Below are 63,833 nucleotides of genomic sequence, written 5' to 3'. Positions count from 1 at the left end.
AAGTGAACTTTGCAAGTTTTGTCCTTTAGTAATATAATAATATAGTACTTTTCTCGTTTCTTCAAAACAAAACGACTCGAGGAGAAGAAATTGATTTTTATTACTGGTGGTACAGCCGATCGATTTTTCATGAACTTGGCTCTGATACCATTGATAGAAAACAAATACGGAACGATTCATGAAGATGGATAAACATGCACGACAAACACTATAAAATACACGTTTTAGGCATACCTGAATCCATGGTTGAAGAATAAGAACTCCTCAATGTCTTCTTGTATGCTCCTCATACAACTCGATCAATGTTGGTCTGGTCTACCCTCTTTCCCTTTTGCTTTTTTTTTTGTTAGTTACACTTAATGGGTCAGTGATAACTATATATAGGAGTGAGGGTAGGGACCAACCCTGCAATAAAATTAGGGTTTCCTCCCCATTAAGGAAACAATACCTTAGGTCCACACATAGTAATAAATATTTCATACCATTAAGGTGTGCTAATAGAATCCAATATCTCCATAAAGATCATTTGCCAATAATATTGGATTCTTTCTGCTTACTCCATCTTTAGTCAACACCACTAAACCGGTTTTGGAAACAAATCTTTGACTATGCTAGCCCACCTAATAGGAAATCTTACATCATAGGCCTCATTTCTCTCATCATCATAGGTATGCCGATCCTTCCTGCAACTCTTTAAATTCCGTTCAGTTTGGTTGTCTTATGATTGGTATTACTCTTTAAATTCTATTCAGTTAGGTTGTCTTATGATTTTGATTTGAAAAGCTTTATTTCTCAATTTAGAAAACAAACATATCACTTGATTGTTAAACATAAACTTAACTAAAACGTGATCAAATCTCTGTACACCAATTAATATTATTGTTTCTTCTAATATATAGATTGAAAGTGAGTTCAAACGGTTATTGTGGTGTATCATCATTCGGTTTCGGGTGATGTATGGAGGAAAGTGGTGGTACAGCCAACTGTGGGTTTTGTCTAGCAATATGCAATGTGATAAATTCCATTAAGAAAAAAAAAAAAAAAGGTTTTTAATTTATCTCCATGGAAAGCATCCAATGCAGGATCTTTTAGACATGGACAAATAGGAATTCCTAGAATATGGGTGTTGGAGGTGTTAATTGAGGTAAATATGAAAGGTTTAGGCAATTACCGTCTCCAAAGTAAGAGTTTCAAGGGATTTATGCATTGGAGTCAAAGAATGCCAAGGCTACAGTTCAGTTATCATGTGGAGATTTCCCTCACATATGTTTCCACTTCTTGCCATGCCAGCAGTTTTAGGTATTCAATTTAATCAGATTCTAAGAGAATTTCTAGATTCAAATTGTAAGCAAGAACTAGTAGTTAACAATTCTATTACTTGATATAGGATTTTATTTTGATCAACTGCTTAACGAATATCATCTTTGAAAACAAAGCATATGGTTAAGTACATTTCAATATTTTAAGGGAAATTCATAACCTTATGTTTAAATTACCCTTGAAACAAACTTAGCCAAGGGGTAATGAGAATAAAAGTTTTAGGCCATGTTTGTCTGATGGAGAAAAGTGGAAAAGGTTAAAAAGGTTGGATAATTTGGATCTTTTTCATAAAATCCCAAATATATATATATATATATATATTATAAATTAGTAAACTATACTATGGATCATTATATGAACCAAATTTTGACCTAAATGTGTTTTCAATAGTTATGCTTCTTCTGTTATGGAAAATCATCCAATTTAATAGAATCAACAATAAATGGTATCACCCATATCCCTCTCCATCTTCCTTGCCTCCTCTCTCTCTCTCTCTCCATCTTCTAGGAAGCTCACATTCATATATTCTTCATTTTCTTGAGTTTTTGTGTATATTCTACGAAGCAGCTAATTGACGTGTCTTTGCATTGATCGTCTCAACATTTGCTATACATCCGTTGGAACAAAAATTCATTGAATCCTGAAAGTTCTTGCATTAATAGTTCTTTAGAGTCTTTTTTTGTAAATGTTTTGTTTTTGTGACTAGGTCCTCTCAATATCTATAAGAGGAGGAAAAAAAAAAAAGAGTAAGAAAAAAAATTAGGAATCCTTTCAATACTATCCTTATCTTTTGTTAATTTTCTTTTCTAAAACATCTTCACTCTCTACTGGCACAAAATCCCCTATCCAAGCACTAGTGTCGATTGTGGATATATAGATGGTGCTTTATTATATTGTCCATTTGGATTTGGACATTTTAATTACTCCCCTAGCTCTATCTCCCTCCATAAACTTATCTTTCCCAATTTCCTTTCTATCTCAAATGCTTCCCTTCTTTCAAATCATCATCTAAAACTTATGGCCACACATGCATATTTACTAAAAAGTATATGTTGACATCCTTAGTCTGATCGAGCTTAGTATTATACAATGATAAAGACCTAAAATTAATTATTGATTACTAAAACTTTTTACAACTACTGCATTGTGCAGCAAGCAAAACTCATTCAACACTTTACTATCTGTTACTAGAAATAATCGACTATATTGAAACCCTAAATTATTTAGATTGTAGACTACAAGAAATAAGCTATATATATATACATATACGAAATCTTTTTCTAATTTCTCTACTTGGCGTAATGGTAAGTGTTCTCTATTTCATCCAGATTGTCATTTTAATAAAACAAATTTTTATTGTTTGTACAAAATAAAAAATTTAATTCAGTGGCGGTTTTTTTTTTCCATTGCCGCTAATGTTGCATGTTTTAATAATATGTTTACAATGTACAAATTAACAAGGGAAAAAGAATCAAAAATGGCAGTGTGGCCCCTGTGCCAAGACACATGATTGAGAGGGAAAAATTACTGCCCTGCCCCAAAAAGAAAGGATAAAATCCCACAACTGTTGATGCTTCCACATGTTCTCCCATTGGTCCCTACGTTGGTGCACAAGCCACAATACCTTTTACGGAACTCTCTCCCATTTAATAATTATATTTAATGGGTAAGTCTGACTGTAATCATACATTGTAACCTAAATTATATTGTCTTCTAAATTTTGTCTTCTTGCGTTACTGTGTGAGGTTATACTTGTAAATTTGATTTTTAACTCAAATGTTTTGGTCAAAGGGTATATTAGGAATTTAGTAACAAACCTTTTGAAAAAACTTTATCCCTCCTCTTCTTCCTCACCGAGTGTTTCATCGGCAACGGCTCCATCTATCCTTCCTCCTCTTCGGCGAGTGTTTCATCCGCAACGTCTCCAACATCCTCCTAAGGGCTAGCCACCGGATTTCAGCTAGGAACCGGAGTTTGTGTCAGCGAATTAGGTAAAGGCCTCTCTCTCTCTCTCTCTCTCTCTCTCTCTCTCTCGCTCTAGTCTCGGTGGAACCTTATTGCCATCTATTTTCAATTCAGAATTCCATTCCTCACGTTCCATTAGATACATAGGAAGAAGGAGTGTAACCTAACACTTGAAGTTTCAAGCGCCTTGTTGTTTTCTTTCTCTCCCCCTCTTTTCTTTTTTCAAAAACACTCACCTTTGCCCTGATTTCCATGAATTTAAAACTATTTTTTTCTGAAATGAGTACTATGAATTTATGATGCTTTTGGTCATTTGGTGTTGTTGATGGAAGCGATTTAGTTAAACGAATGATTCCTTTTACCTGCGAGTTAAGTTTTAGGTTATAGGATTTGCTCTAGATGAATCGTACTGCGTCTTAGAATCTTGTGGCCTATTTTAATGACTTGATGGTGTCAATCGGCTTCAATTTGTTGGAAGGTTCTAGTTATATTCTTGCATTAGGCTGCAGATGCTGATGATAATAGCTAACAACTGTGAAATTTTTGTATATTTTGTGTTCGTTGATGATATTGCAACTGATGAGTATGACACGATTAGCATTTTGTTTCCTTTTTAGCGACACAGTTAGGCCATTTGATCCAGAATCAATTATATTAGACTCTATGGAGTTATTATTGAGATGCCATTGTTTTTTTTCTGCTATTTCTCAGTTGCCAAGTTTCTTTTCCATTTGATGTTGGCTTGCAGAGAAGGTGCCAGTCCCTTTGATATTAATCCCAAACTCTGGATTCCCATTTTACAACTGATGATCCCTAGGGGTTTACCTCTTTCCTAATTAATGAAACAAATGAAGAATAGTTACAAATGCAATAATTTGAATTCAAAATTGGAATTCATTTTTTTTAGGTCTTTTTTTTTTTGAACCTAGATTCTGTTCATTGGTTTCTTTGTTCAACAACTGAACCCACCACTTGTTCGATGAAATTCTAGAATAAAATCTATTACAGCCTTGCCAACATTCCTATTCCCCATAACCCTGGCTTGCCCTACACTATCTTCCCACCACTAATCCCTTGTACTCCAGGCTGAGAAACCCCAAACCCTCGGTTATCCTATACTATGCTAATACTGTGGTCTATCCATCATTGATGAGAAGAAAAATGTGATTACCTCATATCTTCAGTAAAAAGGATGAAGGATGTTTTAAAAATGTCAATTGATTATATCTTATAGAGACTTTGTGAACCGGCAACATGCAAGGATAAGTTGAAACCAATAAAACAAACTCATATCAAGACCTAAAGTTATTTTGTAAAGTATTACCAACGTTTACCCATTTATCTTATGTTTACATGATATCCCCTATTTCTACAGTCCCTCCACCTTGTTCTTTGAGTTTTGGAAGATAGATATTTCATAGTGGAATTGCACTTTGTTGAAAGATTCTGATTACATATAAATTTTCTAGCATGAGATGTCTTTTGACATCAAATTGGAATCAGATTGCAATCACTTGACCCTCATACACCATGTAGGGGTAGATTCAATTTTTTTTTTTCTCAATTAAAAATAAAAGGCCATTTTTTTACTTTGCGAAATAACTAGAAAGAGAGCTTTTGGAGCCTCATAGAAGTTGAGTATTAATTTTGTGTTTGTCTAGTTGTAACCCAGCTTGGTTACAAAAGAGTTGCCACTGATTTCTCTTTTTCCCTGTTAGCCTCATGTATAATCTTCCTATTGGTTCATGCTTTAAAAAATGATTTGAGCTGAAGAGAATTCATGCCCCTTGTGCTTTCTATAAAGAGATGGGGCAAGCTCTTTGAGAGATTTTTGTTCATGAAAGGAGAGTTGACTATCTTACCTTTGGTTGCAAAGCCATTTCTGGGGTATGTCTGAATGTAACAAAGTCGGTTACAATGCTATTTGAAAAAGGTAGATTTAATTTTTATGTTTTAAATCTATATGTAAGTTATGCATGTTTGTAAATTAACATCATTTATTATAAATTTAACCTTGACTCTTCTGAACGAAAATATAAAAAATTCAATTTTTTTTTTTTTTTTTTTTTTTTTTTGTCTCTGCTAGTGCTATCATTCCTGTGGTTCGAATTTATATTGCTCGTTCTAATCAGGTACAATTTATGTTTGTCATTTTCCCAGACCTAATTAATTTTTGTTGTTTGATTTTTGTATCCAGTTGGAAAAAGCTTAATCCCTACCTATTTGACAATAGGGCATAACAAATGGATATTGAAGAGGAATTGGTGAGTGTTAAAATTCATTTCCATATTTTGTGGTAATGGTACATGATTTTGTTGAGTTTGAATTTGGTTACTAGTTGTAGTTTGTGTGGTAGTGTATTATCTCTTGTATTATTGTAATCGAAAACCATTTGATATAAATTTTAATTCTCTTTTTTATAGTTTGAACCGTTATTTTCAGAGAGAAGTTTCAATGTTATGAATGATGAGATTAAGGATGGAAACATTGATGATGATGTAGCAGTTATTAATGATGAATCTACTATTTACATAGGTCAATTATTTAAGTCTTGTGAGGAAGCCTTTTCTGCATATAAATTATATGCAAAGATGCATGGTTACTCAGTACCATGGTTTTAAGTATCGGTGCGTATCGTGCCGTATCGATCGATACGTATCCGTATCGGTAGGCATCGGCACGATACATACCGATACGTATCATGAAAATTTTAAAACCCTTATGTATCGATATGTATCCTACGATACACACCGATATGCACCGATACACCACCGATACTCACCGATACTCTATGAAAAATTCAAAATTGAAGTGAAATGTACGTTTCGGTATGTATCGGTATGTATCGGTATGTATCGATACGTATTGGTATGTATCGACCGATACACAGCGATACGTACCGATACGGTCATAAAATGGCCAAAATGGGTAATTTTTTAGAAAAACATAATTTTTTGAGGTGTTTTTGTTCCAAAGTTGCTGCCAACCATTTTTCTCTCTAACTAAAATGGAAATCAAGGTTGGGAACAAGGATTTTACATTTATGGGACAATTACAAACCTTGGATTCTTAGTGCGATACTATCAATTTACTGTTTATGTATAATACATGTTATATATAACTTTTTTTAACTATTTTTTTATGCAAATGTGTATAAAAAAGTGTTTCCTATCCATTTATGTGCGTATCTTTAGCGTATCTTAGCGTATCTCCGATACGATACGATACCCTCCGATACGTATCTTAATTTTGGCCGACCGATACAACGACCGATACCGATACTTTAATCCTTGCTCAGTACGGAAATAACGTTATGTCCGAAAGAGAGGAAAGATTGGAGAAATATATTGGATGGACTTTGTAAGCCATAGATTAGGTACCCCAGGCAAGAAGACTTTGGTTGATGTGATGAATGATAAGAGGAATAGGAAATCATGCCAATGCCATTGTAAGACTCATACGAAAGTAGCTTTGGTCAATAGGGATGGGGTACTTTTATGGCATGTGGTTGCTTTTTCAGAGTCCCACAACATGAATTTTTAAATCAGAATAAAGTTCATCATCTATGTGCAAATAGGTTCATTTCAAAGCATTGCAAGGATTGGTTGTTGGCTCTTGACCAAGCCAAAATCTATGCTCGTCAGAGGTTAATAATGTTAGCTCAAGAGCAAAATGTTCTAGTTCGTTGTTTATCATTCAGTGCGAAAGATGTGCACAATTTTTTAAGTTCAGTGTAGAATCTTGGTAAGAAGCATGATGCAGCGAATTTGATAATGATGTGCATGCAATTAAAGGAGAAGGATCCTTATTTTCAATTTTTGCATGAGGTCGATGAGTAAATCCATTTGAAGCATGTTGCTTGGTCCTATGCGACTTCAATACGTGCTTACCATAATTATGGTGATGTGGCTGTGTTTGACACCACTTATAAACTCAATTCCTATGATATGTCAATTGGTATTTGGGTGGGTGTCAACAACTTTCGATCAACTTGTTTCTTTAGTTGTTGTCTTCTGAGGGATGAGAAAATACAATCATTTGAGTGGGCTTTTAATGTAAGTGAAACATATTTTATTCTAATGTTTAATTATGTAATGCTTTGTTTTGTTGATTGTGATTAACGTACTAACACCTTAAAATGCCGGCATTTTTAAAATTTATGAACAGAAAGGCTCCAAAGTCGATCCTCATAGATCAAGATCTATTAATGAAGGATGATATTCGCACTGTGTTTCGTCACACAAAACATGTTGTGTGCATGTGGCATATAGCGAAGAAATTTCCCAGTCATTTAAGATTTTTTCTAAAATCGCGGCACAATGATTTGAAGAAAAATTTCTAGGGCTTGAATAAAGTGGAGACAGTGGAGGAGTTTGAAGTAGGATGGGATCAATGCTCGAAGAGTAAGGATTGACTACAAATCAGCACATAAAGGATTTGTATGAGGAGCGAGCTAAATGGGCTAAACCTTTTATTAAGCCTTTTTTCTTTGTGGGGATGACGACCACGGGTAGATCAGAGTCTATCAATGCATCTATTAAGAGCGTTATAACGAAGCAAGTTAATTTGTCAGATTTTATGGATTAGGTATGACTTAATTATATATGTGTAGATGCTAAAAAAATAGAAACAATACTTACATATGCTAACTTAAGATGCATTTGGCTGTTAGGTTACATGTACTACTGATTTTTTGGATTATAAGGGTGAAACAATGATGACGAAACAAATGGTGGACAATGTGATTCCTCGAACAAACATTCCAATTGAGTTGCATGCAGCCAAGATTTTGACCCCTTACACCTTCGCCAAATATCAATCTGAGATAGAAGCTTCATTTTCTTATGGATGTTTAGAGAAGGTTCACCTGATTTGTGGTTGGTGAGACATTTGAAGAAGGATAATGGTGGTCAGAAAGTGTCTTATATGCCCAGTGAGGTATCAATACAGTGTTCATGCCAAATGTTTGAGTTCAAAGGAATACTATGTAGGCATGCGGTTGCGGTGTTATTTAGAATCAATGCTTTCCAGACACCTGAGGAATACCTATTGTTTCCTTGGAGGCGCGAGGCTTTAGTACCACTACCTCCCATACTTAGAGAGGTTACACAATCTAGAGAGAGGACTGAAATTGTCCAAGCCCTTGCATTGGAGTTGGTTAGGTTAGCTAAGAAATCTGTGCCCTTACACACTATAGTGATGGAGGTCTTGAGCAAGTCCATAGTAGAGGTGAGGAGCAAAGAAGCCTATGCGGAGGTCAATGATGAGTGCATGGATGGTGGCCATCCAGAGAGAAGTGGTTTGCTAAGTGATCTTGCCACCTCATCAAATGGGATTACACCACCACCCCCAATAGAAAATCCTCCAAGCTCAGCCCCTAAAGGCAGAAGAAAGTTCAAAAGATTGAAGTCTATATTAAAAGTTAGTACTAGGCCTAGACAGTGTAGGGTGAATGGGTGTGGTAGAGTTGGACATGACAGGAGAAATTGTCCATTGCTAAACCCAATCAATTGGTCAGAAGATGCAATGGATTCTAACATCTTGCACAATGTGAGTATCTCTCCTTGAGTCATTATCTTATATCCAAATGGTACTGCTACTCAAGAAATTTCACGAAACAAACATTTCTTGTTGAGTTGTGTCTTGACTTGAGTTTATTTGTTGCAATGATTTTATCGAGATCCTTACAACTTATTCACTCATTTATTAAGAGGTCATCTCTCTCTCTCTCTCTCTCTCTCTATGATATATTAACCAATATATGTTACAAATAGATCAAAAGAATTATACCAATTTCTATAATTTCTTTCACTTCTTTCTATCATACGTTTGATGTGGCATTATCGTGGATTTCAAGGTTGAAGGCGCGGAGCAAGAGAATTACTCAGGGATGGAGTATTCCAATGCGGAAGACTTTGATACAGTAAGTTTACTTTGAATGTATATTACCATGTGCTTGTGCGATCCAAAATGCATGACATTGTAACAGTTTTACCACTTGCTTATGCGATTGGGCTTATGTGGAAGATATGTGGTGAGATTTTGTTAAGCATTTGTATCGCATCTGATATGGCTGGGAGAAGAACAGGTTGAAACTCTATAATGCTATTGAACAAATTTTGAGGAATGTTAAAACCGGCGTTGGTGAGATTCAGCTAATCATGTTCTTATTGTAGGAGTGAGTGAGTGGCCTGAAAGTGGGTTTGACTAACTGGAGGGAGGTCAATCTAAGTTTATCTCATGGTTCAACACTGTCAAGTTCAACACTGTCATTAGAAGAAAACCAGAATTGTTTGGCAGCTGGTTCACCTCATATCTGCATAACTATCAATTGGCATCTGAAATCAATTGGCAGTTGAAAACCAGAAATTCTGTACAACATAACCATCAATTGGCAGCTGGTTCATCTCGTATCTGCATCTGAAATCAATTGGCAGCTGAAAATCAGAACATCTGTACAACATAACCATCAATTGGCATAACCATCAATTGGAAGCTGAAAACCAGAAATTCTGTACAACAATTTGATTATAAGGAATAATAGAAACACATCGTCTAGAGTTGTGGTATCATTAAAGGAAGGAAAAATCATATTGGCATCTATATATATGGTTTCACAATGAGATCAGTGATAAAAAAAAATATATATATATATATTTAATGTATTCACTCAAAAAATCCAATTGAAAAAGGTATATAAGATGTAGGACAACCCAATGATAATAATGAAACAGAAAATGGAATAAGTATTCACCGCTAACAGTTTTCTTTATCCTGAGGGATCTTATAAAGTTAGGAAAGCCTTATTTATCTGATTAAGGTACATATGCAACGAAAGATTCCTTTTGCATAGATTGAAAAGAAGTTACATTAAAAAACTAAATTCCCATGTACTATATGAAGAAACTACGAAAGGAAAAATGATTAAAAAAAGATCTCAAAAGGCAAGTGACTTACCAACATAGTAAAAAAATGAGAACCCCATTGGAGCACCAAACGTTAAAAGATGATAAACTTCAAATAACCCATACAATGTATACTTACATAGTTACACCTCATATAATTAAACATGCATTAAATAGAAAATTATATGATTAAAACTGTTTCAAGTTGATGATCCAAGAGCTTTATAAGCATTCTAAGATAATGTAAAAACAATAGCCATCATCTACTTCAAACAAATGTGTGATTCAGTTCATAATCAAATGACCAAAAAGGATGAGTCAAATATTTCAAATTATGAAGCAGTAAATCAAAAGGGATTTAATCTAATACAAGAAGAAAAAGGAAGTCATTGAAAAGGTGGGTCATATTACATTCATCCATTTAATTTTGAAGTATAAAGTAGTAAATAAAAAAAGGAACACCGAACCAAATAAACCAATTTGCGTAGTAATCCATAACCTGCATTAAATACAACAAATATTAGAAAGAATGAAGTGATTAACATATAAAATAATTGGATTAGGAATATACAAACAAATATAATATTAAAAATACAAGCATAAATAACAAAATTTACATGTAGAACTTATATGAATGGATAAATGACTATGGCTGAGAAGGGCTAACCTTAGGGGTTTCATTTTTCATCTTTGAAGTAAGCTTCCCCATGTTATCAATCATAACTTCTAAGGACTTCCACATTACTTGGATTTCCTCATTGCCTCCACCATGAGGCAAGACATCATGGTCATTACCTATATCACTATTGTTCAATATTCACATCCGGTGTTGTGTCTTCATCAAGATCGGTACCATTGTTGGTTATATCAATGACTCTTTCCTACCATGCTATAGAACCGGGATCAACATTCTCATTATTTGATTCATTCTTAGTTGAAGACCCAATCTCTATCACAGGTGGTCTTTTCTTCACTATCTTTTGGAACTGTGGTCAACTCTTCTTATAGGGGGAGGGGGGATCATGCAATGCACCTTGGACAATTGCAACAACTCAGTACTTGGTTCACCAAAAAAAAAAAAAAAAAAAAAAAAAAAAAAATATAGAGCTACTTAGTAGACATTCAAAAAAAAAATTAAATAAAAACTGAACACTTGTTAGAAACACATAGATAAGTAATAACTCAAAGAATATACCATGCAAAAAATGATGAAACCACTTCACTTACCCTTTGAAATGCTTGATTCAAAGCTACCGAACTTGAACTTTTTATTCCCTTTAATAGGAGACTTACGTTTGCTTCTAGATCCGAAATAATGGCTTGGACTCACCACTTCAGAAGCAAGGGGGGCAGCACGTGTAGCATCATAGTCCATGTTCTCTTCTTCTTTGGAAAGGACATCATCTCTACAAACACTCAAGTTAGGAGATTTAGACGAACGGCCCCTCCTCTTCCTCTTTGGTGTCAGAGTCATTTTTATATGTGGTCACAAAAAGAGAGGTCTTCTTCCTCCTTGGACTCACAGTAGCACTTCTCTTAGGGGTCATAGTAGGGGAGGTACTTCTCCTATGAGGACTCACAGTAGCATTTCTCTTAGGAGTCATAGCAGGGGAGGTACTCTTCCTCCTAGGGCTCAAAGTATCATTTCGCATTGGAGTCACAACAGGGATGGTTGACATTGAATGATTCGCCATCAGAGATATGGTAAGGAGAAGAAACTTTAGGAGATGATACTCAATAATTTTTGAGTATGCAACAGAGATGCCATAAGGAACATCCCAATAAATAGACTATTTAAATGAATTAAAACAGTAACAAATAAGATGCAGCATATCATTGAATAAAAAGTTTCCTAAAACCGTGAAAGCTTCAAATAAAAAGCTTCAACCAATAGATGAATACATTTCTTATTTGCTATCAATTTGCATGCCTAAACCACATAATGAAAAAAAAATCCAAAAAACAAAAATTCATGAATTTTTTACAAAAAATAAGATGGAATCATTCACAGTTTACTCCTTTCAATATCTTTCTCTGCAACATTCCATTTCAGGCATTCTTTCTCTATCGCCCCAAGCTTGTCTCATGTCTTTCCCTTCTCCCTATTTCCTGTTCGTTCTCTCTATCCCTCTTCCATATTTTCTTGTCCTTTACTTTGATTTCCCTCTCTGCCCTCCCTTGAGACATCCTTTCAATCTCTCCCTTTCCCATTGTCTGGTCTCTCTCTGTCTCACTCCCTCCCTGGAATAGCTTTACCACAAAGAAGAAATCCTGTAAATCATTAGCTCCTTTGTTAATCGAGACATTTTGTCTCTTTACCTGCTTCTCTGTCTCACTCCCTCGCTGGAACAACTTTACCACAAGGAAGAAATCCTGTAAATCGTCAGCCCCTTTGTTAATCGAGACATTTTGTCTCTGTCTCACTGCCTCCTCTTTACCTGCTTCTCTGTCTCACTTCGTCCCTGGAACAACATTACCATAAAGAAGAAATCCTATAAATTGTCAGCCCTTTTCAACAAAAAAAAAAAAAAAAAGTAAATCGCCAGCCCCTTTGTTAATTGAGACATTTTGTCTCTTTACCTGCTTTGCATACCTACCATCATTCCATCCTTTCCTAACCGAGACATTGCTCTTACCATTGCATACCTACCTATTGTCCGGTATTGATCAATGCTCCAGCTCACAGATACTTGGGTGATAAGATTTTCACATCAGCATCACAATCTCACATGTGATATCAAGCTCCATAAGAACTCAGATTTCTTATTATCCTATCTTCTATAGTTGGAAACATAGAAATTGTGTATTGTTACTCTTGGAAGAATCAGATTGTAATCCGATCTTCCATAGGTAACTAAATCAGTCTATTATCTCATGTACTCATGTATATATACTATTACCTAGTAAATGAAATACAAGAAATATTTTCTCATTCAATATGGTATCAAGAGCCTAATAGGCCATCGCCCCTCTCTCTCCTTTTTTTTCTTTCTCTCCTCTCTTCCTCTATCTCATCACCATGTCGCAGGAACTTCCCACCATTGAAGCTTCTTCCCCTTATTCTACTCCCAGGTCCTCCCAACCTGCGATCATAGGCATAGTTAGCAAATTCGGATTCGGGAATTATTCGGGCGGAGAATTATTCGGAATAATTCGATTGATTAATTTAAGGACTCGGTCAAAAAAGCTTATTTTTTTTTTTTTTGTTTTTTTTGTTTTTTTTAAATATTGTTTAAGTGGACCGAATAATTCGGTTTAATTCGGATTCGGTCCGAATTATTCGCGTTTTATATTCACTTTTGAAAAAATTATGAATTTTATCGAATTTTATTTTTAATTCGAATTCGGTCAGAATTTTTGATAAAATTCGAAAAAATTTGATTCGGCCGAATAATTCGTGAATTATTCGGCCGAATTGATAACACTGATCATGGGTGCTCAACACTTTGTCTCAATAAAACTCATGTCCAAGAATTTTCTATTTTGGCGTGCTCAAATACGACCCTTTCTCAAGGGACAAAAATTGTTTGGCCATCTCGATGGCACTAAACCCAGACCCACAGATCTCCCTACTGCCTCTGAATGGGATGACCAAGACTCTTTGATAATGAGTCTTCTTATTTCTTCTTTATCCGATGAAGCTCTCCCTCTCATCATCGACAAAGATACGAGCAAAGAAATCTGGGACTCTCTTTGCACTGCCTATGGCTCTGCATCGAATACCAGGATTATGTCACTCAATCTTGCACTTCAGGATCTCTCTCAGAAGTTTGACAAATTTGTCATTAGTCTTGTGCTACGAGCAAATCTCTTTCTGACGAGCTCGCTGCTGCTGGCTCCCCTCTGAAACAAACTGACCTCTATCTCCATATTCTCCGTGCTCTCCGCAAAGATCTTCGTGACATAGTTCCAACCCTGCTCGCATGTTCTGAACCACTAGCCTATTCTGATCTCCTTGGTGTGCTTCTTAGCCATGAGTTCATGAATCAGGCTTCTACTCGCCCAACATCTAGCATTGATCCTCCACCATCCACGGATTCTCCTTCAGCAAACACCGCTCAGTGTGATACCTCTTCCACCTCTCCCTCCTCTTAATCTGGGAAAGGTGGATGTGGTGGTCATGGTGGCCATTTTCACCAGCAAGGTACACGTATGTGGTGCTTCATTTGCAACCGAACCAATTACAACACCAATACCTGTTACTATCGTCCTCCCTCTTACCCTGGCTATCCCTCACCTCACCTCAATCCTACCATACCTTTACTCCCACCCCTCGGCCAGCTGCTCACTTCACCTCCAACCCGCCCCTACTACCTACTCCCTCTTACCCACCATACTATCAACTATCCACCACCCTCATTTGGTACCCCGACACTGGCGTAACCCATCACGTGACTCCTGACATCCATTCTCTATCCTCTTATGATGGCTACAATGGCAATGATTGACTGTAAGTTGGTAATGGTAAGGGCCTCACCATATCCAGTATCGGTTCTTCTTCCTTACCCTCTCTTTCTTCTTCTCATTCCTTTAATTTATGTGAAGTACTGCATGTTCCCTCCATTACTAAACCCCTCCTTTCTGTTCAGCGCTTTGCTCATGACAATAATGTCTTTTTTGAGTTTCACCCCTATCATTTCTTTGCGAAGGATCAGGTAACTAAGAGGATTCTTCTTTTAGGACCGAGTAGTGGTGGCCTTTACACTCTCTCTTCTCTACCTTCTTCTCTTGTTGCTCACGTCGCTACACGTACTTCTCTCCATGGTTGGCATCAAAGACTTGGTCACCCTCATTCTGACCTTCTCAGATTCATGATTGACACTAATGACTTGCCATGTCTCTCTACCAAGCTTCCCTCTGTGTGTCCCGCTTTCCAATTGGGCAAAGCCAGTAGATTACTTTTAAAGCAAACTTACTCTCATAGTTTATTTCCTTTAAATCTGGTTCATAGTGATGTATGGGGACCATCTTCCACTTTATCTGTTGATGGTCACCGGTATTTTGTTTTTTTTATTGATGATAACACTAGATTCATTTGGTTTTATCCTCTTAAATTAAAATCTGAAGTTTTCTCGATTTTTCAACAATTTCAAGCGATGGTTGAAAGGAAATTTTCTAGAAAAATAGAGGCTATTCAAACTGATTGGGGTGGGGAATACCGCTCTCTCCCCCAATTTTTTCGATCCCTTGGCATTACCCATCGTTTGTCTTTCCCTCACACGCATGAGCAGCAAGGTTTTGTTGAACGTCGACATAGACACATTGTTGAGACCAGCCTTACCATGCTTGCTCAAGCCTCCATTCCTCAACGCTTTTAGCATTTTGCCTTTGAATCTGCAGTATATCTCATTAATAGAATGCCAACCCGGGTTTCAAATAATGTTTCCCCCTTTCAATTGGTACATCACAGGACACCTGAATACTCTTTTCTTCGTGTTTTCAGTTGTCTGTGCTTCCCTTATCTCCATCCTTATAATTCCTATAAAATGGATTTTCGTTCTGTTCCATGTATTTTTCTTGGTTACTCTCCTTCTCATGTAGGGTATAGGTGTCTCGATCTCTCTACCAATAGGACATACATCGCTCGTCACATTCGTTTTGACGAGAGTGTATTTCCCTTTGCTTCTCCGCCTCCTATGGTTCCCTCTCCCTGGTCCCACCATCTTCTCCCTAGGCTTCTACCCCCAATAAGGTTCCATTTCATAGTAATCCCTTACCAACACCGCCTCCCTCTCTCCATTGGCTCTCTCGCCTGTCACCCCCCATCACCCCAAACCCCTCCATCACACACTTCCTCCTCATCGCCCTCCCCTACCCCCACAACCCGCACTCGACCACTAAGGGAACTCTAAAATGCCCCAACACCAAATCCTTCTCTCCCACCCTCTGCCTCCACCGTCCCTAATCCTAACCCGGCCCCACCTTCCCTATCACCTGCTCCCCCAGCACGCCTTCACCCTATGCACTTACACTCTCACAAACAACCCCCTACCCCACATGCTTTGACCACTACTGCTCATGCCTTACCTGAACCAACTTGTTTCTTTGAAGCAAATAAGCACCCTCAATGGTGCCTTGCCATGGCTGAGGAGTTTAATGCACTTATAAAAAATGGCACCTGGTCCCTCATCCCACGCCTGTCCCACATGAACCTTGTCAGATGTAAATGGGTATACCGTATTAAGCGCAAAGCAGATGGGTCCTTGGAACGGTATAAGGCTCGGTTAGTAGAAAAACGGTTTCACCAGCAGCACGGGATTGATTATACCGATACATTTAGCCCAATGGTTAAGGCTACCACTGTTCATTCCATACTTGCTATAGATGTCTCTCAAGGCTGGTCACTCCGCCAACTTGATGTCCATAATGCATTCCTGCATGGTCGCCTCATAGAAGAGGTGTTTATGACTCAGTCCCAGGGTTTTACAGATCCCAATCATGTGTGCCACCTACATAGGTCCTTGTATGGCCTCAAACAGGCCCCTCGAGCATGGTTTCACAGGCTCTCCACGTTCCTCCTTCATTTGGGTTTTGTTGCATCACGGCATGATCCATCTTTATTCATTTACAAGTCTAATGGCCATCTCTTGTATCTTTTGGTTTATGTTGATGACATACTTGTCACAAGCAATTTGTCAGCACAGGTCACTGCTCTAATTACCAAACTTGCGGCTGAATTTTCTATCAAAGATCTTGGCCCCTTGGGTTTCTTTTTGGGTATTGAGGCAGTACCACAACCTAACGGTATTCTTCTTTTTTAGTCTAGGTATATCCATGACCTACTGGCAAGCTCAGGCATGACTGATTGCAAACCGGTTCGCACTCCTCTAGCTGTGACAGAACCCACATCGCCTTCAGGGGGTGCTCCTTTTGATGATCCAACTTGCTATTGCTTCATTGTGGGCGCCTTACAGTATGTGACCCTTACCCGTCCAGATGTGGCTTTCACTGTGAATAGGGCGTGCCAACATATGCATGCCCCAACTATGGATCACTGGAGTCATGTCAAGCGCATTCTTCGCTATCTCAAGCAAAGTTGCTCCCACGGTCTCTTGGTTGAGTGCTCTTCCAAAGCCACGCTCCAGGCCTTCTCAGATGCCGATTGGGCTGGTAGCAGTTCTGATCGTCGGTCCACTGGTGCTTATGCCATCTACCTTGGGCCAAACCTGATCTCCTGGTCCTCTCGCAAATAGAAAACTGTGGCTCATTCCTCAACTGAAGCTGAGTACAAAGCATTAGTAGATGCCTCTGCCGAACTCATATGGTTGGAATCTCTATTTCAAGAATTGAGCTTTCCTATTCAAGGCCCCCCAATCCTGTGGTGTGATAATATAGGTGCCACATATTTATCGGCCAATCCGGTGCTCCATGCTCACACCAAACATGTAGAGATTGATTTCCACTTTGTTCGTGAGTGTGTGGCCAACCATCAGCTAACTGTGCAGTTTAGCTCCACAACTGATCAGTTCGCTGATGCTCTCACTAAACCTCTTGCCACTGCCCGATTCCAATTCCTGAGGGACAAGTTGAAGGTTCGGTCTCCTCCACCTACAACTTGAGGGGGTGTATTGTCCAGTATTGATCAACGCTCTAGCTCACAGGTACTTGGGTGATAAGATTTCCACATCAACATCACAATCTCACATGTGATATCAAGCTCCACAAGATCTCAGATTTTTTTATTATCCTATCTTCTATAGTTGGAAACAAAGAAATTGTGTATTGTTACTCTTGGAAGAATCAGATTGTAATCCGATCTTCCATAGGTAACTAAATCAATCTATTATCTCATGTACTCATGTATATTTATTATTATCTAGTAAATGAAATACAAGAAATATTCTCTCATTTGAAACTACCCTAGTTCCTTCCTTTCAAAATGGAGACGTTGCTCTGCATACCTACACTTGTTCCACCGAGACATTGCTCTACATCCTACCCTCTGAATATGAAACGTTGCTCACACTCGTTCCAAGACGTTGCTCTGCATGCCTACCCTCGTTCCATAACCGAGATGTTTTGTCATTGTTTTTGTAAGGCACCAAGACGTTTTGGGATATCTGACTTTTCGTCGCTATTGGCCATTGTTGTGGGTGTTTAGAAAAGCAAGAAAAAAGGTTGTAGCTGGTCAAAATTCAGGAAGTCAAAAGTCCATTTAATAACTTCTCTACTAACACCAAGTGGTGTGTTGAAAAAAATAAATGTTGCTATAAACTGAAATAGAGGTATTGCATAAAAAAAAAAAGTGTAATAGAGGTAACGTACTACTAAAGATATGTGGCCCTTCACTCTTATCTCCCTTCTTGTGACAGTTTTTAAATGTCATCATATTGTAGGAACCGTGCATTAGGGTATTGAGCATGTTAATTTTTTCGTCAGCTACTCTAAGCTGTAGTGGCATATGAATGAAGGCAGTTCCTTATCTTTGTTCAATCTCAATCCCCATTGATAACACTGGACGAAATTTAGCTGCTACCCGGGTTGCAGCCACTTGCTATGGCAGCCAAAGAAATGGAATCTAAAAGGGTATTTTAGAAAATACCATAAGCTATGAGGGTATTTGTGAACCCTAGGGGGAAGTGAATTATTCCATTTCTTTGGCTGCCAACAAGGGGTTGCATCCCGGATAGCAGCCAAATTTTTTCTTATAATATGTCCATTCCTCCCTTAAAAAATTTATTTCAAATTTACACATGCCCATTTAGTGGACGGACAAATCATCTCATTATGTCTGGTTACATGACTTCAATTTTTTTTGAAATAAACCATAGGTCTATTATACATGGTCCACATGTAAATTGAGTCGTGAATCCCACATTCCTATATCCTACTCATATTATATGCCTAGTATTATGGACTTTTAGTACAAACTCCTATTGGTCCTAATGCCTTAATAATAATATAAACCCTGCTGAAGGAAATTTGGCATTGACGAAGTGAAGGGCATGAGGGAGCCATCACAGTTACGGATTGCATTATTTTTGGGAGACTAAACCATTCATATATCCTCGTTTTGACACAAATTTCTCAATATTACCTCAATTAGTTTTGTATAACCCCACTGTTTTATTTTATGTTGAGTTCCAGTTGCTACATACTGTGGTTGTGCATATTCTTAATTCTGCTCTAGTTTTGTTGTCCTAAGGGCTAAGATAGTGACACCAAAAGGATCTGTCAGCAAGAGTTACAGCCGAGATCCTAAAAATGGGGAAGAAGATGACAAAGAAGAGAGAAGAAGAAATGAGCAAGAGGAAGAAAAATACCCTCTTGTTGTAAACAAATCCCAGTTCCCACAACGCTCCTGACAACAAAACCGTATGTTGTCAGGAGGTATACTCTTCTCACGCCCTTAATGTATTTTAGAATTAATATAATAAATTTGAATCTAATGGCTTAGATCAATTTGATTCAATCCAACAATCAAAACTTTAACCCAAAAAAGAGACTTTTACTTCTACATTCACTTTTATCAATTGGTCGGGCTGGGTCGATCTCGGTCGGGCCTAGTCAGGCTTGACTACTTGAAAACCTTGCACCATGAACGCCCATTTAAGTAAACATGTCTAGCTTTGAGGGGCATTGAACTTGAGTTTATAATAAGGTCGGTCTATGTCGATATTTAATCGGGCTATTGTAAATAGGCATTAATCGGGTTACACACCTATTTAAGTTTAAACGGGCTTTAAACGTGTCTACCCTAAAATTATTTTTTTAAGTGGGTTGTAGGACAAAAAAATCTTTCATTTGAACATTAAATCACTAAATAATTCATTACAACCCATTACAAAATAACAAAATTAGAAAATTGACATTACCCCCTAAGTCTGCATCTTACGTAAGAACTATTACCCCCTGATGCAGAGGCTGCCACCATTGTTGTAGAGTTTTTAGAGTTCTTATCCATGAAAAAGGTAAAAGATTGTTTCTTTGTTTATTTTTCTTTTAATTCAGAATCGTGAACCTTCGGTGGGAGGAGCAATCTCGTCTTTAGATAGAAATAGAGAGCATCTTCGTGGGCAAGTAGTTAAAAAAAAAAGGTCAAAGGGTCTTTTCCACCTTTAAACTAATGGTGTTATGCATCAGGGGTACGGTTGATATTTTGAGGAATTTAGGGTGGTTTCTTAGATAAATTTTTAAAATAGGGTTGGTACAAGATAATTTTCCTTTTTTTTAAAGGAACAATTTAACTTCTTATATTATCATGTTATATTAATAATTAATAAACACTAAGGGTGCAGTCTTGGCCGGTACGAGAATTTGGTCTTAGGTCATATCATATTATATAATAATTAATAAAAATGCTAGTGTTTTCAGAAGAGTTTGGATCAGGTCCTCATACGAGAATTTGGTCTTGGGTTCTCATACATCTCTTTTGCCCACACATGTAATCCACTAAATATTATCACCGGGATTGCCTATAATGTTGTTACCACTTTCTTTATCTCTCTCCTTCTCTCGCTCTTCCGACTTATTTTCCTCTTATCTCTCTTTTGAACTTAAATGCAATACATTATTTCTTTTTATATATAAAAAAATTATTTGATATTTTTATTTAAATTATTGCTTCTTATTTTAATTAATTGAATTCAACAATACTTATACAAAATGTTCTCTCTCTACTTATGTTGATCCGATAGAACATCAATATCGATTTAACATAATACTGGTTCGATCCAATCTGATACTGATCAATTAGATCGGTACTAAAATCCTAACTCTAGAATACCCATTTGATAACTCTATATGTGGAGTAATCTCGTTTTCTTTTAACCACAGTGATCCATTCATCATAGGCTTCATTAAATGGTAGAGGATATAGAAGGGTATTTTGGACTTGTACTAAGACCCCATAGCGATTTGTGAACCCTAGGATGGTAGGTGAACCATCCTCTATAAATGAGTAAAATTTCTTATTTTTTCTATTTTTTTTTTATTTGATTGCTTTGTATTAGTATGATAGAGATTAGTTTTAAGTGAGTTTTAAAATAAAAATGTTAGTGAAAATTTTGAGAGAGAGAGAGAGAGAGAGAGAGAGAGAGAATGAACTTAAAAAAAGAAAAAAGGGAAAGAGATATAAGGAGTCGGCTATTTTGTAGGATTAAAATAAATCTATTTTGTAGGATTGATAATAAATCAATGCTAAATTATAATTAAAAAAATGATAAACCGTGAGGAGAGAGAGAGAGAGAGAGAGAGAGAGAGAGAGAAAAAGAAAGGGAGAGAAAATAAGAAGAGATTGGTAGTGAGTCAAAAATTTAGGAGAGATAATAAGTGGGTTACACATGTTCACCTCTTAATTGTACGAGAATCGAAACTCAGATTCTTGTACAAGGACTTGATCTGAACACTTTTCAGAAAAGTTAAAATCTAGGAAGATGACAAGTGGCAATATTATAGGTTTGGTATTACTGAAGTGATAACAAGTGGAATATTGTAATTGTATTATATTTTATAGGTTGCTTCTAAGGGTTTTGGAACTGATTTTGGTCAATATCAATTTGATTTGGATTTGGATTTGGATTGGTATTGGCAACTATTGATTTGATCTTAGATTCGTGTTTAAAATTGATCCTAGGGTTTTTTGGATTGGATTGTGGGCTTTAAGATTTGAATGTCTATTCTAGAATTTTTGGGTCCAATTTCGATTTGATTTGAATCAAACTTTGTAAGGACTAGTTCGATGTCAGATTCTAATTTAAAATCCTTGATCGATTTGGCCAATTCGGATCAATCCTAATCCCGGTCATTATAAAACAACCAAATCTAGGGTTTTTGGTATTGACTGTTTTCAGAACCTGAGGCAGTTTTGGGATTGATTATGACTGATTAGGATCTAATACGGACCAAAATCAATAGGGACCAATTCACTCTTTGATTTTGAGTTAAAATCTTGGTATTAGTCAATATGGAATGGAATTGGTCATGAATTATCCAACTCATGCAGTTCTAGAATAGTTAATTTAGAATTGGAAATCACTAGAGAGATCATTTTAATCATTGGTTTCGAGTCTAAAATCATTGGTTGAATCGACCATAGCAATCCCTATTCAAGCTGTTCTGGAATGATCGATTATAGGGCTTTTGTGGCTAATTCCAACCATTTTCAATTATCCATTGTCAATTAGTGATTAGATTTTGGTTGGGTTGATCTAGATTCTGTCTAATATTAGGCCAAACAGAAATAAAAGTTCAATTTCAGTCCAGATCGGTGTGGTTTTTATTGGGGTGACTTAATGACCTCTTATCAATAATATGTTCTCCCCATGAGTTTTTTAGTTTTTATAAGCTTTTTTTTTCTATGGTTTCGATTCGATTGATCTTGTCTGATTCGAATTCCTATCGGTTAGATAAGAACTCAAATCGACAAAGGTTAGTTTCGTTTTTCTTGATTAGTCCAACCTGCTCGGACTGAAAATAGACACCTTTACTCAAAACAATAGATCCAACTAGTTTAAGTTTTTTTTTTTTTTTCCAATCCCAATTTTTTTTGGGGGGAAATTACCAAGATCAACTAGATAAGATAATTTATTACAAAATAAGAAAGTCTAAAATTTATTTTACATTCACTAGTTTCAAGTTTAAAAATATTTACTTAATTTTCAAAGTTAGTTATTGTTCATGTGGTCCAAGAAAAAATAAAAGCAAACTCCCTAAAATAACCCTAATCTTACTTACCATGCATAACTGCTGAGGTGGAATCACATGTGAACGGATCAGGTTCACATACAAGAATGTTCTCGTAACTCCTAATCTATGAATATAGAATCTATTAAAAGAAGAGAGAGAAAATTGATTCTATATCCACGGATCAGGACTGTCCTCGTACGTGAACCTGATCCGCTCTCAAATCACATTAATATCCAAACTCTATTTTTTTTTCTTCCTATAAGACTTACATATTCAAACTCGATCAGTTTCTTCTAAATATTGATAATATAGACGGGTAACCAGCTCATATACTATCAAGTTAATAACAAGTAGAGGAAGTAGACTCGGTGCATTCTGGAGAAGATGCATGGGCTACTGAGTTTCAGGATGGATGGGGTGTGTCCAGTGAATTGATACAGCGTTAGCAATGATAGTCATCATCATCATCATTCGCTGTGTTTCTTCACTGACCATGGCCACTTGATCACCTGTGTGTGCGCCTCTGAGAGAGAGAAGAGGGTGTTTTCAATTCGGAAGAGAGAGAATGAGTGTGGAAGAGATAGAGGGGATGTTTTTAATTCAGAAGAGAGAGGTGTTTCCAGCTGGCTAGAGAGAGAAGGGTGTTTTCAATTTCGAAGAGAGAGAACAGTGAGTACGGGAGAGAGTGTTTTTCCAACTGGCTAGAGAGAGAAAATTGTGTGGAAGACAGAGGAGTGTGGAACAGAAGGGGGATGTTTTCAATTCGGAAGAGAGATGTTTCCAATTGGCAAGAGAGAATGAGAGAAGGGGGTGTGGAAAAGAGCTGTGTTTCCAATTGGCTAGAAAGAGAGAGAGAAGGGGATGTTTCAATTCGGAAGAGAGAGAGAAGAGGTGTATTTCCAATTGGCTAGAGAGAGAGAAGGGGGTGTTTCAATTCGGGAGAGAGAGAAAAAGAGGTGTGGAAGAGAGAGATGTTTTCAATTCGAAAAGAGAGATCCTTCCAATTGGCTAGAAAGAAAGAGAGAGGTTGTGTTTCAGGCCATATTCTTTATAATTTTTTTTTTCATAAAGGTATGATTATCATCAATGCTGCTGCATTGGATTAAATACCTTTGGTCATCACAAGACACAATATTAATATGATTCCACCTCAGCAATTATGCATGGTAAGTAAGGCTAATGTTATTCTATGGAGTTTGCTTTTATTTTTTCTTGAGACCATGAACAATGACTAACTTTTGAAATTAAGTAAATATTTTTAAACTTGAAACTAGTGAACGTAAAATAAATTTTAGACCTTTTTATTTTGTAATAAATTATTTTATCTAGTGGATCTAGGTAATTTCCCCCCCCCTCTCCTTTTTCCTTTTAATCAATCCACTTTTAAGGGACGAGGAATTGAGATTCCAAGTCTTTTAAAAGGTCGTGATGGGTCTCTGAAATTTTGTTTCTACCCTTCTTTTAACCAGTGTCATAAAAAGTGGTGCAACAGCTTTTCAGTTTTTATTGAAAATATAAATATGTAAATTACTTTTTCAATCCTCTTGGACCAATCATCTCTTTCACATTATGGGCATATTAGGTAATTAAAAATAGGTTATAGCACTTTTGTAACTTACCTAGGTGACAACTAGACAAACCCATATTTAATACCGTAGGTTTTTAAAGGTTACTAACATTGGTGGATAAAAATCGTCAATATTCAATTGCTATAAGATAAACCGTGATGATCTCCTAGTGAAAAGAAAAAAAAAAAAGGTAATTTACAGTGCCACACCCTAGAGAATGCTAATATTATAGAAACACCTCTTATTTAATACCAAATTACTTTTAGATCCTATGCCGTAGTCTCTATTACAGAATATACCTCAAATGTTGACATCAACAGCTTCTTTTTCTCCTAAATACCATATTACCTTTCAAAATGTTGATTTCAAAATGTTGAAGTACCAATATTACTCACTTACAAACACACACCCCCTAACCCCAAATACCCAAAACTTCAGTTTTAACGGGTCAGACTCCATTTTCCTGTTCTTTATTTTCTATACTGTCTCAAATCTCCTCAGAGTAGTAACAGAAGCAAACTTTCCAATCTAGGTTGTAGATCAATCGTTTTCTTCTCTGCGTTTCACTTTTTCAAAATTTTTTTTGGGGTTTTTTTTTTACTTTTTACTTTCTCGAACTCCATGCGTTTAAGATCTCAGAAGATCGAAATGTCCATCCGTGTTCGCATAGTAATCCATTTAGTGTTTTTATAGCTCCTAGAATCATTGTTACCCATTACAAGGCTTTTGTCGTCTTAATCTCGCCCAAACCCATGGAGTTTCCCCTTCTCCTTTTTACAGAGTGATGCATTTTTGTAATGGCGAGTTTGGACCCTGGTGTTCTCCTTAAGCTTCTACAGTACATGAACACAAATGCGAAGGTTGCAGGCGAGCACGTATCATTGGGTGATTTAACATTCCAACCCGTCAACTGAGTAGGCAGTTTTTCCTTTTCTGTTTCAGAATCAAACTATATTACACTACTGGGTTTCCAACAGAGAAAAACTAGAAACAAATAAATAAATAAAAAGAAAACTCAGCTCTACTTTCACAACCGTTCTTCAGCCGAACCAGGTGGAATAACAAAGGAAAAAAAAAAAAAACCTTCGGTTGTAGTCACGCTCAGCTGTGATAGAGCTGTTCTCAGCGACACGGATGAAATAGACCTTGCAGGTATAGAGATGTGGAGAAGGGGAGAATGGTTAACCCACGATGAGGAGAGGGGTAATTATGGGTTAATGTAAAATAAGATATGGATATGTATTTTACTCAAAAGGGTTAAAGTGTCATTTCATAACTCAATTAACAGAGACTGACGATAAGGGGTTTAAACGTAATTTGATATTAAATAGGGGTTATTTCTATAATACTGACATTCTCTAAGGGGGTCAAAGTTACTTTGATACTCTAAGTGGGACTTATTTCATGCAATTTACACAAGATAGAAGTTTGTTTGTACATAATGCATGGAAAGTCCATGGAGTCTCCTTGGCCACACTGTTAGTCAAGCCTATCTTAGATGGCATCTTTTAGTTGCAAACGTTTTTTGAGTCTTGTACATTTTCATTTTGTTTCAAGAAAACTTAACAGCTGATTCCTCGATAAGGAGGACACTATCTATAATGGACATAGTAGTCTGACCCATTTTGAATTCATGGATCCAAGATCAATATTTGACGTTCATAAATTTTCCTTCCTTTGAATAATTTATTTTTATGGGAAAATAATAATCATAATCCATATGCACAAATTAGCAATGTGTACGGACAAAGAAAAAGGTAACACAATCCTTTTAACAGATTGGGTAGAACCTAAAATGGAATTACCATAAAGAATTGAAGGTTTTTTGCTTGTGTGGTTCCAGTTTCATCTTCAAAGTTCATCATTGATGGATATAGAAGACTCATTGCACATGCTAGACACGCTGAGACTTTGAAGCCAGACCTGGTCCGCCACTATAGATTCTGTATCATCGTTGCGGTGCCATGACCAAAGGGCATGAGTTTGATTGAATACCTTGAGCCGTCCATGTCCGAAGCTCGCCTCCCGGAATAGAGACAGTGGAGAGGGAGGCTCCTTAAACCTTCAACAACCACATATGAAAATGAAATATCAAATTGTCAGCCTATCTTTGCTGGTAATATAAGTAATCCATTGCTGCATCTCATTCTTATCTATAGTTAGGTTCACATTTCAACCTTACCAATAAAAAAAAAAAAAAGGTTCACATTTCAAAAGAAAATACTCACGTTAAAGCAAGTCCTTCCCTGTTTCCACCATCACCTATGGTCACATGCACAGGCCCGCATTGGTTTGTACTGTTGTTGGACACTCGAGTCTGCAATTCGAAATAAAGATATAAATAAAAAATAATATATATATATATATATATATTTAAGAAGAAATATATTATGAAAAAAGTTTTCCTTCATCGTAAATGAAAGAAAAATTAAATCTATCTAAGGTCATTATTTTCCCTGCCTTACTAATCAATAATACCCCATTATTTCTCATGCCCATCCAAACCACCGACACCAATTATAATTCCTCTAAAATTATAATTCCAAGAACAGTTTTTTTTTTTTTCCAATGATTTTTTGCATGATTAATACAAATTAAATTAAAAAAATAATAAAAAATTACAAGGCTTAGGGGACAGCACCAACCACAAGATTAGCAAACACTGGTAATACAAAGCACAAATCTGCAAACTAAAAATATATTCAGAAGCTTGGTAAACTAAGGGGGAGGGGGGAAGATCCCAGGACCTAAGAAAAAATTAATCGCAATCATTTCAAAGATTTGCATTTGTAAAAGGGAAAAGTATCTCAGAGTTGGTCGAAGAGGCTAGGCCTCTCTCTCTCTCTCTCTCTCTCTCTCTCTCTCTCTCTCTCTCTCTCTCTCTCTCTCTGGGGCTCCCACAACACCAATAACAAGAACCCTTTCCCTTAATTATAAAAAAGATCACTGTTTGGTTGTTTAAGAAGTGTGCCCTTACGAGTAGACATAGAATGGTAAAAAGTCTTGGTACTAGCACAATTAGGTAGATATCGCAACCATTTCTTAATAATGGATCACTTGATTATTATGTCATCATTTGTTAATCTAATGCCTGTTTTTTTTGTTGTAGTGGGAAGGGAGGGGGTGGAATTGCAGAAACTTGGTTGTTGCCTGGGTCGCAGCCAAGTAGCTACAACCCCAGGTACCAACCAAGGGAATGGTACCTCAGGGGTGGGAGTGGAAAAATTCATCATAAGTGGGTATTTTCAAACCTACCGCTGGAATTCCATTTCCTTGACTGCAACTTGGACAGTAGTGAAATTTTTTCCAGGATTGCCTAGGTTCCCTTTACTTAGGACTCTTGGAAACTCTTTGTTCTTTCATCAGTGTCAGCCGCATGTGGTTTCTGTCAGGACCTTGCCCAATAGAGATTCAAGTATTCAACTGCTCTTTCCCAGTGCCACCCCCAAGTTAATATTAAAATATCTCTTCATTAGTTTCACTGTAAGATTCCATTGTTCTATGCTCTACTATTATCACTACCATTACCACTGCAGGAGTCCAAATTAGTGTCATTTAAAGGGTAAAGAGGGGATATTTATGGAAATGAAAGGGACAGGTGTAAACACATGAAGCGTACTTTCACCTTAACATACTTGCAGAGGATTTAAACTAGCGCCGAATCGGAAACGGTCTGTTCTCAGTTTTCCAGTTTGGTCAGATGGTCCAGTTTTTAACTACGAGTTACATAGACGGGTCACCTATGTGGAGTTTGTAAAATTTTAAAGAGACCCTATCCTGCTGACACAGGAACATAAAAGACAATCTTCCAGCACCCAAGGTGCTGAAGATGCTAGAACACACCCTCTCATTGGTCCCCCATTCTAGTGTTTCCTGCACCACCAGGCACCACAAGGGCAGTGTTCTTTCCCCCAGTTTTAAAATTGTGATTACTCGGAAAACAAAACTAGAGAGAGAGAGAGAGAGGACTCACAAAGCGTTCATAGGCGTGAACATGTCCTGCGAAAACAATGTCGACCCGCGCCTGATATAGTAAGCCCTCCATAGCTTTCCTCATGCTCTCTCCCTCGCCTTCATGGGCTAGATTGGTGTTATACCACGGAACGTGAATTAAAACTACGAGCCACGGTGTTCGACCACGATCGACCTTGGCCAAGTCAGCTTTGAGCCACTTGTATTGGTTGGAAGTAACGTTAAAGTCAGTGTAAGAACCCAGCATGACAATATGAACACCAGCAACTTCAAAGGAGTAGTAGAGGTTGGAGGTGGATCCGCTCTCCTCGAAGGGCATAAGCCACCTGGCATTGTAGGCTTTGAAGGGCTTATTCTCGAAGAACTGATAGGTCTCAACCTCGTGGTTTCCTTGGGTCACCATCCAGGGCCGCCGGCTCGCATATGGTTGGACGAGTCGACCGAAGGAGTCCCAGAGGGGCTGTTGGGTGTCGGCGTAGGATAGATCTCCGGGGAGTAAGAGGACGTCGTAGTCCTCTTCGCCGATGTGTGATAGCGTTGATGCTGTCCATTCCGTCTGTCCCAAATCCCCTGTTCAGGCCAATGCATAGAGAAACATATTAGTTACAACAAGGCCGGCTTTCGTATTAAGACTGAAACGAGGTCTGGTTGGATTAGACCGTATCAGGTTTATGTATGAGAATAATCTTATATGCCTCTAGTCTATGGATTTGGAATCTACTTTCTCTTCATTTAATAGATTTCAAATCTATGAACCAAGGATGTACGAGATTATTCCCAACTTTTTAAAACCTCAGTTCAATCTTGAGTCGTTTAAGGGGGCCTTTTTACATCCTTAGAATTTATTCAAATCCAATAAAGTGTTCGGATTAGGTTCACATAAGAAATTGTTTTCGTGCGTGTACTTAATCCGTGATTTTAGAATCTATTAAATGAAGGGAGAGAAAATTGATTACGAATTCATAAACCAGAGATATACATGATCCTTTTGATACGTAAACCTGATCTACTCTCATCTTAAACAAGTACTCAAGCTCCCAATCTATAAATCTATCATTTTCTCCTTCATGTTTTCCGTTGTTTTTTTTTTTTTTTTTTTTTTTTCTCAAAATTAAAAGACAGCCACAATAGTTAGAATATTCCTCTAATATGCTGATTCTAGGACTCTTTCCAAACCTATTCAAGACCACTTTTATCAATGATTACACGTTTTAAAATCCTGGCATTGACGCATCCTGAGTACAAAGAGGAGGGTGACAAGTTCGAGCATGAAACTGAGACATTCATGGGTTTTCATATCATTCCAACGTCAGCCTTGCTCAGTCTCCAAGTTAAGAATCCTTTAGATCCAATTGATGTACATTAAAAAAATATAAATGTAAATTTCAAATGGGAAAGGTAGATCCGATGATATGGATCATTGATTAGGGTTTTACATTTTAATAATATCTCATTCCTATTAAAAAAATTTAGAATTTATCATTTACAAGAAAAAAAAAAAAAAAGTCTGAATCATACCTCTATGGTAGGGATCCGTTTCCTCTCATGTGCACAAGAGGTGTCACTCAAATTCAATACCCTTGAATGCTTCGTCACAAAACCTGACACATGGGCATGTGCTTTGAGACGCTTCATAGCATTGAATCTGAACTACCACCTCTTATGCCAGTAGAGAACCACCTCTTATGCATAGTAGAGATATCCTTCCCATATAGCTGAGCTTTGACTATGATAATAAAATAATTTTATTAATTACATTTAGTTTACTCACTGTAACACATCAAACCCTGTGCAAAAATGGTCATTCCACCATAACAAATGATAACTATTGGGGCATGTGAAACCTTAAAAACTGTAAATTAACTAATCTAATCGTCTTCTTTATCACCATCAGTTATTCTTTTACCACTGAAACCCTTAGGTGATAAAACCTTGAACCATGAATTTTTTGTTTTTTTGGTAGAACCTTGAGCCATGGACTGTGAAAATACCCTTTGGGGGGGAGGGGGGGGGGAATAAAGGCTTTGAAATCTTCCCAGAAAAAAAGAAAAATCACCAAACTTTAGCGAAGTATCAAAACATGAATCAATGGAATGTTCATGAACCGCAACCAAGAACCATGAAATCTTGTTAGAGAGCCAAACCCTTGTGTTGGATATCTTTATATAACTTATAAAAATGATGGGAAATATATAGTTGTCTGGTTACATGGCTCTTACCATTATTTCAGTCAATGAGAGTGCTAGTTGAAACATCAACACTGGATGAGTTTCTTGATTTCATGAGGGCAGAGAAATAATTTTACAGAAATCACACGATCATATAGTATTCTTTTTCCTCCCAACAAATTCTAAATATTCAATTAGGGGAGTATTAATTATGTTTGGGGCAAGGCCTATCCCTTTGTTTTATTTTTTAATTTGAACCGTAACATGGAAAGCGATGATTTAATCTACTTAAGAAATTCAATTGTTTAATTAAAGCATTATTAATTAGATTTTGGTTAAGGCATTCCCTTTGTTTTATCTCTTAATTAGTTAATTTGGACGATAACGTGAAAAGCCTTGACAAGGTGCTTTCACTTTAATACGCGAACGCGTTTTAACTAACAGTGCTTCTGAACAGGAAATGAGACTCTGAGTTAATAAAATTCTCACTATTCTCAGACTCTTCGTCCTTTCCTTTCTCTTCTATTTCAATTCCCCTCTTTTCTATACCTAGCCCAATTGTACTGGATCAATATGTGATTAAGAACTAAAACCAGCCAAAGAGAAAAGAGTAATGGACCAGATAATTTAGGGGGCCAATGTTGGTATTTCGAAAATGATAGAAGGAAAGGCAAAGAAAGACCACTAATGAACCATTAGAAGGTAAAGCTCTAACCCTGATCTTACCCTCATTATCAACAGTTTAGCTTTGACAATTTTAAGAATAGAGCGTTTCGTGAAAGAAAATGTGGTCCCTGTAAATGTAGATGGGAACTAGTGCGGAAGTATCAATACAAGGACAAGATTTCCGCCTTTCATGAGGAGCAAAGCAATTTTTTCACCCCCAATGTGACGGAAATGTACATCTCCAACAAAATGAAATTTATAGATTTCTTTTTTATTTGGTACAAAAATTTGCAAGTTAAGTGGTAAGCAAAGAGGTATATATGAATACGGACGAGAGAAGAAGAGTTATCATTTTCAAATAGGATCCCATCACTCTCCATGTGATATGTGTACCATCAGTCAAAGTAATTAATGTAACATTAACCCATGAACGATGGATCCCATATGAGAAGGTCACCACAATGGAGACTCTACTTAGACGGTCCCCTTTGGGACTATCAAATGTAATTTGCAGGTTAAGCTTTAAGCAAAGGTATATGAATACGAATAACACACCTGCGACGGCGAATTCAATGGGGAAGTTGGATGGGGGAGTCTTGAAGCTGAAGTCCTGGCCAGTTCCACCACAACGATAATAATAGGTGGTGCTCTGATTCAAAGGTCCGATCTTGACGTGATGGATCTTGCTGGATCTGTATAAGAAGTAATGATACGACTCATGTTCTCCGGTTGCTGAAGCTTCGTATTTTCCTGGTGTTTGGCCGTATTCAACGATCGAAGGAACCTTCCTATTGTCCGTTATCCAAGTAACTCTCGCATGATCTCTTCCAACGAGCGATATATGAACCTGTACACACAGGTTTTTCAAACCAAACAATAAGCATTTTAAGGTAGAGAGAGAGAGAGAGAGAGAGAGAGAGAGAGACCTGTTGTGGGTCTGAGTCCGAACCATTGTGCAGAGTGGATATAATGCTCCGAGGAGGTGGTCGAATGTATTCTAATGAAGCGTGGGATTGAAAAGGAGGAAGGAAGAAGATGAATAAGGAAAAGAAGAAGACATGGAGCTGTGGCCAACTTTTCTCCATTTCTCTGCTGCAGGAGGAAGAGAGGAGGGTCGACTTGGATTTAGCAAAAGTGGATTTCAGATGGATTATATTTAAAGGGAAAAGGGCTCGAACAAAACGAGTATGGGAATCCTTACAGCATCAAGGGAGCCCCCTTTGCCTAACCTCAACTCACTTTTTTAACAAAACTAAAGAGTTACAAAAATTAACAATAATAAAGCAGAACACCTACAACTATACTCCTCTATTTCTGTCCAATGGCAGCTGCTCTTTTTAAAATTTATAGACAGCAGGTTTGACAAATTAAAAAATTAAGTTAATTTGTCTCATGAGGGGAGGGTTGATCTTATCCGATCAGTTATGGTGTCCATGCACATTTTCTGGTCGGAAGCTATTGGTATGCCTTCTTACATCTCTCATAAACTGGAAGCCTTGATGACTGCCTTCCTCTGGAAGGACACTGAGAGTAACAAATTTCTTTACACCATCAGTTGGGACTCAGTTTGTAAGCCAAGATTGGAAGTGGGGTTGGGGATCTGGCGAGTCTTATTCCTCCCCCGAGCAAACCTTCTCTGAGCCAACAGCCCGATCCATCTTAGTTCGATTAGGAAGTCTACGCACAACGAGAGCGAAGTCATGTGAACTCAGAAGCAGCAGCAACATTTGTTCCATTTCCGGCTGGCCTATATTGCTTTCTCATCGTAGTAGCGGTAGGCCTTTTCTTGCTGGGGCACTCAAGAAAATGACGGTCCGAGACCCAGCAAGCGGAGGAGCAAGTGAAGGCGCCCTACCAGGTGCCGCAACGCGTCAAGTTGCTTTGCCCCTAACCGTCATTAGGGTGGTCGTAGATCACAAGCGAAAGCAACAAGGAGAAAACCCTGAACCTAGTAGGGGCGCGCTAGCGCACTCCGGCTTTCTTCGTTGGCTTCGCTGCCTCCGTTTGCAGGTTAGGGGTTGGTCAATCAAAGGGTTGGTGTGGCCGGTACAACTAATCAGAACCACCAGGCAACGTGAATCTCACTCTATCATGAACAATCTGGACCTCCCCTGAGGCCCTCACGGGCCGTCCCCTCCGCCTTCTTCTCCTTCGACATTCGCCAATCGGAGACGACAACCGATTGAGTCGGAACCTGAATTTAAAGATGGAAGACCCAGATGGACTTAATTAGATAGCTAAAGGCAGAGGCACCTTACTCTGATTGCCAGATAAAAACCGGAATGGATATTAATCTTTCAACCTCAAGAATCAAGGCCTTCCGGTTGAGCGACGCCCTCCTATATTCGTATTTGTGCGATACCAAATTCGTTCTGGCAGTTTGCGCTCTCATTGGATTTTCCGCGTGGTGGAGATTCACCGCACATGAATTTCTGTCACAGGGAAGCCAGTCTAGCTTACGCGATGGTGTGCGCGGACGGAAAGCTGACAGGAATCTTCTTCGATCGGCCATTCGGCCAACCTTTCGCCATGAGTTATCGGTGCTCAGCCGTGCCCCACGCTTACAATCTAATCACGTTGTCCTTATTTATGACCAAAAGTGTAAAGATGTGAAGTGGTGGAGAGATAGAGGGTTCAGAAGCGGTGATACGTAAGAGATGGGCATGGTCCCTATTAAATGGAGTGGCTCCCTCCTATAAAATGTTTCCATTGAATCGATGCCCCCCTCTTGCAAATCACCGAAGAAAGAAAGGGCCTTGTAACACCGATGTGAAAGGAAAGCGAATGGAAAGGCCCCCACCAGCCCAGAAAAAAACCACTCCCCAGCTGTTGATGTTGATGATGTCAGGGATGGAAGGATCATAGCACTACTTCTCGAAGATCAGATCATGTTCCAACAATGATCTATCTATAGATGATTACACGATTGGTTTGTATTCATTCAAAGGAAGTAGGACATGGGAAGTCTCCCTCACTGTAGGGATACTATAAGGTTCGAATTGCTGTCTCTGCTAGTGATCATCTTCTTTGTCCCGGTAGAGAACTGATCATCGAGTGCTTTCTTTCTCCATTGAAAAAGAAATATGTGAAATAGGGATCCTCGGTGGGTTCACGACCGGTAGGAACCCAATTCGTCCTCGGTTTGGACGCAAATGTTGAGGCTTCGGCCCCTTGTTAGGAAGGTGATTTCGTCCACCCTTGATGATGGGACCATTACCCTTCTTTGGCTTGATCCCAAGCATTCCCATACGGTGCTCTTGACACTTTGGTGACTGTATCAGATATGGCCTTGGGCCGGACTGTAGACCACTAGTTTCCTTGATTATTGTGGATGGCTCTTGATCTCCTGGGCGTGCTGCCTCACCTCTTCTTCAAGCTGCTTGGCTGTCCCTCCCTACCATTAGGGGGGCCCTCGAGGGAGAGATAATCTTTTTATGTGTGATGTAGACCCCTCGGGTGTCTTCTCTTCGTTGTCCCATTGTTCCTTGGGCTTCGGTTGTCTGTTTTCTAACCATATGTTGAGGCATAGCTTTGATTAGGACATATTTTATATATTCATTATCGTTTTAATTAGGTATTTTGATCCTAAATCGATGATAAAAGTGACTACATAATGTGATTTTCTCATATTTGCAGGTCATAGAATCATATACATAAAAGATGCTAAATAGGTGGATTCAATGCAATCTAGACACTGGTTTACCCATGGATCGACTTGCCAAGGGACGCTGTCATAATCGCCCGGTTAAGTCGAATAATAGTGATTCACTTTCTCTCCTAAGAGGGGACCGCTCCCACCTCTAGGAAACAATCGACATGTAGACTAGCTTGGGTATGTTATAGAAAGGGAAGGCAGAGGTAGTACTTCGAATGGCAAAGAGGGGTGGCTCGGTAGGGAAGGAATGGGAAATCGTCAAGGATGACTTCTTTGTTGGCGAAACGAAGGGTGGTCGTAGATCAACATATGATCAAGGGCAAGATTGGAAGAAGTTTCACTGAAGCAATCAAGGGCAAATGAGGAATTTCATCTCAAATTAGAAGTTTGGCCAAGAGATTGAGCAACAAAGAAGAATCAGACAATGGAGGACTTGCGTATGTTTGAGAAGAGAAGTGTAGGGGCATGATGGTAATTTTGAAAGATGAGAAATTTTCCGGACCATATTAAAGATTGGGTTCATTGCGTTTGTAGTTTAAAATGATGCATCTTTAATTCTCGAGTCGAGTCAGTACGGGGTCAGGATGGAGAGATATATTGTCATGCCCCGTTCACGTAGAATCGGACCGGTGACCAGGTTCCCTCCAGGTAATCCAAACCACCAGGATCATCTGACATAGTAACCACAGCACAGAAAACCACAAGTGATCAATGGAATACAATGATATGTTACAGCGGAAGTCTTCTCATAAATGATTAACTAATCTATCACTGTTGCCTAGCAACACAACTCTCACACGGGCAACCTTAACCGTGTTCAAATCCTTCAGGGACCCACCAATCCTCCACTGGGGTTTCATCAGTGGGACCCAACATGGGATCCTCTACAGAATATGTTGTAAAATTATCTAAAAATGTGTGTACACGAGGGGTGAGCTCACTAGCTCAATAAATGGAAAGAAAGACGCACACAACAATCGCAAGTCAAATGATTATATATGCATGAGATTCATTTTATTCCTATTCACCTAAATAAACATACTAGGTCATAGGTCATGTGCTACTCACAACCATAGTGCGCGTATGCCCCGGGTCTGAGATGCATTCTCCATATCGTGATAAGCCATAGGATTGTTAAAGAAGACGCATCGTGAGCACTCAAAAAAGTAAATCATGGTCGAACCACAATAGAAATTAAAAGCAGTACGATTGACCCTTTGAATATATCACCAAGATTTTCAACTGTCCTAATGATCAGCCAGACATACTTCTAACCACCACAGCGGTCCGCGATCTACGCTTCCCCCCAATGATAATCAAACACATAAACCCTTGTTGGGAAGGGTCGTAGCATGAGGGAATCTGAAATCCTAACCACATGCTCCTACATGAGATAGTACAACTATATAGTTCTTTCGTGTCCCATTCCACATTGAATCAATGCATTTGTTTTCAAGCCGACTATGGCATCTATTCTAGAAAACCCCACACATATTCAGAAAACTGACATCATAAACAACACATGATAAATCCATTTCTCAAGATGCAACATACAACAATGAATATAAAGTTTAAGATATAACATATTCAGTTCTAAGTGCATCGTTTAATCATCACTCATATGCATGAGAATGGCAATCGAAATGTCAATATAGTCCATGATTGCAAAGGATGCCAAAAACATTCCACAAATTAAGAATCAAAGTCCTCTCCCCACTTACCTATTCTTGTGGAGGAATCAGCACTCACGGCACGGGTAAGATCTAGAGTGAGAAGATGAGTTTCTTGAAACCTAGCACAGATAAGGAATTTAGAAACACACACAAATCGGGACTATAATCGACGTAAGATATAGATATGACACGTATAATAGCATGAAGAAGGTTATCAACGAGTTTGAGTTCATTCGGAGCTCATTTGAGCTACAGGTGGGTCAAACAGGTGGGTAGGAGGACCCACCAATGAATTCTGTTTGGACCGGTGGGTCATATAGATGGGTCATGAACCTGTCGGTCCTATCCACCGGTAGAACCCGAGGGGACTGGTGTGACTGGTAGGTCAAATCGACAGGTTAGGCACCCGTCAGTTTTACCAGCTGGTAGAACCCGAGGAGACTAGTGTGACTGGTAGGTCACACCGACAGGTCAGGCACCCGCGGGTCTTACCCATCGGTAGAGCCCGATGGGGCAGGTGTGACTGGTAGGTCTCACTGGTGGGTTAGGCACTCGCTGGTCATACCAGCCAGTTCTCTTGGACTTTACTATTTTTCTCCTTTCTTCCATTCCAATCTCTTGGAACCCCAATAGGGTGATTCTATCATCATTTCCCACACATTCTAGGTTTTATTTACTTGATTGTACTATGGATCTAAGATAACAACAAGATTTGGGGAAAGAAATCGTACCTTTACTTGAAAAACCCCCAAATCTTAGGATCATCTTCTCAAACTCAAATGCTACTTCAGTAACCTCCAATCTTTGTTTCTTTCTTCAAAGACTTTAAGAAAATCATACAATGGCTTCATTAACCTCTAGATTTAAACATACTCAAAGAGGGTTTCATAAAATCCCAAGGTTTATGGTGTTACTTACCTCAAAATGAAGATCTCAAGTCACCGGTCACTATTCCTATGACCGAAAGGCAAGGTGCAGCTTCGAGATCAAAGGGTGAGCCTCCTTTCCCCTCCTTCTCTCCTTCTTCCTCTTTCTCCCTCCTCTTTACTCCTCTCACCCACTTTTGTTAGAAATCATAAACGAGGGAGAGAGAGAGAGAGAGTTATAGCTATTTATACCCTAGTGTTATAAATATCTACTAGGGTCCATTTGGTATTACCCATTTATGGACCAAATCACATTAAGTCGTGTTTTCGATAAGATAGCCAACATCATCAGGCATACAAGACCTCATTATGACAAGGAGGCCGAGACACATGCTCATCCAAGCCGGGTATGCTGGGGTCCACAAAACCCTAATAGGTGGGTCACACTGGTGGGTCTCGCACCTACCAGTGACACCCACCAGTTGACCAAACAAGCCAATCTTGCTGTATTTTAGAGGAATATGGAGTCTTGACACGTATTTCTCTTTCGCCACATGTTATGGATCAAGTCCCAACCATTCAAATACGGTAATGTACCCTTCCTACTCATACATAACCTTGTGATATGTGCAAGGGCACAACTTAGGCATGTGGATCATCTCGGGTACTGGCTCAATCTCATTCGGCCACCCCGCATTTGCTGTTACCCTTGCCATCATATACCACAAGGCACCGGCATCAACCCATTCCGGTCAGACCCTACAAGACCAAATCGAACCAACCGATCAATAAACCGGGTTTAAAGAGCAAGGCTCTACATCTACCCCCTCTTTAAAAATTTAGTCCTTAAAATTGAAGTTACTTGGTAGTCCGAAAAGATGAGGATACTTAGCCTGGATATCAGCTTCTTTCTCCCAGGATGCTTCCTCAAGTGAACGATTGGCCCATCGCACCTTTACAAAAACAATGAATCGATTGCGAAGAGTTTTAATCTTCTAGTCCAAGATTTTAGCAGGTTGCTCCTCATAAGTCATATCTGTCTCTAAGTACTCTGGTTCCGCTGTTAGCACGTGTGATGGATCATGTACATACTGTTTTAGTATCAAAACATGAAACACATTGTGAACATTGCTGAAAGATGGAGGAAGGGCCAACATATATGCTACTGGGCCAACCCGTTTTAAGATCTCGAATGGGCCAACATATCTTGGACTCAGTTTTCCCTTCCTATGAAACCTGTGTAAGCCCTTGGTAGGAGAGATTTTTAGAAACACTTTCTCCCCTTCTTGGAATTTGATGTCTTTTTTGCGGTTGTCCGTATAGCTCTTTTGACAGGATTGGGCAGCTTTGATCTTCTCGTGAATCACATCAACTTTATCACAAGTCATCTGTATCATCTTTGGCCCAAGCATCCGTCATTCTCCTACATCATTCTAATATAAGGGAGTTCTACGCCTTCTACCATACAATGCCATATATGGAGCCATTCTGATCCTTCACTGATAGCTGTTGTTATAATCAAACTTCATAAGAGGTATGTTTTCTTTCTAACTGCCACTCATTTCCATTACACATGCTCTGAGCATATCTTATAGTATTTGTATGGTCCGTTTAGATTGCCTGTCAGTCTGTGGATTAAAGGTAGTGCTTAGGTTCACCTGTGTTCCTATAGTATACTGGAGGCTTTTCTAGAATTTTGATGTGAACCTTGGGTCTTTATCCGATACTATACTGATCGGTACTCCATGTAAGCGAACAATATCCTCAATGTAAAGTTGTGCTAGCTTATCTATGGAGCAGGTACTTTTGATTGGAACGAAATGGGTAGTCTTAGTAAGTCTGTCAACTATCACCCAAATTGCATTCATTCCCTTGGGTGAATGGGGTAGCCCGGTGATAAAATCCATAGTAATCATGTCCTATTTTCATTCCAGTACTGGGAGTGGCTAAAGAGTGCCATATGGCCGATGTCTTTCTGCTTTGACCTTCTGACATGTAAGGCACTGTGCTACATATAGGGCTACTGTAATCTTTATCACTGGCCACCAATAACTTTGCTTAAGATCTTTGTACATCTTAGTGCTTCCAGGGTGAGGCATGTACTCAGAACTATGTGTTTCCTTAATTATTGTCTTAGATCCCCATGAAATTAGGCACACACAATATACCCAAAAACAATAGTGCTCTGTCATTGGCTATTGTGAAATCAGGATCATCCATCCTATGCGCTTGGATTTTAACCCTAATTTTATGCAAGTTAGGATCCATGGGTTGCTTCATGATTATTTTATACCTGATCATGGTTGCACCTATAGGGCTACCAAAGATAGGGTTAACTGCTTAATACCCTCCGACTGCTGATCAAGCTCTAAGGTAAATCCCTCATTCAAAATGATCTCATCCATTAACATGGCTTCTTGCTTAAGCCGTGGGCTAGTGGCCAAATAAGCAAGTGATACAGTTTGAGCTTTCCAGCTCAATGCATCAGCCACTACATTAGCCTTACCTAGATAGTACTGTATATCACAGTCATAATATTTCATGAGTTCTAGCCATCTTCTCTGTCTCATGTTCAGATCTCTCTGGGTAAAGAACTACTTGAAACTTTTGTGAAAACTGAATATCACTTTTCCCCCATACAAGTAATGGCGCCGGATCTTCAAGGCAAAGATAACTACCACCAATTCTAGATCATGAGTGGGATAATTCCTCTTATATTCTTTCAACTGTCTAGATGCATAGGCCACTACCTTGCCGTGTTGCATAAGAATGCAACCCAAACAAATTATGGAGGCATCCGTGTAGACTGTCATCCCACAAGTACCTTCCGGTATCGTCAGTATTGGGGCCGACACCAATTGTTTCTTTAGTCCTTGAAAACTGTCGTCAGACTCCTTTGACCATTCAAATTTTACTTCCTTCCTAGTCAACTTGGTCATTAGGGTGGCGATTCGGGAAAAGTTCTCAATAAACCCCTGGTACTAACCCGTTAATCCTAAGAAACTTCTGATTTCGGTGGCATTCTTGGGAGCTTCCCACTCCACTACTACTTTTACTTTTTCCGGATCAACTTCGATCCCATTCTCAGACACTATGTGCCCTAGGAATCCAACTTGTTTCAACTAGAATTTACACTTGCTGAATTTTGCATATAACTGTTGTTCTCTCAATTTTTGAAGTATCATTCGCAAGTGTTGTGCATGCTCTTCTTCCATTTTTGAGTATATCAAGATGTAATCAATGAAAACAATGACCCATTTATCAAGAACATCATAAAATACTCGATTCATTAGATTCATTAAGTTTGCTAGTGCATTGGTTAAGCCAAAAGATAGCACTAGGAATTTTTAATGACCATATATGATCCTAAAAACCGTCTTGGGTATATCATTGCTCTTTAACTTGAGCTGGTATTAATCAGATCTAAGATCAATCTTGGAGAATACTTTAGCACCCTGCAGCTGATCAAAAAGGTCGTCTACTCTCTGTCAGGAGGAGTTGGGTTAGATCATCTGGAAAGACGTCGGGGAACTCCCTAACTACATTTAATTCTTCTAATGGTATGACTTTTGCTTCTACATCTTGTACTGAAACTAAGTAACCCAGACATCCATCTTCTAATAACTTTACCGCCTATAATGCAGAGATAAGAATTTTTATAGGTCATTTTATCTTATCCACTTGATACACAAGCTCTTCGCCACCATCGCTCACCACTTTGATTTGCTTTTCGACACACAAGACATTTGCCTGGTGAGTAGATAACCAATCCATGCCCAATATAACATCAAAATTCTACATATTAAATCTGATAAGTTGAGCATCCAGCTTCTTCCCACTTATTTTAATCGAACATGGCTCGTACACTTTGTTCAACTGTGTTACCTTGCCCGTAGGTGTGCTAACAATCAATTTACTTTCTAAAGTCCTAGGTGTCACATCAATCTTACTAGTAAATATTTTAGATATAAAAGAATGTGATACACCAGAATCAAACAATACATAAGCTGGCATTCCCGAGATAGGTAGAGTACCTGCTACAACATCAGGGGCTTGCCTCAACCTCTTTAGCTGATAATGCATACATTCTTCCTTGAGGTGGACCACCTTGTGTCAAGGTGGGTCTAGGAATAGGAGGCTAGTTCTGCACCACAACTGGCTTGTATGGGCAATCTTGTGTAAAATGCCCAATGAATGGAAAACATAGCACCTGTTCTGAGAGGCTAGCACTGGTACTGGTGCCCTCTGTATCTGGCCCTGCGTAGTAAGAAGATGAGGCGGCCGTGGAGCCGTAGGCATCATGCTAGTGTTCGGGCGAAACGAGGTAGTACCTGGTCTACTAGCTGGTCTGGGCATGTAACTTGATGATCTATAGGGCTGCTGATATGATGGACCATAATTATATGGCCCACGAAAGCTCTTGTTCGGGTTGCTTAAATCTGCATAGGGATTGGATCTCTTCTAGAGTCCAGGTATAGTGGAAGATTCTCCCTTCTGCTTGTCTTCTGTAGTCTTGGCTTTCTGGACAATCTGAACAAAATCAGTCAAGTCCATGGCCCCCAAAATTGTGTCAATAGATACTTTTAGCTCTTTCAAAAATTTCTTTGCCTTTTCCTCCGCTGTCTTCATGTGTGGAGGGGCAAAGTAAAACAACTCTTCAAACTACTGCTGGTACTCAAGGACAGTCTTATTCCCCTAAGTCAAGGCTGAGAATTTGGTCTCTTTATAATCTCCAAAGCCTGAGGGGTAATAATTTGATTAGAACATTTTCTTAAACTGTTCCCATGTTGGTTCCAGAGGGGTTGCTAACAAGATAGGCTTAGAAGCCTTCCACCATGAATCAGCTTCATTTCTTAACTGTAACCCAGCACAGATAAGTTTCTGAGGTTCTGTACATTCTACCACCTCAAATATCTTTTTCAATTCTTAGATCCACCAATCCGACTCTAATAGGTCACTCCCCACCTTGCTGAAGATAGGTGGCAAGTGCCTCTTAAATGATTCCACTAGCTAGTGGATAGTATGGAGGATATGCCGGATAGTACTGATATAGGGGAGGCACCATATATGAAGGAGTGCCATGAGGAAGAAATCGTGGAGTAACCCCAGGTGGAGTACCTCCAGGTTGATCCTGTTGTGGTGCTACAGGTAATGCACTTCCTTATGTCTCAATAGGTGGTGCTCGAGGAGAAGCACCCCCCGACTGAACTCCAACACCGGGTACAACAAGAGGATCTTCTGGGAAAGGTACCTCATGGGGATGTTGACCCATGTACATAGGGTGCAACTATTATGGTACGACATTCATAAAGGTCTGTTGTTGTTGGAGTAACTGTTGCTGGAAAGCCTGTTGTGACTATTGGATAAGAGCCGCAACATCATTGGGAGTAACAATAGGAGGAGGATCTAGAATTTCAGGGGTAGGTGAGCCCCCAACTATATCTTCTAGTCTAGAACTCACCTGTGGTCGAGGTTCCCGAAGGTTAGGTGATCGTCCAATAGGACGGGAACCACATGGGACCCCTCTTGCATTACTGCCGGATCTAGTACATACCATGATGCTTCGTACCTGGATTGCATCAACATTTGGTACAATTAAGTGCCACATTTCTTTCATGTAAGCACAAGACAATGCACTTCATAGCTCCCTTATGTATTCTTAGTGCATTCCATCACACAGTATGCATACCGCACATTGCATTCCATATGGTATCATACTCACTTCATATAAGTATGCATGGAAATTAATTGCACATCAACCTATAATTTTCATAAAATATAGGTTCTACGAGGCTTGAACACTAAAACCCCAAAAATCAGGGATTTTCAACCCAAAAACACACACTGGCGGGTTGTAATGGTGGGTGGGTCATTATGACGACCCGCTAGTCTTGTTGCGAATTCTGTTTTAAGGAAAAAAACCCCCCATTTTCAAAAACCCTTCATTTCCCTCTTCTTTCTCTCTTCTCCAAATTGCCCAAGGCATCTAAGGGAGGGTTCAAGGAGCTATTTGCAAGCCTTAGTCACACTTCTCACTTGGATCTACAGTCTCTACACTCCATTTAACTCAAGTAAGTTGGTTTTCCCTTTATCCCTTTGGATTTCGGTTTCCTTTGCTCATTAACCTCAAAATTCCATCTTCTCTTGATTTTCTTTGACTAAAATCAAATGTAGTATGTGGGTATGATACTTACTTCATGAATCTCTACATTAATCATTCATATATGTCATATCCATAATTTGATAACCCTATTTTCCCAAAAATCCTTATTGTTTTAGGGTTTTCCCCATTTTCTTTTATTTCTTGTGAAATGTTTGATTTAATGAGTCTACACACTCACATTTGATTGCATAATAGTGGTAGGAGTGCCACATTGCACCTACACTTCACTTTTCTCACTTTGGCAAGGATCTTCCCCATTTTCTAGTTTAATGTTCTTAGAAAATTTTGGGGCTTTCCTTTGTTTGACCTCAATATGTCAACTACACACATATTTCATGAAATTAAACCCTTTTCTTACATGTTATTGCCTACACTTTTCCTCAATGCCTTTGGTATGCTTGATTTATGCTACTCCTTGTGAATTTCCTTCATTTTCTTCTTTCGGAAAAAAAAAAAAAAAAAAAAGGTCAATGGCTTGCATTGTGGCTAACTTTGACAAATTTCATATTTCTATACCTTAAATAAATGCTTCCTTCACTTGTCTTTATCAATGCATTACATTGAGCATTGAATCCTCTATAATGTACTTTATCCACATATGGTTCTTGCCAATTCCCATTCTCATGTATTTTCTTATATCAATGCCATCATATTAGTAGGGCTCTTCTCCTTTAATTGCCATTCCACCTACATTGTCCATTTAATATGCCTAGTGTAGGGAGTGTCATCTCCCACTAGTCATTTCCTTAGGAGCATGTTACTTTGTTTATTACTTCTCCCTTTTTCTTTACTATTTCCTCTTAGCCCTTTATCGGTTTTTTACATACTCTTTTCCATCTTTTGCAGGATGTCATCTCGCAAGGGTAAGAAAGTAGCTTCTTCCTCTAGAAGCGGGCATGCCTCCAGCAGGAGAAGGAGGAGCTCTGCTTCTAGCTCTTCAGCTTCTCGAGCTCAACCCACACGAGACTTATCCGAAGAGTTCAAGGATTATGACGAGCACGTATTTTGCAGTCTTAAGGCTGCACGCTCTTGGGTCGAGTTCACCAAGAGGTTGGTTTTGTTGGAGAAGTCCGTTATGGTGGAGGACTTCGTTCAAGTCCGCATGCTCGAGCGATTCACAGCCCTCGGCTGGGAATCCATGCTTACTTTCGATCGACGCAGCTACCCTAACCTCGTGAAGCTATTTTATCACAACCTAGAGGTGGCCTATGACAACAGAATGTACACCATTACTAGTCAAGTAAAGGGCTGGAATATCACGCTTCCCATCAATCTGCTGGCAGAGATCTTGGGCATCTCATTGGAGGGCACGTGGTATTATTGCCCTCCACGTGGTAGGGCTTTGGGTCCCCATGTGAGTGAGAACTTACAGAGGCACATCTACTAGACAATCTACGATAGAGAGGTCAGACCCAAGTCTGAGACAACCTTCCATCCTGAGGTTTGAGTATTCAGTAGATTGGTTTAGTGTAACCAGCACGGGGAGCAGGTGAACTTCATAGCTGCTTATATGGCCTTTTTCCTGTACACTGCTTTGGACGGTCCTCCACGTCTGTGCCTTCCATATGTTATTATAAAGATGATGGAGTATCATGCAGCCCATCCCACAGATGGTAACTACCCATACTCTTGGTCCCTTACCAAGATCTTGGACCTAGAGGGTGAAGTGAGTAGTGCCTCCTTAGACTGATTTACCAGGGGCATCTTGTACAAGATAGAGCTATACCATCTGATGGAGCCAGTGGTGGGAGGGACAGCCCAGGAGGAGGGTGACAATGATGAGGACTACATCCCTAAGGAGGAGGATGTAGAGATGGATGTAGAGGTGGAGATGGAGAATGAGGTTCCCATCAGATCAATTCCACCATCTCCAAGTAGGGTGCTTGATTTCCAGAGTTTGATGGCCAGTTTGAAGGCTCTTTAGAAGGGTCAGGAGAAGCTCCTAACAAGGCAGGTGGGGATAAAGGAAACTCAGATGAGCATGATCATAAACATCGACGATGTAGACCATGCCATGGACTTAGCTGCTAGGGACATGGCGGGGAGTCTCAGGCAGATTTAGGATGGCGTGGACTTGGTGAACCATCGATTTGACTATTATGATCGCTGCTTGGGTATTAACTCAAGAGAGCAGGTGGAAGAGGTCATCGACTTAGATGACATTGATGATGAGAATTAATAGGATTGATGATTTTTTTTTCTTTCTTATTGAGATGTAATTTAAATTTTTTTTTTTTGAGAATTATGTTGTTTTTTCTTTTCATTTCTCTTCTTCTAGTCTTAAATTTTTGGGACATCTCTCTGGTGTGTAGAGAGATTTTTGGATGTAATTATGTTGTGAATTTTCTCCTGGTATGTGGAACTTTTATATGATTATGAATTCTTGTTTTTGAGTGCATTTTGGTATCCCAACGTACGAATACATCATGGCGAAATTTTTAAGTTTTTTGCCCTTTAGAATTTTATTGAAGTCTTTTATGCTTTTCCTAACTGCTTGTCTAAGTTTGGGTTTCTAAGAACTTGGACTTGCAAGCTGTGTGTGATTAGAGCATCGTGCTCTGATACCAACGTTCTCATGCCCCGTTCACATAGAACCAGAATGGTGAACAGGTTCCCTCCAGGTAACCCAAACCACTAGAATCATCTGATATAGTAATCATAGGACAGCAAGCCACAACTGATCAATGGAATACAATGATATGTTACAGCGGAAGTCTTGTCATAAATGATTAACTGAAATTCCCCATATACTCTTGATACCCAAATTGTTATGCATAGTATTGACATGTGGGCCTGTAGTCATGTTATTTACACAAGAAATAATAATTTAAATATCGAGAGCACAAAAGGGAAATATACCAACATAATAAAAAAGTATGAAAAACCAAATCTATCAATGTTGCCCAGCAACACAACTCTCACATGGGAAACCTTCACCATGTTCATGTCCTTCGGGGATCCACCAATCTCCCACTGGGGTTTCGTCAGTGGGACCTAGCACGGGCTCCTCTACAGAATATCTTGTAAAATCATCTAAAAAGGTGTGTACACGAGGGGTGAGCTCACTAGTTCAGTAAATGGAAAGAAATACGCACACAGCAATCGCAAGTCAAATGATCCTATATACATGAGATTCATTTTATTCCTATTCACCTAAACAAACATACTAGGTCATAAGTAATGTGCTACTCACAACCACAGTGAGCGTATGTCCCTGATCTGAGACGCGTTCTTCATCCCTCGATATGCCCAAAGGGTTGTCAGAGAAGGTCCACTGTGAGCATTCGAACAAGTAAATCATGGCCGAACCACAGTAGAAATATAAATTGTGGCCGAACCACAGCAGAAAAGTAAATCATGGTCAAACCACAGTAGAAATTAAAAGCAGTACAATTGGCCCTCTAAATATATCACCAAGGTTTCCAGCTGTTCTAATGATCAACCAGACATACTTCTAACCACCACAGCGGTCCGCGATTGACGCTTCCCCCCAGTGATAACCCAACACGTAAATCCCTATTGGGAAGGGTCGTAGTATGAAAGAATATGAAATCCTAACCATATGCTCATACATGATATAGTACAACTGCATAGTTCTTTCGTGTTCCATACCATGGTGAACCAATGCTTTTGTTTCCAAGCTGATTACGGTAAATCGGCATCATAAGCATCACATGATAAATCCATTCTCAAGATGCAACATACAACAATGCATATAGAATTTAAGATATAACATGTTCAGTTCTAAATGCATTGTTTAATCATCAACCATATGCATGAGAATGGCAATCGAAATGTCAATATAGTCCATGAATGCAAAGGATGTCAAAAACATTCCAAAAATTAAGAATCGAAGTCCTCTCCCCACTTACCTATTCTTGTGGAAGAATTAGCACTCACTGCATGGGTAAGATCCGGAGTGAGAAGATGAGTTTCTCAAAACCTAGCACAAATAAGGAATTTAGAAATACACACAAATCGAGACTATAATCGGCGTAGGATATAGACATGACGCATATAATAGCATTAAGAAGGTTGTCAACAAGTTTGAGTTCAATTGGAACTCATTTGAGCTACAAGTGGGTCAAACAGGTGGGTAGGAGGACCCACTAGTGAATTCTATTTGCATCGACGGGTCATACAAGCGGGTTATGAACCTGTTGATCTTACCCACCAACAGAACCTGAGGAGACTGGTGTGACTGGTAGGTCACATCGACGGGTCCTTGACCCGTCGATCTTACCCGCCGGTAGAACCCCAGGGGATTGGTGTAACTGGTAGGTCACACCAGTGGGTCAGGCACCCGTCGGTAGGACCCAAGGGGGTAGGTGTGACTGGTAGGGCTCCCCAACGGGTCAAGCACCTGCCAGTCATACTAGTCGGTTCTCTCGGACTTTGCTGTTTTTCTCCTTTCTTCCATTTCAATCTCTTGGAACCCCAATAGGGTGATTCTCACATAATTTTCCACACATTCTAGGCTTCATTTACTTGATTGTACTATGAATCTAAGACAACAACAAGATTTGGAAAAGAAATTGTACCTTTACTTGGAAAACTCCCAAATCTTAGAATCCTCTTCTCAAACACAAATGCTACTTCAATAACCTCCAATCTTTGTTTCCTTCTTCAAATACTTCAAGAAAATCAAACAAAGGCTTCATTAATCTCTAGATTCAAACATACTCAAAGATGGTTTCATCAGATCCCAAGGTTTATGGTGTTACTTACCTCAAAATGAAGATATCAAGTCATTGATCACTATTCTGGTGATGGGAAGGCGAGGTGCGGCTCTGGGATCAAAGGGTGAGCCTCCTTTCCCCTCCTCTCCTTCTTCCTCTTTCTCCCTCTTCTTTACTTCTCTCACCCACTTTTGCTAGAAACCATAAATGAGGGAAAGAGAGAGAGGTTTAGCTATTTATATCCTAGTGTTATAAATATCTACTAGGGTCCATTTGGTATTGCCCATTTATGGACCAAATCGCATTAAATCGCATTTCTGACAAGATAGCCAACATCATCGGGCATACAAGACCTCATTACAACGAGGAGGCTGAGACACACGTGCTCATCTAAATCGGGCATGTTGGGGTCCACAAAACCCCAACAGGTGGGTCACACTGGTGGGTCTCGCACCTACCAGTGACACCCACCAGTTGGCCAAACAAGTCAATCTTGCTGTATTTTGTAGGGAAATGGAGTCTTAACACGTATTTCTCTTTCGCCACATGTTGTGGATCAAGTCCCAACTATTCAAATACGATAACATACCTTTCCTACTCATACATAGCCTTGTGATATGTGCAAGGGCACGACTTAGGCATGCGGATCATCTTGGGTATCGGCTCAATCTCATCTGACCACCCCGCATTTGACGTCACCCTTGCCATCATATACCACAAGGCACCGGCATCAACCAGTTTCGGTTCGGACCCTACAAGAAAAAACCGAACCAACCAATCAATAAATCGGGTTTAAAGAGTAGGGCTCTACATATTTTGGCTAAGTTAGAATTTAAGTTGAAATTTAGAATTAAAAAATAAATAAATTCAAAATACCTCTTCTCTCTCCCACATGTAACTTTCTCTTTCCCATTCCTATTTGTTCTTGGTTTTCTTCTTTCTTCCCTTCTTTCTTCTCTTGCAAGTATCTCTCCCTTTCCTAAACTATTTTTAACACTCTCTCCTTAGCCTATATATAGGAACGTAATTCACAATTTTGAGAATTAACCTTTGAGATAAATTTTTCTTAAGAGATTTTTGTTTTATCTTTTTAATTTAAGATTTAATTCAATACCATGTCTTATCCATCTTCTAGTTATTCTTCATATCTCTTCATCATCATGATTGATTAAATCCTACAACTTGGGGATTAGATGAAACCATGAGATGCAAAGCAACTTGTAAGCAATTAATACCCGTTTACTTAATTTCATATAACCAAAACCCTATTGCAAAGTTAAAATTATGTATGCCATTGATTACCTTTCGTATGCGTAATTACCAACTTCCAATATGGTCTTGCTTATAATCTAATGTTATCTATATGTTGAATAACTTATGGGACATATTAGAATTAAAAATCCTGATTTTCGATTAACCTATTCAAGCATGTTATATAGGGCTAGATTATTGGTAAATTTCATGGTGGATTCTAATTCCTAAGTACTTCCCTACATCATAATTTGACACCTCTCTAACGCTTGCATAATTTTAGGTTCATTATTCATTCTCGAATTAATCTTAGGTTCATTTTATTATTCATAGTTATTCTTGTCTTTCACCATTGTTAGTTTAGTTCACTTTAATTTATGATAACCCCATTAGTTAGTACATTCTGCGTAAGTTAGAACTAATTTTTTCATAGAGCTCATCCCCATGTGATTGACCTGCATCTACACATGACCCGTGCACTTGCGGTATTACTATTAGTTTATTACCTATTGTGCCCTCTCCTAGGGCTTGCCTACTTGGCTCTCATCCAAGCTAGGTCCATTTCCTCATCTCATCATGGGTCTTTTGTTGGAGTGTTTATGAGATGTTGGAGCATCTCTTCTTCAAATGCCCTTGGGCCCCCTACTCTCTCACTATTTGGAAGGATATTCTCGATAAGTGATGGTTGTTCCAAGGGCGGTCCTCGATCCCCTTGGATCAATAATGGCAATGGATGAGTTCTTCCTTTAGGAAAACTGACTTTTTGTGCCTCAGTTATCATATTTTGTATGAGAGGAACCTCAGGTAGTGGAATGACAAGTCCAAGACGAATCTTTAGACTTGGGTGGCCATATCCTTCGAAGTCAAGGCCTGGCACGGTTCCAATTCGCCTTATGTGCTAGATACTTTGCGAAATTGTCACATTGCCACTATTTGGGATTTTCAATTAGCTTCTTTAATGTAAACCCCAGAGAGAGAGAGAGAGAGAGATGGGGCTATGTGAGGGAGGTCACGTCGGAGGGCTATAGGAGGGTAGTTGCAAGATGAAGACGGAGGAAGAGATGGTGGTGGTAGTGGTGGCATCAAAAGAAGAGGAGATGGTGGAGGGCAGAGCGTCAAGGGAGGAGGAGAGATCGAAGAAGCAATGGCCAACATCTGGAGGTAGTGGTATGTGCAAAGTTGGAAATATGGAAAGAAAGTAACCCATATTTCATATTTAAAGTATCAAATTGTTGGTTTGGTCTGATTTAGGTCGGTTTTTTCATATATCTGTTTGATCTGATTTTGGGCTGACAAGAAGTTTGGTTTGCAACCTCAATCCGAAATCAATAGCTATCAGTCCACTATTACGATTTTTCTTTCAATGGTGACTTATTGGTCCATTATTGGTCCAGTCTTGCTTTTTCATATCTAAAGAAACGGAAAAAATGTAAGAAAGTCTTTGAGTCCGGGTCAGGTACTTGTATGAGAATGATTGTCATATGATATTTGATCCACACTTGGACTCCATTTAATATCTCTCCTCTTTTAATTAGTTTTTATTTTCAGTGGATCCAAGTGTGGATCAAACACCGTACGAGAATGATTCTCATACGAGGACTTGATCCACACCCAAAGTCTTTGCTATGGATTTTCCAGTTGCATTCCAAGTGAATTGTTTTAGTCAGTGTGGTCAGTTTGATCTTCTTCCAATTTCTTAAAACAAAACCCAACACCAATCCCAATCCCAATTCGAAAAAGATTTGGTATGCTTAATTTCGATTCAATTTGTATAGTTTTGATAAGGGGTGAAAAGGACTGGATTGGGCCGGGTTTCTTAAAACCCAAACCCAACCCTAGGTCCTCAAAACTCAACCCACGCCCAACCCAGCCATTTTGGGTTCACGCTTAGGACCAACCCTATCAGGCTCAACGTTGACTCATCCTGCATTTTTTTTTTTTTGTTATTTTTTTTCCTACAAAGGATCACAAACATTGAGCCTATACTTGGCAGGGGGTGGGAATATTTTAAGACTATGCCCAACCCTTGTTCAACCGTAATCCATAAATTTGCATCAAACAAGTTTGTCAATTTGGTTATAAGATAGACCTTTTAATTGCTTAGCATCACCACATCTCCCAGAAATTGGACAGACCAAATTTTGACCCTTATTCTTCATGATTGCTACTATATCTAATATTCATATCAATACATGACAGGAAACACAAAGACAACCTATGTAAAGAAAAGTGAGAAAACAATTTGGGCATTTGGTTGTCTTAGCTTAATAAGTAAGAGTATGTGGTTATGTAACACATGATGTGGGTTGAAATCATACAAACACATGATGTGGGTTGAAGTCATGCAGCTAGCTTGTTTATGCTTGTGTAACACATTATGTGGCTTGTGTAACACATGATGTGGGCCTAGGGGAAGGGAAACACTATGACCAAACACAATAATAAATCAAGGTTAAAATCCAGCCTTGTTAGGTCGGGCTAGGCCTAGGCCTCAAACCAAGCCCAGCCCAACCCTACTCAGGGTTGGGTCGAGCTAACCGGGTTAAACCTCATAATCAGGTTAAACAGAGTTCGGGTCGTTAAGGCCAAACTTACACCCCTAATTTTGATCGATCCAAATGGTAGAGTCCTAATTAAGTCTTAATTTTGACACCCTTATTTCAAAGGTGAGTTACTGAGTTATTCCAAACGTAGTTTTCTTAATTGGAAGGGAACTCATCTATAATTTATAGAATTTGTTTTTACTAAAACCAAGTAACTATATTAATCTTTACTTATATTAAAAAAATAATAATAATTCACTTTCTTAAATTTCATTTTTTTAACTAAGGTTACAACTACTTGGGTAAACAGCAACTTAATTTCTTTACCTTTTTTTTCCTCAAAATTTTCCTTCCCAAATAGTGTTGTGGACATCTTCACCGATAATTTATTCTTCCAACCCACCTTGAAAAAAAAAAATATAATAATAATCATTACAATTGGTGATAAGTTCAAGTCTCACCATGTGATTGGCTCAAGCCGCAGATCGAAACTCCACCGGATGTTGCAAAGATACAGCTTTGGGGTTGATGTAAGTCTGATTGATCGATGAATAATTGGCACATGGCACGAATCAGAATAAAAAGAATAGAAAAAAAATGGCATGCGGAACACGTGCCTTAATGGTCTCTCGGCGTGTTGTGTTTTCTCTTTTTAGGATTTAAATAGTAATTAAGGTATCGTGTGGAAGTTCTCCCAAATTGGACCGATGGTAGGGCTACCAACCGACCAACGTGAGTCGTGAAGCGGAGTAAACAAAGAGACGACGAAGAGCTGAACGTGATTGCAGTTGCAGAGGAGACAATGATTAAAACGAAGCGTTAACATCAAAGGCTTTATAGTCCCAACCTCTGTTAGTTAAAACGGGAACGGTAAAAAAGTATTGTTTGGTATGGGCATGTTTTAAACGGATTAAAACATGAATGGGACGATCAAAAATACGATTAAATACGGTAAAAATGGGAAAAAAAAAAAATGGACAATACGTGTTTTAAACATTTATATTTAAATAATACGGTGTCAAAAAAATGGCAATATATAGACATAAATTGGCATAATAATTCTCTAAATACCTAGATAACAATCAAAACAAATAGCCCCGTTTTAAACGTTTCTATTTTAAAACGTTTATATTTTTTAAAATCCGTTTTTTTACTATCAAAAAAACGGGACGACGTTTAAAACGGCAAAAAAACTTCAAATAGCCCCGTTCCCGTTTTTTACCGACTTTCTGTGAAAAATTCGGCAAACGGCGTTTAAAACGGCAAAAAAATGGGACGGCATTTTAAACGCGTTTTAAACGCGAATAAACTAACTAGGGTCCCAACTCCCACCTTCCTATCAAGGGTTTGGTTACTATTTGGGTTCTAGCCTTTTGTCTCAAATCTCGATTTTTTAACGTGGAATATAGATCACAACTACTTCAAAACTAGCGTATAAAGTTTTCTCTCTCTCTCGTTTGAAAGTTGATGGATAGAGCTAGGGGTGTCACTCGGTTGTGCTGGGTTGGTGTTGGTCGGGTTAATCAAGCTTGATCACTTGAAAACTTTACACTGTTAATGCTCGTTTAAGTAATGGATCTAATTTTGGAGGACATGGTACAATTTATAATCGGGTCGGTCAATGTCGGGCTACTATAAACGAGCCCTAACTAGACTACGGACCTTTTAAATCTAAATGAGCTCTAGATGTGCTTACCCTAAATTTTTTTTCTTCAGTAGATTGTAGGCTCATAAATGTTCCATTTAGACATTAAATCGCTATATAAGTCACCACAAAATTGACTGTATTAGAAAATTGACATTACCCCCAAAATCTGCATCTTATGTAAGAATTATGACACTAGATTTTCTGGTAGAAAATTAACATTACTAAATTCCTCAAGAAATATTGATTGAAATTTCTCAATTTCTAAGCAAAATTTCCTATGAATTGAAATTGTGAACATTCTAGGTGGCTTATAATCATTATATGTTGACGTAGGTTTTCTTCCTTTCTTATTTGGAAAAGCATTTACAACACAAGGGAGGCCCTTGCAAAATAGGAATTTTGTGTAGAGTATTAAAGGAGGTCCGGCTCAGTCATGCTACAACGAGTCTGTTCGGGCCATAAACGTGTCGGACTCAGTCGAACACCCGACCGGCTAACTACCTGCAACGTGAATGCTCGTTTATAAACTTGTCAGGCTCAAGACCAATATGTTTATTAATCTCGGGCCAATCCAGGTCGGGTCATTAATATGCCAGGCTCAATCAGGTCTACTGGTGCGGGGTCAGTATTGACACCCTTAGATAGAGCTTTCTAGGAAATCCAAATTCTCAACTTTGAGGCAATTCTTAGTTGTAATCCCTTCACGTATGTTCACTTGAACGCACACTTTAGATGCCAACATATGTCTTACTAGAGGTGAAACAAGGTTGGGTTGGTCCGGGTTTCTTAAGATTCTAGTCCAACTCTAGGTCCTCAAAACTTAACCTAGGCCTAACCCAAGTCGGCCCTAATTGATACTAATTGGGGCAGGTTGACCCTAATTGGCCTTGATTTTTGCTAGGGTCGAATTAACCCTGATTGACCCAATTTTTTGCCATTTGTATCATATGCATTAAAAAAATAAAAGATACCAATAGATCAAATAATGAATACACAATCAATTATGAAGTGCAACATAATAATAGGCCTAACCATTAGAATCAAATGACTCATATTTTTTTATTTTGAATAAAAAGGGTAGGATGACAACCCTAAATTCTATTATATGAATCAGGGTTAAAATCAGGGCCTAGGTTTCAACCCTGGCCCAAGGTTAGTGCTTTTCAACCTGAACCCACCCTCAGTCATAAATCTTAGCCTAGCCCCTATTTGGGCTCAGAGCGAGCCAGGGGTGGGTTTAGGACGTCAGGGCCAAACTTACACCCCTATGTCTTACAATATACGCTTCAAATGCCAACAAATAACTTACTTATTGCCATTAATTATGTGAAGAAGGGTAATTATAGAAACAAAAGCAACAAGCATTGGCACATGAAATGCATGTTTAGGTGAATGTAGGTGCAGAGGATTTAAACTCAACAATTACTATTGCACTTGTGAATTTGTATATTTACTCCAAGTCCCTTAACTTAAATTTCTTTTTTTGACTCCCTTAGAAAATTAAAATTCCACCTCTCCTTCTCCATTGGTATTTTAAAACCCCAAATTACCCTTGGTACACACCACACTCCTCCACCAGCCCTCCGCAAACCCCCACCCCTATACTAGCCTTTTCATCTCCCCTCACCCTCATCTGCCCTTCCTTTGCTCCTCCTCCCTACCTCCTCTACTCATGCCATTCACAGTCCTCACCCCCACCCCTATATGCCACCCCACTCCATTCGCTCTTTGCAACCCTATCCCACCTGCCCAATTTTTCCTCACTCTTACCCCTATCGCAATCCCTGTCCCTGCCACCGTCTTCACCGCTTGATGTAGAGAAGGTTTCTGAAGAATTCCTAGACTGGTTGGATCGGCAAAATTCCATTCAATCAAGACAAAAGTACTGATTTTTTACAACTTAACTTTTGAAGATCGTAACTTTTGACTTGGATGCAGTTATGGGAGCCATAATACCTTTCTGAAAATGACATCCAATGCCTTACAAGCGACTTATGAAATGGATGTTGGATTCGGACCTCAAATTTGCATGTTTAAGGGGTATACCGAGCCTTTGAAGTTTTTGTGCCCAGTTTTACGAAATATATTTCTATTTTATTTTTTTGTTTTATTTTGTTTCCAAAATTATTTTAGTTTCCTTTCTTTTTTAATAGGGTCATTTTGGATGAAATAAAGAGATTTCCAATCTTATGAATCAATTCAGTCCTCTTGAAATTTTGGGTTTACGTTACCTTGTGGGCTCAAGGGTCGTTAGTTGTAGAACTTTTTATTGTACTGGGTTACTCCTACCTCAATCTCCCTCCCAGCACCCCTCTCCCCTGGATCCAACTCCTCTCCATAGCGCAAATCACCATAGAGTGCCCGTAGCTATTTTCCTGCTTGAAATTTGTCCCTAGCAAATCCAACAACTTTGGTTTGTTCTGCTAAAAAACCACCCACGAGATCATTTTGCAACTCATACCTGATATGTAAGATTAAAATCTCTCATGAGATATAATCCTTAGACCCAATAGATCACTATAGATATATTAAGAACACTAAGAACAATGAGATAGAAACTATAAACAATAAAAGTGTCCCTTGTTTGAGATCCATAATAAAGCAAAACGCAAAGGAAAACCTTCTGATCTACATAGCAAGGTACTTCTCCTCTATTCCCCTATGATCACTGGCTAGATGAGGAACCTGAACGCATAATGGAAGAAGCCATAAGAAACCCTATCTCTCCAGAATGCACGTTGTGAATAAAATTAGGGTTAGAGGAGGGACATAGCTCTCTATTTATAAAGTTTCCCAATGGATCCGCTTATCACAAGTCCAATGGTTAATTAAAGGCTACACTAGCGAACTCATATGAAAGTAATTAAAGTTCTTATGTCTCACTTAATTAGACAATATAATTAGTATGGTTTTATGAAAGCACAAAAACCTCAATTAATATAAGCCTACATAGAAATATTCTAACATTCTCCCACTTAGGCTATATTAATTGCCATTAATTTTTGAAAAATTATTTTGTCTTTAAAAGTAATCTCAGGCTAATCATCACCTTAATGCACATGTCTTTAAAATGGTCTAGAAACATCTCTAATAGTCAATCCTATCCCATAGAGTCTCAAACACTGAATCATGGTGGTAATTGCATCTTGTAAACGACATAGAACCTTCCATGATCACAAGAGCTCTCAACTTTACTACCATGGATTCAATATGGTAGTGTGGCAACTGGACAACATTCACATAATGGTATCATATGTGTTATCCCCTTGTCAGTCCAATTTTCTCTCCCTTAAGTGGTACAACCACACTTGAGAAAATTCTTTATGGTTCCAACGAGCCTGTACTTCTTAAACTCTTTATGGTTCCAATGAACATTTATGTCTTAAACTCTTTATGGTTCCAACAAACATATATGTCTTATCTTTAATAACTCGAGTTATATTTTATGTGTTATAAAACATACCTTAAGGCTAATAACTGAATGCCCCAGCATTTGGTCAAGGTTAACACATGCCTTAAGACTTCAGACATTTATATATATATATATATATATAACATATCAACATATAAACACCCACGTGTTAAATATAACAATTATGAAAAAAACTGCATTTTATTGAATAAAATTGCATGTAAAATACAGTTAATATATAATCCCCAAAATTATCAAAAGTTAAAAGTACAGATGAAAATTTTATTAGACAATAGAGAAAAAATAAAATATCTCCCACTAAAAAACTGCATCCCATGATGCCCCTAAGCCCATGTTAATGATATGTCTCTAAAAAATACAAAGGTGAAGGCCTTTAGTCAGGGGACTAGCTACTATATCATCTGTACCAATATGCTTCACTGTGATGTCACTTTTCTTAACATTTTTTCTTTATGGTCAAATATTTGACCTCCATATGTTTGGACCTTATGATACCTTTATTGTTGTTAATTAACAACATAGTAGAACTGTTATCATAGTACAACTGGATAGGTCTAGCTACAAAATCAAATACTATAAACTCTCTTATGAGGTTCTTGAGCCAAATTTCTTGAGTAGCTGCTCCATAGCACGCTACAAATTCTACTTGCATAGTCAAAAAAGTCATAAATTTCTATTTTACACTTTTCCATGATACTGTTTCACTCGCCATTAAGAAAATATATCCTAATGTGGACTTCCTTTCATCCTGACAACCAGCAAAATCAGAGTCTGTATACCTTACTAGCTATAGGTCTTGAACACGTCTGTAAATTAACATATAATTCTTTGTCCCCTTTAAGTACCTCAAAACCTTCTTGGCAGCAACCCAATGTTCGTGATCAGGGCCTGACTGATATCTACCTAGAACTCCTGTTGCAAAAGTAATATCTGGTCTAGTACAAACTTGGGCATGCATAATACTTCTAAGTGCATTAGCATAAGGTACTTTCTTCATTAAATCTCTCTCAATATTACTTTTAGAGAATTGTAATAAGCTCAGTTTATCACCCTTGGGAATTGGAACATTCTCAGATTTACAATCCAGTATACTGAACCTCTCCAGAACACGATCAATATATGTCCTTTGAGAAAGACTTAACAATCGGCGAGAACAATCACTATGGATCTCTACGCTAAGGACAAAAGAAGCATCACTAAGATCATTCATGTAAAACTTCTTAGATAACAATTGTTTTGTCTCATGCAACAGTTCTAGATCACTACTTGCAAGCAATATATCATCCTCATAAAGTATAAGGAAAATAAATTTACTGTCATTGACCTTGTGATATATACATTGATCTACCTGGTTCTCGATAAAATCGAATGAAGTCACAACACTGTCAAACTTAAAATACCATTGCCTGGAAGCTTGCTTGAGTCCATAAATAGACTTATTAAGTCTACATACAAGATGATCAGAACCATTCACTGTAAAACCTTCAGGTTAAACCATATAGACCACCTCATCAAGGTTTCCATTCAGAAAAGCAGTTTTTACATCCATCTGGTGTAACTACATATCAAAATGAGCTACCAATGCCATGATTACCCTAAAAGAATCCTTCAAAGAGACCAAGGAGAATGTCCCATTATAGTCTATTCCTTCTCTTTGAGTAAATCCCTTGACTACAAGTCTGAATTTAAATCTTTAAATCTTTTCTTTGGAGTCATTTTAGTCTTATACACCCATTTGCAACCGATGGGCTTACAACCTTCAGGTAACTCAACAAGCTCCCAAACACCATTATGTTTCTTCGATTGCATCTCATCTTTCATTACATCCAACCATAAATCTAATTTAGGAGAGAAAATAGCATTTGAATAAGAAACTGGATCAATACACAACCAATGTCATAGTCATGTTCTCCTAAATAGACCATGTAGTCTGATGATATGGCTGATCTCCTCTTCCTATTGGATCTCCTGAGTGGAGCCTCCACAACCACATCCTGAACCTGAGGAACCTCAGTAAGAGTTATATCAACAATATGCTCATGTATCTCAATAGATGCAGCAATCAGTGTAGTAGGCTCTACATCCATCTGAATAGATAAAGTAAATGATACAATCGTCCCAACCTCACTATTGTTCTTGGCCACATCAAGTTCTAGAAACTTTACTACCTATGATTCCACAATTCTAGTACCTCCGCAAGGGTTATAAAATTGATACTCTTTCGAATGATTAAGGTAAGTAATAATTCTTTGGCACTTGTTTGTGAATCTAACTTATCAAAAGCCTCATCCAGTTCTTGGCGGTAAAATAGTGGTGCAACTAACTATGTTGCTTTTACCATACAAGGATTCATAGATCGGAAGAAGACAAATAAGAATAAATAAAAGCTCACTGTGGGGAACAACAAACAAACTGACATAGAATTCGTGGGAGATGTCATTTTATTCTAGACTGATTTTAAATTGATGTTAAGAAATACTTTTTATATACCTTTAGGCAGAATTTAATTTTCGTTTCAGTTTTAAACTTATGTGGCTACCATTTTAAAATAAAGAACGCTATGGCTAATTTATTCTTGAATTCAAATAAGGTTGGTTACTATACTATGTCTTATGGTCTATATAGATTGTATTTAGCTCCTCATGACATTTACGTCTCTTATAATGCCGAAAGAATTGTTCCCAAAAGGCCTTTACCTAAGGAACAACAAGTAGTTCTAGAGTCCAACTTGCTCAAAGTTAGATTATACAACCTTACTTTTGCAGGACAATCTCAAATTCTAAAATGGTTCAAACTAGGTCTTCGTCTAGTCCATAACTCAAAAGGAGTTAATTGAACAACATCAGTAGAGACTCAGTTAAGGATGTAAAGGGCCATCTTCAAAGCCTCACGCCTTAAAAACTAAGGTAAATTTACCCTACTATCCATACTTCTCATCATATCCATAAGGGTGCGATTACACCTGTCGCCCACCCCATTCTGCTCAGGACTCCCAGACATAGTAAATTGATACTGTCACACCCCGTTCGCACCGAACCGGGTCAGTGACCGGGTTAACACCGGTTAACCCAAACCTACCAGGATCATCTGATACTGTATTCCACCACAGCATACACACAACTAATAAAAGATTATCAGATCAGCGGAAGACTTAGTTTACCTGTGAATATTCTCATAATACTTGATACCCGAATTGTGATATAATAGTTATATACATGTGGTCCCGAAGGCATGATATTTACACAATAAAAATACAAATCACATATCAAGTACATAAAGGAAACCATAAAAAATCAGAGTATACAGCTCGGCTCGGTATCAAAGGCTAGAGCTCAGCTCGGCATCAAGGGTTGAGCCCAGCTCGGCATCACATGGTAGAGCTCAGCTTGGCCTCAAAAGTGGAACTCAGCTCGGCATCAGAACTGCAGTCCCGCAGCACAACTCTCGCACGGGCAATCAGTGCCGTGCTCTAACTCCTCAGGGGCCCACCAGTCCTCATCAGGGAACTCAACCGTGGGACCCGACCCGTGCTCTTCAGATGGATGACCTACAAAATCATTTAAAAAGAGGTGCACATGTGGGATGAGCTCACTAGCTCAGTAAGTGGAAAAATGGATCACACAACACTCCACACAACAAGCACAATCATATGCACTACATGCTATGTAATACCTTTTAAATCACATCCACCTAAGCAACATTACTAAGTCTTTGGTGTAGTGCTACTACAGCCACAGTGTGCGTATACTCCGGGTACGAGCCGCGAACTCCATCCCGCGATACGCCCATAGGGCTATCGGAGAAGGCCCACCGTGAGTACTCGGAAAAGTAAAAACATACCAACCACCGGCTCTCAACAGAAAAGTAAATGACTGAAATTAAAGGTGCTGACTCCAGCAATTTAAAAGCAGTACGATTGGCCCTCTTGAATATACCACCGGGGTTGCCGACTGTCCTAATGACTCGTCGGGCGTTATGTTTAACCACCACAGTGACCCAACAACCGCGACCACTGCTTCCCCCCAAATGGTAACCCAACACCTTAACCCCTGTTGGGAAGGGTCGTAGCACGGAAAGGTGAAAATCCTAAACCGCATGCTCCTATATGACAATAGTACGATTACATAGTGCTACCGCGTCCCATACCACGGGCCACCAATGCACTCGTTTCCAAGCCGACTACGGCATCTAGTCTATTAATGCATCATGCACAGTGATGTCAACATTCATCACATAAGCATCTCATCACTTGGCATTTAGAAAGTAAACATAGCACACATGCATAACAATGTGAGGATGACTAATCTACATAGCATTTTCATGATGGCATGACTAGACTAGATACAATTAAATGAATGTCAAACAATGCCTTGAAATAAGGCCAAACATCCTCTCCCCACTTACTTGTAGTGTACAAGGATTCCCATTCGGTACGGGTGAGATCCGGTGCGAGAAGCTTAGGATTTGGTGAACCTAACATGAGTGAGCGGTTAGGTTTCAAATGAGGTTTTTTCAAATCCATTCTTCACACTTTCAAAGTATCATAGGATGGTTCTAAACTAGATCTAGGTTAGATTTAAGGAATGGGAAGCCATCTTACCTTCTTTGCTCAAGAACACCTTCAAAACCCCAAAATCACTTCAAATCCACAATGCTTCTCCAACCTTGCAAATACTTCTTCAAATCCTTCAAGATCAACACATAAATCATCTATTAAACGTTAGATTCATCATTTCAAAGGGGATTTACAAGATCTCAAGAAACCCTACTCGAATCAAGGGTTTTACTTGGGTATGGTGAAAGTTTAAGGAACCCAAACTTTTCTTACCTCCAAATGTAGATCTAGTGTTGAAGATCACTCTTCTGGCGCCGGAATGGGGAGATCAAGCCTCGGCGCCGATGACATCCATCTCTTCTTCCTCTTCCTTCTCTTCCCTTCTTCTTCCCTTTCTATTCTCTCTCCTCTTTACTCCTCTCAACAACGTACGAGTGTCATAAATGAGAAAAGAAAAGAAAGTATAAATGCTATATATACTTCTTTAAAATACTAAGCAATTCACATGGGTGGGTCATTCAGGTGGGTGGATGCGCCCACCTGTCCGCCCACCTGAGGGCCAAAACTTGGGATTTTGACAGAGTTCGGGCCTCGGCGCAAACCCCACCCTTGGCATACGATGTAATATACGTATGTACCTTAATATACGGCTACATACCTACTTTATCCGTACATGGCTTTATGATAGGTTGTTTGAGATTTAAAATGTAACCGCAAGCGTACGGATCAGTGTAGCTACGGGTCGAACACAGAGAGAGCAGCCACTTTATTTTTTATTTCTTTTAATAATACGAAAGTGAACCGATTAATGATTGTGATCTAATTCTAATTACCGTCCTAAACATATGTATCTAAAATAACGTCCTAACCATTCGTCATCTAAGAATTTAAAGACGCAAGCCACGCAATTAAAAAATAAATAAATAAATAAAAGAAAAAAAATACTGAAATAAAAATAAAGTAAAAGAAAGGGGATAAAGCTAGAGAGAGACTCACAAGTAGGTTTCTCTACTTAGCCCGAGGGATGCATCATAATATGAGCTTCCCTACTTGACCAGAGAGTCACTCTTACAAGGGTTACTCTACTTGGCTTTAGGGAAAGGGAGACAATTAAAATAAAAGCAATAAATTGATGGTTCTATGGCTAGGAGGGGCAAAGCCAACACATACACTAGCCATGAACCTTGGGGGAAAGGGATAGCAATAATATAACGACTAAAAATAAAAATCCTAAATTAAGAAAGAAAGGGTAGTCAGAAGAGGGAATGAGAGGGGGGAGAGAAGACTACTGAAGGAGCCTACTTACTTGAATCAATGGTTGAACTTGAAAAAAAATTGCTCCACGGCTCGTGATCTTGTCACCTAGATCTAAGCCTAGAACTATAACTTAAAAAATTACAACTCAATTGCATAAATCGTAAACATAAAAGGACTGAATAAAAATAAAAAAGTGCTTGCATTAATTGACATAAAAAAAATATTACAAAAGTGATTAAAACAAAAATAGAGAAGAACTAGAACCAAAGAGTGAGAGAGGGAGAGAGAGAGCAACTAAAAAAAAACTAGAAGAAGAATGAATTGTGTCTCCTCCTCTTACATGAGTTGTATTTATAGGGAATGGAGAGGTAGGGTAACAATTTTCTCTTTCCTAAAAGAGAGAAACCCACAATTGATTGTGAGATCTTTTGAGTCCAAAAGTGCTAAGATGGAGGAGAGAGAAGAGAGAAATAAATTTTGAGAAATTTCCTATAATTTTTTGCTTATTTTCTTTCCTTTTTTTTTTCTAATTTATTTTTCTTCTTTTTTTCTCTCTCCTAGGGACGATTTTTTTTTCTTCCTTTGTGTGATTTGGACAATCTTTGGTGATGATGTGGAGGAGAGAGAAGATTTGGACAATCTTTGGTTCTCCCCTTTTTTTCTCTTTCCTTTTTTTTTTCTTCTCTTCTTGCTTCCACGGTTTTCCTTTCCTTTTTTTTTTTTTTTTTTTTTTTCTTCTCTTCTTGCTTCCACGATTTTGCTTGCTTCTAATTTGATGTGGAAATCCCCTCCATGCCCTTAGTGCTTTAAGTGAGTGAAAGCAGGAAATCTTCAACAAATTCTCTAAAAAAAACAACCATGAGATTCGAACTTGAGACCTCTTGGTGAGCAAGGGAATTTTGTACACCATAGCTCACCA

The 63,833-nt window shown here is 38.6% G+C and overlaps 1 protein-coding gene and 2 long non-coding RNA genes across 3 annotated transcripts; 1 reads left to right on the top strand and 2 right to left on the bottom strand.

The window, feature by feature from the left end:
• The first annotated feature begins 3,159 nt into the window (after window positions 1–3,159).
• On the top strand, window positions 3,160–9,412 carry LOC122085587. The gene is made up of 3 exons (XR_006142164.1): window positions 3,160–3,311; window positions 5,483–5,549; window positions 9,143–9,412. It is a non-coding gene; the product is annotated as an uncharacterized LOC122085587 (long non-coding RNA).
• Window positions 9,413–10,457: 1,045 nt separating this feature from the next.
• On the bottom strand, window positions 10,458–12,605 carry LOC122085584. Its single transcript, XR_006142163.1, has 2 exons — window positions 12,200–12,605; window positions 10,458–10,689 (listed from the first exon to the last, which is right to left on the bottom strand). It is a non-coding gene; the product is annotated as an uncharacterized LOC122085584 (long non-coding RNA).
• A 13,618-nt stretch (window positions 12,606–26,223) lies between these two features.
• On the bottom strand, window positions 26,224–32,276 carry LOC122086697 (purple acid phosphatase 22-like). Its single transcript, XM_042655689.1, has 5 exons — window positions 32,118–32,276; window positions 31,747–32,038; window positions 28,359–28,927; window positions 26,614–26,702; window positions 26,224–26,447 (listed from the first exon to the last, which is right to left on the bottom strand). The coding sequence occupies exons 1-5, from the start codon at window positions 32,274–32,276 to the stop codon at window positions 26,237–26,239; spliced, it is 1,320 nt and encodes a 439-aa protein (XP_042511623.1). The 3' UTR covers window positions 26,224–26,236.
• Between the last annotated feature and the right edge of the window lie 31,557 nt (window positions 32,277–63,833).

This window comes from Macadamia integrifolia, chromosome 8 (assembly GCF_013358625.1).
Source record: "Macadamia integrifolia cultivar HAES 741 chromosome 8, SCU_Mint_v3, whole genome shotgun sequence".
Taxonomy (NCBI): Eukaryota; Viridiplantae; Streptophyta; class Magnoliopsida; order Proteales; family Proteaceae; genus Macadamia; species Macadamia integrifolia.
Note: the sequence above shows the minus strand (reverse complement) of the source record. Positions and strands in the feature narration are given on the sequence as shown.

Coding starts and splice junctions, on each gene's coding strand:
- LOC122086697 (XM_042655689.1), bottom strand. CDS start 32,276: ATGGAGAAAAGTTGGCCACAGCTCCATGTCTTCTTCTTTTCCTTATTC. Junction 32,039..32,117: donor CGGACTCAGACCCACAACAG/GTCTCTCTCTCT, acceptor CTGTGTGTACAG/GTTCATATATCGCTCGTTGG. Junction 26,703..28,358: donor TTCACGCCTATGAACGCTTT/GTGAGTCCTCTC, acceptor TTCGAATTGCAG/ACTCGAGTGTCCAACAACAG.